Source organism: Papio anubis, chromosome 5 (assembly GCF_008728515.1).
Source record: "Papio anubis isolate 15944 chromosome 5, Panubis1.0, whole genome shotgun sequence".
In the NCBI taxonomy this organism is placed as follows: domain Eukaryota; kingdom Metazoa; phylum Chordata; class Mammalia; order Primates; family Cercopithecidae; genus Papio; species Papio anubis.
The window spans coordinates 99,110,607-99,182,695 of NC_044980.1; the positions used below are offsets into that span (position 1 = coordinate 99,110,607).

Sequence of the window (72,089 nt, forward strand, 5' to 3'; positions counted from 1 at the left end):
TCCATTAGCCCACTTAAATGTATTTTAAATGAACATGTAATCCAAGTAAAACAGCAAATACAGCTTTGAAACAAATCTCCTCTTCTTAACAATATTCTTGTCTCTATGTTCTTCCTTTAGATAAATTTGAGAGAAGCAATGAAATCAACAAAGAAACATACAGAGCCAACATAGGCAGAGTGATTTTAAGGAGACAGACTGATCTCTAAGCCTTTAAGACTTGCCTAAAGCTGCATAAATATATAGAAAAATACAAAGGAAACATGGTTGTTTAGAAGGTGAAATTCAGCTGACCATGAAAGCCACAGAATAAAAAAAGCTTCCCTTTCTTCCTCCTTTACATATTGGGCTTTTATATAAGATCTTGGTTTTAAAAAGAGGCTTGTTGCTTTTTAAATAAATTTTCAAAGATGTTTCCAATCTGGTTTGTTTGAAGGGCATTTTGAATTAGATGCTCATCTCCATCATGAGCTCTAATGCCATTAGGCTTGTCCCTTATTTTCTTGGGGTCTCAGTTCGTCATTGATAAACAAGTATAAAATGTTTTAAAATATTCTAGAGTTGTTTTGATGATTAAATAAAAGGTACATAATGTATGTGTTACATTTTATTCCTCTTTCTTCCCTCTGTATTAGTTCTCTTTCTAGTGTGAAATATCCTTTCATTAATGGTTCTAAGAAAAAAGCCCTATCTCGCCAAGGCTTGAAGACAATTGTGAGAACAAATTATGTTCATTTAGATGATAATTTTAGATTAGCATTGCTTATTTCACATATTCCAAGCACCTATAATAGTAATCCTAATTCATAGGTATTGTTTCTGTATTGATTTGTACCATAAATAATCTTGACAATTGACTTTTGTAATATATATACACATATTTATACATTTCATGCAATAAATGTAGAGAGAACACCTACTGTGTACTGGGTAACATCTAGTCATGGAAAATACCATGAATGAATAAGAGATACAAACTTTCTAAACTCACATATATAGCAGAAAGTTAATAGAGTAATGAATAGGAAATGTCTGAGTAGCTAGTTCATATTGTGTGGTTAGTAAAGAATTATATGTAAACTTAGAATTTTATGTAAATTATATGTAAATTATATGTAAACTACCCATTCTTACCCTTTACTGTAGAAAGACTGTAGGAAGGAATATTTGTCTCAACTGGAATAGCTGGTACAAACTCCTTAAGGCCAGATTGACTTGAGATGTCAGTAATGGACAAAAACCTGTAGGTAAGTCCTGATGTTTTGGGAGGAGAGTGGCATGAGATTATGTTGGAGAGCAGGACTTGTACAAGGAGGATATCTGTAGCACAGTAGTGGCTAGTATATAATGGGAGGCTTACAGTATGTAATCTGTTTTGCTTTGTTTTAATCACTAAAATTTTTATTAAAATTATGGTAAAATAGCATAATATAAAATATACCATTTTAGCCATTTTTAGTGAAAGTTGAATAGCGTTAAGTACTTTCACATTGTTGTGCAATCACCACCATCCATCTCCAGAACTTCTTCCGTCTTGCACAACAGAAACTCTGTAGTCATTACTACCCAGTAAGCAACTGTCTCTTTTCTTCTCCCACCAGCACCTGATATACGTTCTGTCTACACGAATTTGACTACTCCAGAAACCTCATGTAAGTGTAATCACACAGTATTTGTCTTTTTGTGACTGACTTATTTCACTTAACGTCCTCAAGATTCATCTGTGTTATTATATATCAAAATTTCTTCCTTTTAAGCTTGAATAATATTTAAGTGTTCGTATATACCTTTTTAAATCTGTCATTTCTTGATGGGCATTTGGGACATTTTAACCACTTATTTATTTATTTATTATTTATTTATTATTTATTTATTTATTTATTTATTTATTTTGAGATGGAGTCTCGCTCTGTCGCCCAGGCTGGCGGGAGGGAGTGTAGCGGCATGATCTCGGGTCTCACTGCAACCTCTGACTCCTGAGTTCAAGCAGAATCACTTCTCTTAAGGAGAATCCCTGCCTCAGCCTCTGAAGTAGCTAAGATTACAGGCATGAGCCACCACACCCAGCTAATTTTTGTATATTTAGGAGAGACGAGGTTTCACCATGTTGGCCAGGCTGTTCTCGAACTCCTGACCTCAAGCGATCTGCCCGGCTTGGACTCCCAAAGTGGTGAGATTACAGCGTGAGCCACCACGCCCTGCCCATTTTAACTATTTCTAAGTGTAAAATTTAGTGGCTTTCATTACAATTAGTGAATTTCTTGTGTGTGTTTTGTTTTTAAAGAGTATTCTGCTTGCTATGCATAAAATGAGCATTCAAGGGTTGAGTGGAAGCATAGAGACCCGTTAGAAGGGCAATTCTAGCAATCCAGGGTAGAGAATGTGCCTATGGTGACTGTAATGAAGATGGACAGCATCCGAGAATAACACAGGTTCTTCTTCAGGGCATCTGGTTTTATTGATTTTCTAAGCACTCTCCCTCAAGCTCTCTCACTCTCATTCTCCCTCTCTCTCTCTCTCTCTCTCTCTCTGTCTCTCTCTCTCTCTCTCTGTCTCTCTCTCTCTCTCTCTCTCACACACACACACACACACACTCATGTCCTTTAAAAATTTTTTTTACCACATTAATGGATCTTTCCCAGACATTATCTTTCATATATTTTAGATGAATTCTGTCATTTACTGAGAACTGATTATTTTGACATTGTAAATAATAGTCCCAGTCGATTTGACTATTTAATACTATATCTTTTATCTGTTATTTAATTCCTATGCCATCTTTAATAAATATATGTACAGTGAATTACTGAGTGAATGGGTGAATAAATCAGAATATGCGATAAAAACATTTGATTGCAGCCTTCAAAATTCTAGCTCTAAACCTTAGGGTCCCTAGAGATGCATTCCTGCTCTTTCTGGTTGTATCAGTCATCTGTACATGAAGCATAAAGACTGGTTTTATCAGCGATTTTGTTGAGTGTTTGATTACCCTTCTTAATGCTTCATCCTACTTCTCTTGGTTTGTAGGTGCTCCTGGGACATCTGCTTTTTAATTTGTTGATTTCAACCTTCCTCCTTGCTGTTAATATGTTTACTAATACACTTACTTAATAAGCTGCCTACTACTCTCTTAGGCCTACTCACATCGCTAATTAATCTTCTGCATTTTAGTTTTTTCAGTCTAAGCATTTACATAGCAGTATAAACAATTGTCATAAAATTTGAGACTTCCATCCACTCCTGTTGAGCACATGTGTCAGGTAAATATTTCCATGGTTCAAAATTCATTGCTTACTGATCTGTTGTTTTTTTCTGACCTGACTAATTCATGACTCTTTAATATATTTACTTGAGAATGAAGAGGTCTTTTGAGAACGTCTAGTCTAGTAGTTCTCAAGCTTATTTATTAATGATGGATTCTTCTGTACAAATGAAATCTTATGCATATAAATAAGAAAATAAAGGAAATGAGAGAAAAGCTGCTCTTTTTGAAGTAACAAAAAAGGTAGAACCTTCCAGTTTGCCTCAATTTCCCTCAAAGTTCCTCCTGAAAAGAGTTGAGAAACCTATAATCCCCAAACAAATCCAGATTATAAAGAACTGATTTAAAACAGCTTATTATTTTACTGATAAAGACCCTGACCCAAAGCAATGAAGCTATCTAAAACCATAATCTAAGGGGTTGTGGGGAGCTTCTAGGTACCTCAACCATAAGGTGTTAGTATGAAAGAATGGGAAGAGACTTTTAATTCAGAAAAAACTTAGAGTTGAATACTGCCTTTTACCGTAACTCTTACCACTTGTGGGACCTTGTGAAATTTATGTATCATCTCTGATAACACATACTTTTTAGAGATGGCAGTGATGATTGTATGCAAATTAAATGATAAAATACAACACCCCCCCCCCCCCAAATTCTTTTCATTATCTTTAAGCATTCTGTGGTTTATATAGATAACATTATTCCACCTCGTAGAAAACTAAATTTAAGCCCAGGTTTAAAAATATCCAGTTAATAAGTGACTGATCTAGGGACAGGACACATGTACTGTTGACACTAAGTTCCATACTCTCCACTGACCACAGGTCTTAAGTAAAAAGAAAAAAAAAAGCGGTGAACAACTAATCATGTTATATTTATTTGATGCTTTGCTATGTACTTCTAAAATAATAATCTTACTTGAAGCCCACTCTAACCTATAAATTAGATTTTATTAGATATATTTACAGAAAAGGAAACTGAAATTGAGGGGTTCAATAACTTAAAAAAGTCATAAAGCTAGGAAATTTTAAAAACTGGATTTGTCTCTTTTTTTGGGATTTAAGTCAAAAACTATTTCAAATACATGGTCATTTCTTACTCAAACGTACAATGCTGTTGTAACCAGATTGAATCTGTTTTGTTACTTGAAACAAGTGGAAAAATACAGTCATCCTTGCTTTCTGTCTTTTCCTGTCCATTTGCTTTTCTTAAATTTCAACATTATGCTATAAAACCTTGGAAATTATTTAAGAATACAACAGCCTAAGTTGTTTCAGCAGTTTAGGGAAACAGAAAGACTTATTTTTCTTTTTATCCCAAACCCCTTGGTAGTTACACAAGGTTGAAATAGCATAGTTAGTGAGATGCTCATCAAAAGTCGATATGTATCCTCTGTGTCTAATCTGTGAATCTGGCATTTAGGAACTTGCATGAGCCCAGGGAGCCTGCTGGCAATCAAGACTCATGAGGGTACTTACAGAAAAACTCTCCAGTAGGCCCCAACATAAACCCAGCACATGGAAATGACTCAGGGTAACTTCCTTCAGGCTAGTCTTTCAGCCGCAAGACAATACAATATCAGTGCTCATTCAGCCCTGCTGGGAGTCAAATGACTTCTGAGTAGCTTACAATATCCTCATTCCTAAATTATGAATCTATCTTTCAACCACAGAAGACTGTTTAGTGTGTGTATTCTGGTAGTTAAGAAATTCACACACCCACAGGGAGCTAACTACATTTTTTTGTTTTCCATTTTCTTCTGTCTTTCTTACATAATTACATGTTAAGCTCAGTAAGAAAATACCCTACCATTTTTCTCAAACGTATTACTATACAACGTAATACGGAGACTGATACCCAGCCCAAATTTCTGTCACATTTATCTTTTTATTTGAGTATAATAACAATAAAATTTCACTGTAAAATTTTAAAAATATGAAATAGAACAAAAAAAATCAAAATCCTACTGGAGCACTCCTAAACTAATATATTTTCCTCTGATATGGTTTCATGAACATATAAAACCTGTGTGAACTGAAATGCGTGTCTGCAAATGAGCGACTATTGATCTATACTAAATAGAGTGTTCATTTTTATATTGCACATAGTGTTCATGTTCATTTATTCTTAATATTATATTATGAACATGCACCCAAGTCATTAAGTATTAAGTCTCAATATGATTTACCTGGTTGCATAATATTCCATCTCATGATTAGTTCAAACAAAATTTAAAAATGTTCCAATCGTTTACAATTAGATTTTTTCCAAAGGTTTATAAGCACTGCTGATATTAATTTACTTGTGCAAATAACCTTTGATTATGTCTCTGACTTGTTCCTGAGGACAGATTTATGAAAGTAAATAAAAAGCTCACAGAACACTGAATGATTTTAAGTGTTTTAAAATATTTCAGCACCAATAGCTTTCTAGAGATGCTGTAGAAATTTATCACCTAACCTGAAACTCCTCTTCTGATCATTATAGAAATACCAATATCTAGAGTTTGCAGAATGTTCAGAAAACACAGAAAAAAGAAAGAAAAACTAAGTACTACGCAAAGTTCTAACTCTCTAGGATTTACTATAAAACCATACCTTACATGCAGATATATCAATGGATAGATAGTTACATGACAGATATAAGTAATTAGATAACTACAGAAAGAAAAATAAGCCTAAAAATTAGATCTTACTATCTGTAGTAAGGATGAGTGTCCTCATCCTTTCACTTAATACTAAAACATATTCACTTCCTTTACCGATTGTAAATAGGTGATATGTGAAGAACACATATACTTTCCAAGTTAGCTTTTGATATTATATTTTCCAATTCTTATATAAACAATACTTTTAATAGTCTCCTTTGTGAGTTTTTACACTGCCTTCATGTAAATTCTTCATACTAGGAATAGGTTATAAATTCTTCATACTAGGAATAACTTCATGTTTTCATTAAGCCCTCTTTAAAATATTTTATAACGTTTATCAAGATGTAATTTGAATTTAGTTTGGCTTATAGCTCATTTGCATTTATTCTACTGTATTTATATGGATATAGACAATGCTAGTTCATGCTGTATGTTCATAGAAACACAACTGGCTTAATGTAATTATAAAATTTGTATAATTTATTTATCTCCATTAAACTACTCCTGCTGATCAGAGGGAATGAGTTACTGTAAGTTTATTTTAAAATATCATGCTATACTTGGGTGTGGGTATTTAGGGGAATTCCCCTACCCTACATTACAATCTTATAGCTCACTCTGAGCATGACTAAACTTGAAATATTTTCCTAAAGAAGAGTAGGAAACAGGACAGAGCAAAGAAAAGTGAAAACATCATGTGAACTCCTCAGAAAGTTTAACTTCTAATGAATCCATTTTTATAGTAAGTTAAATATTCTTCCTCATTCTTTTCTGAATCCAAAAAATATGTTTTATATATCATATAAGTTTTAACTCTTCATCTAAATTAAAGACATTTAAAATCAGGATCTGTGTTTTGCAGCTCTTTATATCCCCAAGGATCTGGAACAGTGCTCTGCACATAATAAACTTTCAACAAAAATTCGTATTGATTAGCATGATGAAGTGCATGGTTATTTTTCTGTCTCACTAAGTTTATTCATAGGCAGAAGAGGAAAGGAGGAAAAGCTGCACATTTGTCTATCCTACTGCTCATGCTTTTGAGAGTTCAGTCACAATTCCTCTCTCCCTTTGCCTTTCTAACTGTTTAACTCAAGAAACACAAAGTTATTGAGTATCTGTGTACACGGTGCTACATGACCTTTATATCTGGGCTCAGTATTTCTTAGTTTTTTTCAAAAACTTAGAATATAAAACAGCAATAACCCTAGTGTTGGAGAACACGAATAAGGTCTATTTTATAGGTTTGGCTGTTTGTTTTAAAGGAAGAGAAATGTACTATATTATGAAAACTCTTAGCCTGAAGTATAGATAAAATTGAAATAGCCAGGAATTTTTGTACTGTATTCCAAAATGGTAAAAGGCAAGTGATACAATTATATTGAAATAAAATATGATGAGTTAAAATTAAAAGTGTATGTCAAACGAAAATATAATAATTCAAATGTTCAAAGAACTGATATGTCATTTTGAGTATATTAATAGCATAGGGAAAAAACATGAGAAAATAAATGTATATGGCAGATCAAAGAATAAAATACTTGAGGAACATATGCCCTTGCTTGAAAGATCATATATGAAACATAATAAAAAAAGAATATGGGGGAAATTAGTGGAAACAACATTCAAAAATAGAAGAACATACAAAAAATGATGCTTTGGATTTAGAAAACTCTAATACCAATGAGAAAATTGAATAGTATAAAATGTCTTCTTAAACAGAAGCAACTACAAGTCTCTAGTTCACTTTGCGATGCAGGCGAGCATATTGATATAATGATATAATCACTATGAGACTTTCACCAAGATCCTTTTCAGGGGTTAAAACACTTCGTGGAACTGCTGATAAACTTGGTATTCATGAATATAACTATTTTAATAACTGAAGACCTCCATACAACCAAAATAGAAATTAGGAGTAGTGTTTGTGAGATACATCTTTTTTTTTTTTTTTGAGATGGAGTCTTGCTCTTGTTGCCCATGCTGGAGTGCAATGATGCAACCTCAGTTCACTTCAACCTTCACTTCCCAGGTTCAAGCGATTCTTCTGCCTCAGCCTCTCAAGTAGCTGGGATTACAGGCATCCACCACCACACCCTGCTAATTTTTTGTATTTTCAGTAGAGATGGGGTTTCACCATGTTGGCCAGGCTGGTCTCGAACTCCTAACGTCAGGTGATCCACCCACCTCAGACTTCCAAAGTGCTGGAATTACAGGCATGAGCCACCAAGCCTGGCCTGAATGTGAGATATATTTTAAACATGTTAAACCAATTAAATTTCATCAAATTTTCCTAACAGCAAGAGCATACTAAGTGAATTATAACTATTTTTAGCTTCGTGTTTTCAATATTTAATATGAGATTAATATTGAAAAAACTGATTTGTAAACAGAGTTATTGTGCATAGAATATATAATTAATGTCATTCAAATCTACTTGGTGGAATGTTTTTGTCTGTGCAGTATGAAGATTATGATTCATGCGGATGTATGTTGAATATAAGTGGAAGTGTGGCACCTATGCAATCATTTATACATTCAGGTGAGGTAGTTAATCTTTGCATTACTGGTAGAATGGCATACAAACTTGAAAATGTATGTATGCTATTCTAAAAGCAATGCGTTGCTTTCATATATACTACAGTTACTAACTATTCCTTTTTACTCATTAAAACAAACAAACTAACTAAAAACAACACAATGTAGAGATGAATCACCAAGCACCAAGATTTTGTAAGTTGCATTTGTCATTAAACAAACAAAACAAAACCAAAAAAAACTTAGAACAACACAATGTAAAGAAAAATCATCAAGCACCAAGGTTTTATAAGTTGCATATGTCTGTCCAGTATTGTAAAAGAGGATGTGCTAGACACAAACTTAGTTGCTGCAAAAATATCTCTCAAAGTGCTGCTATTGTCTACACCATCACTGGTTGAGTTCCTGTCGTTTCTCTCCTAAACTATTCTGCTTCCTTCCTCATTATTTGTGAGTAAATTTTAGAAATGCAACCTAATAGTGCAATTATTCTGCTAAAAATCTATATGTGGATTATCACTTTCTTTAGGATAAAGCTTAAATTTAGTACCATATTTTAATAGACCTTTCTTCATTTTGTTCATGATTTCCACTCAAATTCTCTTACTGCCTTTCTTACCATGTATCTTGTAATGCAGTTATACTTCATAAATTGTAGTCCACCAAATATCCTGTTTTCCCATATTACTTTGTCTTTTCAAATACTGCTTGTGTGCCCAAATCTCTCCATATTATCCATCGATTTAATACACTATTCTTCAAACCAAGTTCACATCATCTTCTCTACCAAGCATTTTGTGTCTTCTCAATCCTACCTTATTCCCAACAAACATATCTAAAATTCACTGGGTTTCTTTCTTCTACACCTCAATAATAATACCTGCATGCTATTAAGCTTGTTGCCATAATTTCGGGGAGCATCAAAGATATTTGCTTACATATCTCTCAATCTTTTGACAACTTTCTAAAAACTAGGAGTCCCAGTTTCTTCATATATTATACAGAACCAATCTCATATTGTGATTATGAAATAAAATGAGACATGCACATTAGGTTCTCCATAAATGAGTGATCTCTATTTTTTTTTTAACTTTTCTGTTATTACCACCACATGAGACTTTTTAGGGAGTTCACTTTATCTACGTTTTTTTCAAGACTTGGAAGTGCCTATAGCAGGAGCTTAAAATAATATTGATGAGGAAAAGGAGAGAAAGGGATTAAATGAAGGAGGAAGAAAGAAAGACCAAAGGAGAGCTAGGAAATGAGTAACATCTTGAAGCAGAGTAGAGTAGAAATGTGTAGAGTAACTCAAGCTTTCATGTAAGGAGTACAGTTTCCAGGCTTCATAATTTGTTTGTGTCTCTTGTCAAGAGGCCTGTTGTCATGGATATAAAAGCGAACAAGCATCCTTCCATGTTGCTGAGCATTCTAGTAGCAATAGCTTTTTTTTTTTCATCTTTTAAACAGTTTTTTCTCAAAAAGTCTGAGATTTTGGAGGATCATCTACTTTCCTGTGACTCAGGCATTTTATTCCTCATAAAGCCAAAACTGAAATATGACCTTTGTAATGATTTGTTACTTCATCTATTGTCTTGATTTAGGTTTCTATTCTTCTTTTATTTTATTACAAAGATGTTTTTCTATCTCACCCAATGTAAGACTGCTGTATAATGTTGTTTTATTTTAATGAATTTCTACTATTCACTTCCTTCTATTCTCCTACAAATGTTCATTTTGACTGGGTACGGTGGCTCATGCCTGTAATCCCAGCACTTTGGGAGGCCAAGACAGGTAGATCATGATGTCAGAAATCTAGACCATCCTGGTCAACATGGTGAAACCCCGTCTCTACTAAAAATACAAAAATTAGCTGGGTGTGGTGGCACGTGCCTGTAATCTCAGTTACTCAGGAGGCTGAGGCAGGAGAATGGCTTGAACCCGGGAGGCAGGAGTTGCAGTGAGCTGAGATTGCGCCAGTCCACTCTAGCATGGTGACAGAGTGACACTCTATCTCCAAAAAAAAAGTTCATTTTTTCAATTTTGTAATTCTTTTCTTCAGGAGGAAATAAATAGAGGTTAAATCCCATTTTCACTTTTTATATTCAATGCTTTATTCTAAAACCACAACAGAAGTTATCCAACATAAAATAATAATAATAATAATTTCCTGAGTAACTTTTTCTCTTTAGTCCAGGGTTTTGTTTTGTTTTATTTTGTTTTGTTTATAGTATGTGCTTTGTTTTTGAGTTCTTGGTAAGATCTGTCTTTAAAGGGTGTATTTGGTCTATGGCATCTTTACGTGGCACAGAGAAAACAAAGTTATCCTGCAAACCTGAGCATAGGGCACATACGGGTTCAATTGGTTGAGTTGAACCAAGTGACTCAGGTCGCTTTTCCCCAAAGTCCTTATTATGTTTCATCATGATTATTGCTCACTCCTTTAGTCTTCATTCACTGTCTTAACTGAAAGAAAGCACTAATACACAGCCTACTCGTTAACCTAAACTACTAGAAGCTGAGATTTGTCAGACAGCAGGAACCAGAAAACTTCTACAGAAAACTGGAGTATCTTTAAATATATTTTACACATTTGTCATCTTAACATATGTCCCCTATCCAAATCATTCTAGCATGATGATTGAGCCCATGGACTTAAGATCGACCTAAATGTAAGACTTGCCTCCGAGACTTTGAACAAGTCACTGAGTCATTCTTTGCATTGGTAGCTTTGTTTATAAACCAGAGACAAGCCTGGTTTCTGCCTGATATTATTAATCTATGGATTAAAATATGATAGCATATAAAAAGTATTTTTCAGAGTCTAGGCATGCTTGTGCAACACTCTGTTCTTCCATGCCATTTTATTAGCAGCTCAGTTCTGACTTGTATATATTATTGTGAACGCATGAGTTTTACATGTATGTTACATTATAAATATGAAAACCATAAATGGTTTCTAAATAAAAGTGTTTAATGATTACTTTCATTCGAATGAAGACTAGGGCTCCACTTGGCTGGTGTGGTAGGCAGGTGTGCTGCCACAAACCGTGTCATGTTCATATGCAGTACATCGAGTCAGCAGTAGTAGGAGATGCAGGGAGTGGGGACTGTGCTGCACATCAGTTCTATCTCCTCTAATATCTGGTGATGGAAGATCTCCATGGGCTCAAAAAAACGTTGAGTTGTTGCCATGCATATTGCCACATTGCATTTTTAACAGTAACAGGTGCAGCCACTGGAAAATTCCCTGCTCATCATCTATAGATTTTTCATTAACAGATATATTATTCCATTACATTCATCATATGTACAATATAATTAAGGAGAAGAAAAATCTTGTCACAGTATTATCATTATAAGGAAGGTTTTTTTCTCCCCCTATAAGAACAGAAGCCCTATGGGATTACGGTCCCACACTATGACTTTATTTAACTTTAATTACCTTCTTAAAGTCCCCATCTCCAAGGTGGTTAGGGCTTCAACGTGTGAATTTTTGGGGGGAATACAATTTGGCCCATAGCATCTGCACAAAAAAGCCCTTGCTTATAACACCCAAATATGTTATTCCTTCCTCAGAACTCTAATAACACTGTGCTTATAACACACAGATTCTACTACAGTTACACTGCCTTGCTTTCTTATTTGTATGTGTACCTAAGTATACTTTAGAACTCATGAAAGGAAGTGGTAATATTTGCATCTCAGTATTTTCCAAAGTTTAGCCATGGTCAGATATTAAGTGTGTACTATCTTTTTTTCCTGTCTAATTTTACTTTTAAAAGAGAGAAGATACGATCCTGAAGGAAAACTTTATCTAGAATAAGAAGGCTCTCCATCACTTGAAAATGCTAAACCCAAGAATCACTGTGAAGTTATTGATCTATCTTGTGCTCCTTGTCCTCCTGCCTATTCATTTGTACTATTAATTGATATTATTGTTCCTCCTACATAGTCAAATTGGTCTCTTGATCACATTATTTCCAAGAAAGTGTGTGTATTATTAATCACAAACAGACTTAATTGAATGATTGGACAAGAGAAATAGTTATCTAAATATATATCCAGATATAAATATATATCCAGAAAATGTAGTGTATAAACCCAGGGTAGTGTTTGCAAATTAACAAAACATGGTAAGTAACATCAGTATAAACTATGTAGATATTAACTCATTAAATGAAATGGTAAGTAGTGTTTATGAACTTCTGAAATAGGCTGCAGAGTTGGCAATGATGGAATAACTAATGGGTTATAATGGAAGCATTTGTGAAAAAACAGGTCTTCAAATGGGATATCTGATGAATTCTTATTTATTGAAATTTTATTTCATGGAAGCCCTAAGAAACAATGGAAGGTGCTACTGTGGATTTACTTGAAGTCCACAGAAAATAAGAAATTAGGAGTCTTACAAGAAGTAGACAACTTAGAATTAGATGACAATGGTTGAAAGAGATAACTTAAAGACCAATATTTGTACCTGAAAAGTTGGAAATATACTTCTCAATGTCATCAAAAAAGAAAATCCTTTATGAGACATTGTGAGATAATTATATCTCAAGAAAGAAGAATGAATCTAAAAAATGCATTGCTTAAGAGAGTCATTTATTCACTTACTTTAACTTTCCTATTTCGAAAGATGTGTAAGTTTTTACTCTGAAGAGACACCTTAAATGAAAACAGTATGTCTCCAAAAAGATAATACTTGAAAACACTACAAATATTAAAAAGTATCCATCATGAAGGATGAATAAAAAATAATGTTGCCAACCAAAAATATTGGTTGCAGGAAACCTAGAGTTGAGAATGAGTCAATGCTTATCCAGAATGCTAGGAGGTAATGCAGTAGATTGTCCTTAAATGGTAAGAGTAGCTAGCATAATACTGATTTTTAACAGGGTATAAAATGCCCTTCAAACTAAATTAGGTGAAACGAATATATATTAAAGTAATTGAAGTTTTAGTGAGAACATACATAATGAGGAAATATCTACACATTTTAATGATATTTTGTGTTGTTTCAGGAAATTTTTATCTCAAGTATCAAGACTGTCATATCATTTCTGAGAAATGTTAATTAGGAGGAGGTTTTTCATAATATATCATAAAGACCTGTCTTTCACCTCATTCTTGCCAAATTTTATTATTTCTTTAAATGGATGACTTGAATGAACCTCTAGAAGCCCAACTTTAAAAGATTAGGTTCACACTGTCCTGTGCTTACCACTGCATTGCGTAAGACATTTAAAAAGTACAATAATATGTCCCAGCAATAATCAACAGGGAAAATGTGAAGAGTTGCATTTGTGTTTAAAAAAACAATTGAAAATAATATGTGTGTGTGTTAGGGGTTGGGGAGTTGGAAGGGGCAATTCTGGTTGAATAATATTTTAGAAAGAATAACATAAAATAAAATAAAGTCTGTTTTGAGGTCTAATCAAGCAAGACTCTTTTTATAATAATTAAAAATCATGGTTTTCAATGAAATAATAGTGTTCAAAAAGATTGAAAGCAAATAACTTGCCCTGAAGTCTACATTGGAAAAACCCAATTAAGCTCTTAGGTCAGGTTTTAAGAGTGTTTTAAACAATCAGCATGCTTCCAAAACATGGTAAGCAATCTACTTGAGGGTTGATAGAGAATATGTTCAAGGTGCAGATAGGATTAAAGGTAAACAGAATGTTGAGATAAAGAAGACAGAAAGATAGTAGCAGCTATGATAGTCTTAGAGCTACAGAGGCTAGCTACAGAACCAATATGAAGATATTAAAGAGATGAAGATTCTTTACCATAACAGAGAATATCTTAGAAAATTGATCTGTTCAACAGAGAAATGACCTGACTCAAACAGCACTGAGTTTCTTGTCACTTGTAGTATTTGAAACATATGATTGATGTCCACTTATCAGAGATATTGACATTGATAATTCCTACTTTAGGTGAGTGGTTAGGCAAGCTTATGTCTTAGGTCATATCCAACTCAAAATTTCTATGATTATATCAAGTGGAGGTGAAAAATCTTTTAGATTTGATGAACTCACACTGACATAGGTAAGTGTAACTGATAATAAATGCCTCTTGGCCAGCTGGGGCCAAGAATGAGCTGTTCTTTCTTTTTATTACGTGTGGTGACTGTTTGAAAACTTATTTGAGGATATGAAAATACTTTATCCCTTCAAAGCAGTAATTCCTGCACTAATGTGATATTGCTAGAATGGCATATTATACATATTATAATATGCATATATATATATATATCTCCATTCTTCTCGGAATAATGTAATAAATTACAGTATTTTTCTATCATAAGAATTGGTGGTGCCAATAATAAGAACTTGCCCTTCTCATGCTAATATAATAGCAGATATTCCTGTTTCATTTCAAATTCATATATGAACAAAATAATAGAAATTCACATGTACAAGTAGTTCTGAAATATGTCAAGCAATTCCATAAATCTAAGTCAGATTTTCTACATGACAAATAACCATTATCAATCTCATGCTAAGTGGGTGTTTAAATTTTCAGAAATCAAAACAATTGAAAAATAAAATCAATCATCATAAAAATCAGAGCTATAGTTCATCAGTCAGGAGATGTCAGAAGGTCCCATATTTCCATAACTCCATTCAATCTGAAATAATCACAGACAGTGAAAATAAGTTATAAAATACATAAATGTCACTTTTGCTTCCCTGGTGTTTTGAACCTGGAAAAATTCAGATTCACAGAGACTCTACTCAGACATTTTATCAAAAACAGTCAGACTACCCTGCATGACTAGTTTGATTGCAAAAGAGCAGAGAAAAAATAGCTAAGGCAGACTACACAATCTGATCTATTTTGTAAGGATCCAATCAATCCAATGACTATGTCATGCTCTGGCTTCTAGTAGCAAAATTAATATTTGTTGTTTGAAATGATTCTTACATTGCATGTGAATAAGCCTAATCTTTTTCTTCTTTTCATTATATATATTTATATATATATTTATATTTATTTATTTATTTATATTTATATATATTTTTATATATATATAAAAATGTGTGTGTGTGTGTGTGTGTGTATGTGTACATTCCCCTTGGGAACAAAGATATAAATTTCTTCGTTAAAATAATAGTTTTACAATATTTACTCCCACCTAAGACTTTCATTCTATTTACTGTGTCTCTTTCATCTGCTTCTTGCCAACTCATGAATGAACAATTTTTACAGAGTTCAGGATCTCCCTGTGAAGTTCCTCTTTCTGTGGCTTACATTTCTTCTCTTGGCAATTGAGTACCAGAGACAGCTCAATCTGATGCCAACTTTGGCAGCACTGAGCTGAAGCAGTTTTCCAACATATTTGACTCGGATCAACTCTTTTCCTCTGTTGATTTGCGTCCTGAGAGAACACAATTATAGGTAACAGCAAAGGGGGAATTTAAATTTCTCCTTGACTTGAGTCCTCATTTACCTTTGCAACAGCAAGAATTAATTGCATCTCAAGCCATATTTCATGGCTCAATCTTTTTCCTTGGATCCCTTATTAAAATACTACAAAGTTATTGCTAGTGCACAACGACCTTCTGCTCTGAGAGCTCGATCTGCAGGGAACGGGAATAGACCTTCTTTGGGTTGGCAGAAAATGTGCTATTTGAATCATTGCCCAATAACCAGAGACAGAGGTACTAAAGCAGATGATGTGTAAGCAGGTGCTTTTCAGGCCTCAGTGACAGCATTAGGAGCTCTGGTTGGAACCAGTCTTCGTTCTGCCAGTTCCCCTACAGTGCACAGCGAAGTGTATTCTTTTACTTTCCAACACCAATGTGCTAGTGGATGCATGTTTTATATTTTATAAATTGTAATAAGTTTGAGATTCCTTATCCAGCTTTGTACAAAATTGCTGAACATTTGTTCTGGTGCCCAGTCTATGCCCATGCAGTTTGAGGAGTTAACTGTAACAGCATACTGGTTTTGCTTCTTGGAAAATATAGCTCATAGTGGTTGTATTAGATTTCTATTGCTGATGTAACAAATTGCTACAAATTAAGGTGCTTAAAACAAAATGAAGTTATTATTTTATAATAGTTCTGTTAGCAATCCAGCACATATCTCACTCAGCTAAAATCAAGGTGTCAGCAGGTCCGCGTTCCCTTCTGAATGCTCTAGAGGATAATCCCTTTCCTTGACTTTTCTAGCTTCAGTAGGCCACTCGTTTTCCTTGCCTCTTGGCGTTCTTTCTCCATCTTCAAAGCCAACAACTGCTGGGCTAGTCCTTCTCACGTCACATCACTCTAACATTCCTATTGTCTTTTGTTCTCAAAACTCTTTCTCTGATCTTCTTCAAACTCCTATTTGCACGGTTTTTTTGTTTGTTTGTTTGTTTTTTTTCCCCTGAGACTAAGTCTTGTTCTGTCACCCAGGCTGGAGTGCAATGGCACGATCTCGGCTCACTGCAACCTTCACCTCCTGGGTTCAAGTGATTCTCCTGCCTCAGCCTCCCAAGTAGCTGGAATTTTAGGTGCCCTCCACCATGCCCGGCTCATTTTTGTATTTTTTAGTAGAGACAATGTTTCACTCTGTTGGTCAGGCTGATCTTGCTCTCCTGACCTCAGGTGATCCACCTGCCTCGGCCTTCCAAGGTGCTGGGATTACAGGTGTGAGCCACCGCCCCTGGCCGCTATTTGCAATTTTAAGAATGCTTGTGATTGGATGTTGCACCACATGGCAAAAGGAAATTAAGTTTTTGGATGAAACTATAGTTGTCAGTCACCAGAAAAAGTGATTATTCTGGATTAGCGAGGCAGATCCAATCACAAGCATCCTTAATAGGATAAGTTTTTGTAGATAAAATGTCCTTAATAGGATAAGGATACCTGTGATTGGATCTGCCTAGATAATCCAGAATAATCACTTTTTCTGGTGATTGACAACTTTAGTTTCGTCCAAAAACTTAATTTCCCTTTTCCATGTAGTGTAACATACTCATAAGTTTCATAGGGCAGGACATGAACATCTTTGGGGGCTATATTCTACCTACCACAGCCCTGGTTATCCGTATGTTTCCCCTATCCTTGGAAGAATTTCTTCACATCTGACTGTAATCCTAATTACTATTTTTTAAACTAAAAGGTAATAATAATAATGGAATATTAATATATCATCTATTTATTTCACATTTATAGACAGAAATACTATCAATAAAATGTTCTATACTCTTTTGGCTAGCACGGCTTATAGGGAGCAGGAAGAGGAAAAAAAAATTCAGAGTTTATAAGACCATGGTACAATCTCTTTCTGTAACCTGTATATTGTTGTATCTTTTAATTCCCAGGCAACAGAACGCGCTTCTCAAATTCACACAGTTTAATTCCCAAGAACTGTCATACGACTGTTGGTGAGAGTGAAGATCCTTGGAAAACAAGAATCGTAGTGACTTTGTTTTTTTTGAGATTTATGATTAGTCTCTTTTAAAAATTTTTTTTTATTATTATACTTTAAGTTCTAGGGTACATGTGCACAACGTGCAGGTTTGTTACATATGTATACATGTGCCATGTTGGTGTGCTGCACCCATTAACTCATCATTTACATTAGGTATATCTCCTAATGCTATCCCTTCTCCCTACCCCCTCCCCACAATAGGACCCGGTGTGTGATGTTCCCCTTCCTGTGTCCAAGTGATCTCATTGTTCAATTCCCACCTATGAGTGAGAACATGCGGTATTTGGTTTTCTGTTCTTGTGATAGTTTGCTGAGAATGATGGTTTCCAGCTGCATCCATGCCCCTACAAAGGACACAAACTCATCCTTTTTTATGGCTGCATAGTATTCCATGTATGGTGCCACATTTTCTTTAATCCAGTCTGTCACTGATGGACATTAAGGATTTCCTCCCAAGTCATTGCTATTGTGAATAGTGTGCCACAATAAACATACGTGCATGTGTCTTTATAGCAGCATGACTTATAATCCTTTGGGAATATACCAGTAATGGGATATTAACAAATGGTATTTCTAGTTCTAGATCCTGAGGAATCGCCACACTGTTTTCCACATGGTTGAACTAGTTTACAAAGTCCCAATTCAACAGTGTATGTTCCTATTTCCTCCACATCCTCTCCAGCACCTGTTGTTTCCTGATTTTTAGTGATTCCCATTCTAACTGGTGAGATGGTATCTCATTGTATTTGATTTGCATTTCTCTGATGGCAAGTGATGATGAACATTTTTTCATATGTGTCTGTTGGCTGTATGAATGCCTTCTTTGACGTGTCTGTTCATATCCATTTCTGTCACACTTTTTACGGGGTTGTTTTTCTTTTTTTTTTTTTTTTTTTTTTTTTTGAGACGGAGTCTGGCTGCTGTGTGACTCCAGGCTGGAGTGTAGTGGGGCCTCTATCTCGCTGCCACGCAAGCTCCGCCTCCCAGGTTCAGGCCATTCTCCTGCCTCTGGCCTCCCAGTAGCTGGGACTACAGAAGCCCGCCACCACGCCTCGCCAGTTTTTGTATTTTTAGTAGAGACGGGTTTCACCATGTTAGCCATGGCTGATCTCCTGACCTCGTGATCCACCACTGGCCTCCCAAAGTGCTGGGATTACAGGCTTGAGCCACTGCACGCCTGTTTTTTCTTTGTAAATTTGATTGGAGTTCTTTGTAGGTTCTGGATATTAGCCCTTTGTCTGGATGTGAGTAGATTGCAAAAATTTTTTCCCATTCTGTAGACTGCCTGTTCACTCTGACAGTAGTTTGTTTTGGCTAAAAGTGGAAGTTTTAGTTTAATTTTAGATCCCATTTGGTCAATTTTGACTTTTGTTGCCGCTTGCTTTTGGTGTTTTAGACATGAAGTCCTTTGCCCATGCCTATGTCCTGAATGGTATACCAGGTTTTAGTTCTAGGGTTTTTATGGTTTTAGGTTCACATTTAAGTTCTTAACTATCTTGAATTAATTTTCATATAAGGAGGCGGAAAGGATCCAGTTTCAGCTTTCCACTTACTGCTAGTCAATTTTCCAGCACCATTTATTAAATAGGAATCCTTCCCTTTTCTTATTTTGCCGATTTGCAAAGATCAGATGGCTGTAGATGTGTGGTATTATCTCTTGAAGGCTCTGTTCTTGTTCCATTGGTCTATAATTCTGTTTTGGTACCAGTACCATGCTGTTTTGTTACTGTAGGCCTTATAGTATAATTTGAAGTCAGGTAGCGTGATGCCTCAGCTTTGTTCTTTCTGACTTAGATTGTCTTGACAATGTGGGCTCTTTTTTTGGTTCCATGAACTTTAAACAGTTTTTTCCCAATTCTGTGAAGAAAGTCATTGCAGCTGCAATGGGGATGGCATTGAATCTATAAATTACCTTGGGCAATGTGGCCATTTTCACAATATTCATTCTTCCTATCCATGAGCATCGTATGTTCTTACATTTGTTTGTGTTCTCTTTTATTTCACTGAGCAGTGGTTTGTAGTTCTCCTTGAAGAAGTCTGATTTTTAAAATAATATTAAATTAAGAAACAATAAATACGTGTAAATGATTTGGAAATTATGCTTAGTCTAGGGAGCTCTTTTATTTCTTATTTATTTTGTTTTGTATCTACAAAAACTTACTTCTATGTAGCAAATGATATAGAAATAAGTTTTGTAGATAAAAAACAAACTCATGCACTAGCAATAATTTTGTCATATTTTCTCTACATATGTAATATTCACACACACATATATATAGCAACCATTTTATCATGCTTCACATTAATGCTCAAGGAACAAATTTTAAAATTATAAATTAAATTGCATTTTTCCAAGAGGAAGAAATCTGAAGTTTTATTCTAAAAATAAAGTATGCAAATGTTATTAGAGAAAAATGACTTTTTAAATGAGACTCATTGCCTTGAAGATGAGATTGAAAATGTCTTTAATTTTTGCACCAGCACTTGAAGGGACAGTGTGATATTTGCTTTGAACACTTAAGGCTAAAATTGTGGTTTCTTCGCTCACAACTGATTAGATGAATATGAATTTTTAAATGAAGAATTTAAAAAAACAGCTCGATAATTTCAAAAAGTTTTAGCATCAATAGCAATGCTAAAATATGAGGTTCATTTTTCTTTTCAATCAATAATCATAATGCTAATATAACTGTTCTTAAATCATATAGTATAAATAAAGGGCTGAGGGACTGGGAATATACCAGTCTATCCAAATCTATCTATACATATGTAGATACATATTTATACAGTTTATATCTTTCTATATATAGTTATATCTGATACAGTTAATTGACTATCTCCTATTGACAGTAATACTAAAATATGCAATATCCTGTTAAATCTTTTATGTTTTGCCACACTTGGGGAAAATGTTCTACTATATGTTCCATCTATGTAATTTGATTATATGGAAATATTTAATTAAAATAAAACATTTAAATATTTTTTGTGTGTGTGTGTGTGTGTGTGTAACAGTTTATAAGCGCACATCTTAATGACTTCCAGGAATTGAACAGAGTTGTATAAACAGCACACAGATCAAGAAAAAAATTCTTAACAGTACTCTTCACTCTTCTAAGTCACCATAGACCATAGGCCACTCTGCATCCTTCAATTATAGCTTTAACATACGTTCCTGATATTTTCAGGTTGCAAATTTGTCTTTATCACTTGACTAAAGAGGAATATGGAAGCAAAATGATTGAGTGTCACTCCGACTTCAAATTGCTAAGTTCAGACCCTGGATCTGACATTTAAAATTTGTTGACCTAGGACATGTTATCAGACCTAGGACATGTTATCTCAGTTTTTCCATCTGTAAAAATGAGAAATTTTAACTCTAATCTCATAGGTCTATTGTGACTATTAAGTAGATTAATGCAACTAAAGCTCTTATAATTACGTCTTAAGTAAGTTTAATAAATATTAGTTCTTAATTATTTTTATCGTGTGGTAGAGCTCTGTCCAGGATAGAATGTGTTACATTTATGCCACATCATTATATGTGAACAAAACCTTATTTTATTCTACTATAAGACTGCTATGGATTTTTTCCTTCAGTTTTTCTTTTTGTAATGATCAAAGGCTTTATTACTTGTTTATATGCTATTACACTGCAGCCGAAATTCCAGAATCCTAAAAAGTATTTTGTCCTTTTCTCTCTGTTTACATTGCCAAGAACACAGAGAACATTAGTTCATTTCAGTTAACTCTTTTTTATTTCTTTAAATGTGGTCTTTGGGAATCTCCTCTACCACTGAGAATGATGCACTTCAAAGAGTTGTCTTCTATGCTTTCTGTTGTCAAAGTAATTGTTTTTGTTCATCAATCTGCTTCTCTAGTCAGGGGCTGATAACCTTGTTTAAATACTGAATGCATAGTTTATCAGTTATAAAGGAGAAATTTGCCTTAAAACAGTATAAATCTTGATAGGGCAGGAAACAATGTGTAATTGAAATTTTAAGCAAGACTCATCAGCTAGATTGCTGAGAGTCATACCTATGTCAGGAAGTCAAGAAAAGATGAATGTCAGGATAATCAGTATGAAATATGTTTAAAACCTGGAGTGAGAAACATGGATTTGATTTAGAAATTTGGACATGGAAATAGCTTTCTTTAACAAATGTTTCATGTGCCGACATCATTTGTATACATCTTTCATTCAGAAAATATAGAAGACTTTAGGTTTTGAGTTAAAGATTTGAGTGTCTTATATCTGTCTTCCAGAAAAGTTTCACTGTTTAGTAGAATAGATAGAGCTAGTTTAACCCCATCAAACCAATAAGAAAATATGAATTTAATACCAAACAACGTAAGTGTTTATGATTGTATCATAAAGGTCTTAGATTAGACAATGACCAAGCAGACATTTAAAATAATCCTATATGAGGGTTTTTTCAATTTCAATTTTTATTTCTTTATTATTTACATGCATAAAATATAGATTCCTTGTCAATAACAATTTTACAGATAATTCATTTATTCTCATGAAAGCTACTCACTGGTTTCCTCTGAGAAGACTAATAATAAACCTCATTATTTTTAAAATAAAAGAATTGATTAAACATAATACAGTTGTTGATTTTAAAAATCCATTTGTGCAGAAACATTTAGCTGAAAATAAAATCATATATTCTGTCATATTCCAATGATCATAGGGACATATAACTAGAATGAATTGCCCTCTCATTTAAAAAGAGAATGATTAGATATTCTTTCCCATAAGTAATTCTGTAATATTAAATGTGTTGGTATAAAGAGCTGGTATAAAGTTGAGAGGAAACTATTACTAGTATCCTAACAACAACAACAAAGAAAACTATTACCTGTATCTTTATGTGCTAAATGTGGCTATGTTAGTGAAGCTAACTTTCCAGTCAGCACAGCAAAAATGATTATTTTATATTGCCCCTTCAAAGTTGTCAACAATATATATATATATGCTGACCTCATCAAGTTGTCTAGGTCCAATATATTGGAAACTCCTCTATAAGTTTATAGGCAGGATTTTTAATAATTATTTGATTTTATTTTTCCCTAGAACTCTCAATTTAATGCCAAACAATGTAAGTGTTTATGATTGTATCATAAAGGTCTTAGAGCAGACAATGACGATGCAGACATTTAAAATAATCCTATATGAGGGCTTCACCAAGTAACAGGCTGACTTTTGGAATAACAACTCTTTCCCAGTCTGTAAACGTTTCCAGAAGACAGAATTTATTAAATATCATGGTTTCAGGATGTTTCCACCCCAGAATTCTAAACCAGTCACAGAATCATTTCTTCTAAGGTCTTGATTAGAATCAAACAATCTATAGAAACATGTAACAGAATCAAAATAGTACATAATATTTTTTTCTTCTCTTGCTCAATACAATTCCCTCTTTTCTCCCAAAGAGTTTGCCGCTCAAAGTTGTATGAGTGCAGTCAGCCCTCCATATCCATCAGTTCTACATCCATGTAGAACTGCCAATAAAAAATATTCAGAAAAAAAATTCCACAAAGTTCCAAAAAAGCAAAACTGAAATTTGCCAAACACCAAGCACTATGTTGAATCCATGCAAATGAAGTGATGTGTAGGTATTTTCTTAGGTATAAGTAATCTTCAGATAATTTAAAGTACACAGGAGGATGTATGTAGGTTATATGCAAATACCATATAACCCATTTTATATAATGGGACTTGAGCACCCATGGATTTTGATATCCAGTGGGGTTCCTGGAACCAATCCCCGATGGATACCAAGGGATGACTGTATTGCCCTTTCCAAGAAAGCATCTATCAGCTCTGATTCGTGACTCAGAATAAGGAATTCCTTATTCATAAAACAATATAGTAAGTATTCTGAGCTAACTGTTCTCAGTCATCAACAAATTAAACTTGGCCACATGTGGTGGCTCATGCCTGTAATCCCAGCACTTTCAGGAGGGCTGCTTGAGCCTAGGAGTTTGAGACCAGCCTGAGCAACCAATGAGACCCCATTGCTAAAAAAAAAAAAAAAAAAAAAAAAAAAAAGAGCCAGCCCCAGCTACTTGGGAGGCTGAGGTAGGAGGATTGCTTGAGGCCTGGGAGGTCAGGGTTTCAGTGAGCTGTGATTGTACCACTGCACTCCAGCTTGGGCAACAAAGCAAGACCCTATCTCAGGAAAACAAATTAAACTTGTTTGACTCTATGTTTGACTTTGCTTTAATCAAGATTCTGTTTGCAAAATCCAAATGCTGTTTTTAAAACTCCTTACAATTTCCATTATGACTTGGAGAGGACAGAGGGAAGGGGGAAGAGTCGGCTTGTCTTGTGGAAGGAGATTCTGAAAGGGGCAGTTAATTACTTTGACGTCATTAAGTAGAAAAACAAATGTTCTTTGTTTTGATAATTAAAACCCTTGTAGATAAAGACCAGAAGATTCTGGTCCTCAAATTATATTATAATATTGTTTTCAATACATTCAGAATTTATATTACTCTTGAATTTCTTTTCCCTGAGATTGGGTTCACAGTTTGGTAGAGATACTTTAAAGAGTTAGTTAGCCATAAAAACCCTAGAAGAAAACTTAGGTAATACCATTCAGGACATAGGCATGGGCAAGGACTTCATGTCTAAAACACCAAAAGCAATGGCAACAAAAGCCAAAATTGACAAATGGGATCTAATTAAACTAAAGAACCTCTGCACAGCAAAGGAAACTACCATCAGAGTGAACAGGCAACCTACAGAATGGGAGAAAATTTTTGCAATCTACTCATCTGACAAAGGGCTAATATCCAAGACCTACAAAAGAACTCAATCAAATTTTACAAGAAAAACAAACAACTCCATCAAAAAGTGGGCAAAAGGATATGAACAGACACTTCTCAAAAGAAGACATTCCTTGACAATAACAGATACATGAAAAATGCTCATCATCACTGGCCATCAGATAAATGCAAAATCAAAACCACTGTGAGATACCATCTCACACCAGTTAGAAATGACAATCATTAAAATCAGGAAACAACAGGTGCTGGAGGATGTGGAAAATAGGAACACTTTACACTGTTGGTGGGACTGTAAACTAGTTCAACCATGTGGAAAACAGTGTGGCGATTCCTCAAGGATCTAGAACTAGAAATATCATTTGACCCAGCCATCCCATTACTGTGTATACACCCAAAGGATTATAAATCATGCTGCTATAAAGACACATGCACTGCATTATGTTTATTGTGGCACTAATGCAATAACAAAGACTTTGAAATCAACCCATATGTCCATCAGTGACAGACTGGATTAAGAAAATGTGGCACATATACACTGTGGAATACTATGCAGCCATAAAAAAGGATGAGTTTGTGTCCTTTGTAGAGGCATGGATGCAGCTGGAAACCATCATTCTCAGCAAACTATCGCAAGAACAGAAAACCAAATACTGCATGTTCTCACTCATAGGTGGGAATTGAACAATGAGATCACTTGGACACAGGAAGGGGAACATCACACACCGGGTCCTATTGTGGGGACAGGGCAGCAGGGAGGGATAGCATTAGGAGATACACCTAATGTAAATGACGAGTTAATGGGTGCAGCACACCAACATGGCACATGTATACATATGTAACAAACCTGCACGTTGTGCACATGTACCCTAGAACTTAAAGTATAATTTAAAAAAAAAAAAGAAAAGAAAAGAGAAAAAGAAAGAAAAGAAAAGAAAAGAAAAAAAGGATAAACTAAATAACAACAAAAAAGAAAAAGAAAAAGAAAAAAAGAGGTAGTTAGTTGGGGCGAAGAGGAAACAATGTTTATGTCTAACAGCACCTGGGAAAATATGTCACAACTGTCATTTTGATCTCAGCATCTATCTCTCTCCCTTGAATCTGCAAATATTATAGAAGATGATCGTTTACCTTTTTATTCTTATCTGATTGGACTCTCCTATTACATCCACCCCAGCATTATTATCACTAATCATAAAAATGAATTGCCCTTCCAAAGAAATCTATAAAGCAAACCTTCAATGTCAGGTTGTTTAGATTTAGAAGAGAAGGACTCAAGTGAGTTCACTTTTCTTCATACAATTATTAGGGAAAACAAGCAAAATTTCCAGTAACCCCAAACACTGCCTTTTCTCCCTGGATCTAGTTAATTCCTATAAACTCTTTAGTTGACTCTAAGGACTGGCTCTAGGAGATCCTGACACCTAAAACACAGGTACAGATAAACTTGCATAAACGTTTTGGTCCAGGTCTTGGCCTCCAGTCTTATGATGGGCTGGTGGAATATTACTTCATCAGATGCTCATGACAGGGATTGCAAACTCGCTCAGGCTTCATAGTTGAAGGAAGAGGCAGTTCATTTGTCGAACAGGCATGACAGAAGGTTCCTCTGCAGTTCCTCTTACATCTTCCTGGCGTAGCTGACACACCTGTGGTTTCTCAGGGAGCAGCAGCTGATCCTGTTCATCCCCAGGGTGGGGTTGCAGTCTGTGACTTTCTTCCAGAGGCATTTTTAGTTTAACATTTTCCTTTTGCATTTTGTGCTTCCCATCCATCTTGGATTCTGGCTTCTGGGAACCCTTTCCTGGGATGTTCCTGTTGTTTCACAATCTTCTTTCGTTTTCCTGATTTAGTTCTTACTCAGGCTGGTTCCACTGCCTGGTGAGCTCCTCGACTTCGAGCTGCAGACTGTTGATTTTGTCTTCAAAGTCCTGTTTGAAGAGCCGGTTGTTCAACTCAGCAGACTGACAATTTCGCTCAGCCTGATGCCATTTTTGTTCAAGTTGTTTAATGATAGCAGTCATCTGATTAGTCTTCTGTTCCAAGCTACTGTTTAGTTCACTTTTCTGTTTTACTCCTAAGTCTGAACTCTGCAGCTTAAAGGCAAGTTCGTGCCTGAGGGGCCTGAGAGCATCTAGCTGCCGCTGAAGGGATACCAGGGCATCCTGCTTCTCACAGACATCCTTCTGTAGCATCTTCATATCTCCTGCCTCATGCTGATCTGTATCTCCAGTTCTTTTTCAACATCCAATGGTAATTGTGTCTCTTCTTTTAAATGGTTTCTTGCTTCACTTGGTACTTGCCCTTCTGCAATTCTGTCTTGCTTGGGACCCTTCCAACTGGATTTCAGTATATAGGAACTTTCCTCTTTAACTCATTACATTTGTTATTGTAAGGTAGTAATCCTGCTGTTTGCAACCTCAAGCTCCTCTGTCAGTTTAGTGTTGGATTTTTCTAATGCATCTACTTTTGCCTGAAGGTTGTTTACAGTAGCATTCAAATGCCTGTTCAGTTCTTGTACAAAGTTCTTCTGGTCCAGAATCGCAGTAATCTGACTGTCTCCTTCACTACTTTTACTGCTGTTTCTGTTCTTGAAATACATTGAAAAGTGTATAACTCCAACCTGAGAGTCCAAGTCTTCCCCTTTCACACTGAAATTGGCATCAATGACATTCAGACCCACCAACAGGCCATCAATTATGGCTCCTTCTTCTTCCATCATAAGGGCACTGGGTTCGTAGAATTCACTGAGAAGTTATTTCTTATTGATCAAAGCTTTCATATATTTGAAAGTTTCTTTTGCATTAATGCCAAACAAAGCCAAGCTCTTTCTCTACCTACTGGTGTCTTCAGTCCTGGAAGATTTTTAACACTTGCTGTTATCTCTGCGGCTCCTGGAACAGGCTTTTCTACCAGTTCTAGATCCCCCCAGAAGGCTTTATTTTGTCAAAGAAAAGTTTTTTCTTTTTTTTCTTTTTTCTTTTTTCTTTTTTTTTAAAGTTTTCAAGCCCTGTTTCAGAGAGTGCTCCATCACTACAAAGAATTGCTGAAGAGGTGCATAGTCAGAGTCAAGAGTCCTCTCCAGGTTCAGAGCTGATTCAACCAAGCCCTTGATACTCAGCTTGGCCGTGTTGATGAGGTTCATGTGTTCCTTAGCCACGAGATAATTAGGATGGTGCTCCCGCTGCCGCCGCAGCGCCGCTGCTCAGCAGCAGCAAGGGTAGCCGGGAGCTGGCGACAGCAGGGTCCCCCTGGAGCGCTGCTGCTCAGCGGCGGGCGCACTCCGAAGCCAGCTTCTCCACCTCCTGGGTAGAGCAGGAAGAAGGGGGCGGCCACCGGCAAGTCAGCCTCCGACTGCCCGGCGCGGGAGGCCGGCGGCGGCCGCTTCTCGCCCTCACCTATAAGCAGTTTTATAAGCTTTCTGAGACCAGAAAAAAACAAAAAGAAAAAGAAAATCAGCCTCATTATTTTATATGCGTACAATTTTTTTTAAAACCAAAAACTCATTATGGACAAAACAAAATACTACCGCCCCACTCCAAATTATCTCTGCATCATGCTCACAACCTCAGCACAAAGTTCAATAGAGGTTTATTGGATATGTTGGCTTCAATCATTGAGTGCCGTAATGATGAAATTTCGTCAGTTTTTGTAAACATTCTCTGAGGCCAGATAAAACTCAGGCTGTTCTGAGGGTTACACTAATTTTGAGAAAGGCTTGCAGTGAGGATCCCTTTTTTTGTCTACCTCAGAAAAAAACATAGGTTTAAAATCCAGAGTTCTTTGTTAATGTCACACATCTAAAACCTAGATACCAACCTGTGTATACAGGATAATTACTTTATCGCTATGGTAATTAATATTTAATATTTTAGAATATTAGGAAAATTTAGAAAGTTATGCTACTGCTGTTTGCCTTCATTAGGAAATGCTTAAACAATAAATTGATAAAAGCTGATGGTTAAAAAATTAATCTGTGACATTAAATTGTATTTCCAATTATGTTTTATGGGAATTGTATTCTATTTTTTGTCTTTTTAACCACAGTTTTTATTATCCTATATATAAACCTATATTTAATATCATATATATGTCTTTGACATTTGAGAGATCCCTATTTTTATGAAATAATCAGCTTTGTAAATATTTCTTATTCTATTTTAAATACTTGGTTCTAAATTACATGAAATGCCAGTTTTCAGTATGATTTTGTGGACAATTAGACACACCAAAAAGTCACCACCACAGAATTATTGTTTAGTGAGAGGCCTTAAGCATGGAAATTGTTAAAGTAAACTTCTCTAACCACAATGGTTGAATGACTTTTTCACAGTGGTAATGAAACTATTTGGGTCACTTTCAGAAAAAGAAAAAAAATATATATATAGTTATGTTACTGCAATTGCAATACATCACTGTGTTATTAAAAATGGGAATTATATTTTTACTATTTTTTTGCCTTGCTTTGCCCACCCTCACAAAACAAGGTCCTACTAATTTAGCAAGAAAGTTGACAAGTTACATTTTAATCTGATGCAAAAAAATTTAGACTATTCAGGTATTATTTTTAATTCAAAAAACAAAGAATATGCGTGTCTTCCTCACTTTGTGAGATTGAGATAGCATTGAAAATTGTCAAATAATTTTTATGTAAAGTGGCAAATTTTAAAAAACAAATGTATTGAAATGCTTTCAAAGCAGTATTTTAAACAGATTTTGAATGCGTTGCCATACACTGTGATTTACATAAGTAAATCTCACCAAAAACAATGATTAATATACTTACCACTTTCATTTTAGTGATGAAAAACATTTGGATTCCTCCACCTGGCCTCTAAGAGTGCCATCCAATTCAAAAGGGAATTTTTAATAATTAACCATTCCCAAATCTTTAAATGCTTGATGCATTGTAAACCCTTATGCTTACAGAATGTCAGAAGAGGAAGGGAACCTGTAAGTTAGTAGAAAAGAAGGTTAAGTTTCATGGTTACTAAAAATATTTGAGAGAGATGGATTAATATGCAGTATACATTTCCTGACAGAATTAATTATAACAATTTTTTTAAGGATATTAAATATGAAGGTGTTAAACAGTGGGAAAAGAAGTAGCTTTTCCAAGAAAAAAAAAAAAATGATGCTTATGTTGGACAGGGTGGGCAGGGAGAAATTCAGATTCTGTCAAAAATGTAAGTACAATATAAAAAGCACATATACAAAATTTAGTTTGGTCTTTGGATTTATTTTCTTTTCTAGTTTTAGCAACTGAAGTCCAGTGTTGTTTCAGTGACTGGGCATGATTATACTTATTCACGTCTTTCCCAAAAATGTATGCATCAATTTTCTGTCTTCACACCACTTATATTTTATATCTATGTTATCATATTTGGCAGAAAATTACTCTTCTCTACATAGGCATTACAGCATTTTACATCATTCTAATTAGGCATATATTATGACATACCTGGTATAGCACATCCTGGTACTATTGGTAACAAAGGAAAATTTTGCTGAGGAAGTAAGATGAGAATCATAGAAGCTTTGATTATCAGATGCTGAGGACAGCTGTGGTATTAAAAGCTAATAGTTTGAAAACAATAATCTACTGAAAAAAATGATGGTACGGAATGACCATATGCATGCTATGTAAAAAGAAAGCATATACAGGTGCGCGCGCGCGCGCACACACACACACACACACAAGCTACAGAAACAGAGGCATATTTGTGTAATACACCTCAGTTTTTCTTTAACATAGTTGATTTTTCTTTTTTCCCCCAGTGCTTCTGACAAGTTCAGTACATTGTATAGTTTCCAACCTTCAGAGTTCTTGCTAAGATTACGTTTTACTGAGATTAAGAAAAGTGTTTTTTGTGCTAATATTGTTTACACTAGAAAAAGCATGAAGGTGTTTTGAGAGATTGTCAAACTCAGCCACCGCTCAATAAACATAAAATTTAATCAAAATCAGTGTACTTCCTAGGAAAACCCAGCTTTAAAGTGAGCTGCCTACTCTGCTTTTGCAAAAAGCAGAAATACACAAACACACACACCCCTACCCATTCCCACCACACAAATACTCCTGGACAAAAGTCTTTCACTAAACTTTACCTATACAGAAGTTCGAGATGCAACCATGATACAAGGAAAATTGAATCTGAATTTCAAATTTAATTTTCCCTGAATGTGCACATGGAGTGTGTATGTGTGTATGAAATAATTATATGTTGCTATTCTCAACTGATTATAATGCTATTACATAATCAATTTTACATTGCGAACATTATTTTTTTTAAATTGACAGACAAAAGAATGTTCACTGTGTATAACATGATATTTTGGAGTATCAATATACATTGTGGAATGATTCAATCTATATAATTAACATATGCATTACCTCACATAGATACCATTTTTGTGGTGGGAACACTTTACGCCCACTCTAAGCATTTTTTAATAATACACTATATTATTAACTACATTACTATGTTGTACAATAGATCTTCTGAACTTTTTTCTCTTCTCTAACTGGAATTTTGTATCCATTGGCCAACATTTCCTCAACAACCACCCCTACCAACCCAGTCCCTGGTATCACTCTCCTGTTCTCTACTTCTGTGAGATTAACTTTTTTTAGATTCCACATATGAATTAGATAATGCAGTATTTGTCTTTCTGTGCCTGGCTTATTTCCCTTAGCATAATGTCCTTTAGGTTTATCCAGACTGTCCTTCTTTTGATAGCTGAATAGTATTCCAGTGTATACATATAAATATTTTCTTTTTTCATTAATCTGTTGATAGACACTTAGGTTGACTCTATATCTTGGTTATTGTGAATAATACTAAAACAAACAGCAGTGCAAATATTGCTTCAACAGACTGATTTCATTTCCTTTGGATGTATATCCAATAGTGGGAATGCTGGATCATGTGATGGTCCTATATTTAATTTTTTGAGAAAGCTCCATATTGTTTCCATAATGGCTGTACATTCCCACCAAAAATGGGCAAGTGTTTCCTTTTCTTTACTTCCTTGCTAACACTTAGCTCTTGTCTTTTGATCATAGCCATTCTAACAGGTGCTTGGTCATATCTCACTGTGGTTTGGATTTGCATTTTCCTGATGATCAATGATGTTGAACATTATTTTTCATGTACCTGATTGCTACTTGAATGTTGTCTTCTGAGAAATGCCTATTCAAGTCCTTTGTCCAGTTTTTAATTGAGTTATTTATTCTTTTGCTATTGAGTTGTTTCAGTTCCTTCTATATTATGTATATTAACCCCTTATTAAATGTATAGTTTGTAAGTATTTTCCCTATTTAGTAGGTTGTCTCTTTATTCTGTTGATTGTTTCCTTTGTTGTGAGGAAGCTTTTTAGTTTGATGTAATCCCATTTATCTACTTTTGCTAGCGTTGACTGTGCTGTTTTTTTTTTTTGTTTTTTTTTTTTTTTTGACTGTGCTTTTTGGGTCATATTGAAAGTTATTGCTCAAAACAATGTAATGGAGATTTTTCTCTAGTTTTTTCTATTAGTTTCATAGTTTTGGGTCTTACATTTAAGTCTTTAATTCTTTTTGAGTTTATTTTGGTATATGGTGAGATAGGGTCTAATGTTTTTTCTTCTGCATGTGCATATCTAGTTTTCCAATAGCATTTATTAAAGAGCCTGTCCATGCCTCATTGTATGCTCTTGATGCCTTTAGTGAATATCAGTTGACTGTAAATATGTGGATTTATTTCTCGGTTTTCTATTCTGTTCCAATGTTCTACTTGCCTGTTTTTATTACAGAAATATGCTATTTTATTTACTACAGCTTTGTAGGATATTTTGATGTCAGGTAGCATGATGTCTCCAACTTTCTTCTTTTTGCTCACAATTGCTTTGGCTATTCAGGATTTTTGTGGTTCCATAATAATTTTAAGATATTTTTCCTATTTCTGTGAAGAAAGTCATTGGCATTTTGATAAGGATTGTGTTGAATTTGTCAGTTGCTTTGGATAGCAAGATCATTTTATCAATATTAATTCTTCAGATCTATGAACACAAGAAATCTTCCCATGTATTTGTGTCTTCTTCAATGTAGTTCATCAATGTGTTATAGTTTTTAGTGGAGAGATTTTTCACCTTCTTGATTAAATTTATTCCTAAGAATTTTATTTTTTGTAACTATTATAAATGGGTTAGTTATAAATTTTCTTTTTCAGATAATTTGCTGTTAGTATGCAGAACTACTATTGATTTTTGCATGGTGACTTTTATTCTGCAACTTTACTGAATTCTTTTATTAATCCTAGTAGTTGTTTGGTGGCATCTTTAGGGTTTTCTATATTATAACATCATATTTGCAAAGAGAGACAATTTAACTTATTCATTTACAATTTGGATATCTTTTATTTCTTCCTCTTGTCTAATTGTCCTGGTTAAAACCTCAAATGCTATATTAAATAGAAGGAGCAAGAGTGGGCATTCTTGTCTTATTCCAGATCTGTGAGGAAAAGCTTTCCAATTTTCACTGTTGAATATGATGTTAGCTATTGCTTTGTCTTATATAGTCTTTCTTGTGTTTAGGTACATTCTATACCTGATTTGTTCAGTGTTTTTAATAATAAAATAAAGTTAAATTGTATTCAATGCATTTTCTGCATCTATTATAATGAGTGTATGAATTTTGTTCTTTATTCTATTAAAGTGATGTTTCACATTTGTTAATTTAGACATGGTGGCAGGAGGCAGACAGTTTCCTAGGCAGGAAGGGGTGGGTCCCTAGTGAAACACCACCTTCAAGCCAGGGATGGCCTGAAGCTTTGAGATTGGGCTTCCAGTTCCAGGTGAAGTCCTCCACCAGGAGTGAGAACTTCCTTGGTGCCTTCTGGTCAATCAAGTGGTGCTTTAGCCAGGCCCACCCATGGACCAATCAGCATACACTTCCTCCTGCCCATGGATCAATCATCACTCACTTCCTCCATTCTGAGCCCATAAAAAAACCAGGACTCAGCAGGTTCAGACACTCCTTGGGACCACCTTACTGCTGATAGGAGATACCTACTTTGGTCTCCTCTCTGCGGACAGCCTTTTGGTTACCCTGTAAAGCTCTTCTCCACTTTGCTCAACCTCTAGTTGTCCATGTAACCTCTTTCTTCCTGGAAATGGGACAAGAACTGAGGACTGCCAAATAGCTGGCATGAAAGGGGCTTTAACACATTCCTGGCTGGCTCACCAGGCTGTGGGTGATGATATACTCCCAGACCGTGGGAGTGAAAAGTGGTGACCCTTCTGGGGGCCTAGACTTCAGGATTCCCTGAGCCAGAGCTGTAATACTATAGCCCTATCACTGTCTGCTGGTGCTGGGTGGCTGACCCACACAACATGAAGCAGTGGTGAGGCTGGACCAGCCCAGGAGCCACTGACCAGAGAAGGGTCGTGAGACTGAAATAGCTGTAACAGAAATGGTCCCACAACAAACCCACCCCTTCACTTGTCATGCTGCAGATGACAAAAAGAAGAAGGACAAAAGAGCTGCAGCCTTTCTGGGAGCTCAGACCTCAGGGCTCCCTGAACCAGGGATGTGACATGCCCTAACACACTTTTTGGGGCCCTGCAATTCCTGGCATCTCTGAGCTTTCAGGCACCACCACATTGCCCTCATTCAGATGCTGGTGCCTGCAGTGGAAGTTGCTTGTGGTATGTCTGGTCCAGCCACAGCTTCACACAGAGCCAACGCCTCTGCCAGTGCCTGAAGCTGCCTGCCCCACTGCAGCAGCTGACATGCATGACTGTGCACAGTGGCCGGAACCCACACTCAGTCACTCACACACCACTTGCTGCTGTGTGCCTGGCTTGCCCTTGGCAGGTGTGGGATCCAGGTCAGTAGTGTGAGCCAGGTGCAGCCTGCTGGGCCAAGAAAGTGGAACAAGCCCAGCGGGCATGATCAAAACTCAAGCAGAGGCACCACCAACCACAGAGGTTTCTGTCTGGTGAAGCAACACCCAAAGGATCCTGTGACAGTATGTTGAACCATTCTTGCAGCCCTGGATTTAATACCATTTGGTCATGTTAATAATCTTTTGTATGCCGTGTTAAATTCAGTTTGGCAGAAGTTTGCTTAGGATTTTTGCATCTGTATTCATCAAGGGCTCTCGGCCCACAGTTTTATTTTTTTGTGATATAGTTGGTTTTGTATCAGGGTTAGCTGGCTTCATAAAATAATTTTGTAAGTATTTCTTCCTCTTTATTTTTTATTTTTTTTGGAAGACTTTGAGAATTGGTATTAGTTGTTTAAATGACTGATAGAATTCAGCGGTGAAGTGATCAGGTTTTTGGCTTTTCTTTGATTTGAGGCATTTTATTACTAATTCAACATCTTTACTTGTTACTGGTTTCTTGCGAGTTTCTATTTCCTTCATAATTCACTCCTGGTAGGTTGTATGCATCAAATAATGTATCAATTTCTTCTATAATATCCAATTTGTTGACGTATAGTTGTTCAGAATAGTCTTATGATATTTTGTATTTCTTTGTATCTGTTATAATGTCTCCTTTTTCCTTCTGATTTTATCTATTTGAGTCTTTTTTGTTTTTTCTTAGTCTAGCTAAAGGTTTCTCAATTTATCTTTTCAGATAAACAACTCATAAATTTGTTGATGTTTTATATTGTTTTTCTAGTCCCTACTTCATTTATTTCTACTCTAATTTTTATTATTTTCTTTCTTCTACAAAGTTTGTGCTTAGTTTATTCTTGTTTTTCTGGTTCCCTGAGATGCAACATTAAGTGTTTTATTTGAGATTCTTTTTTTCTTTTTTGGTGTAGCTATATGTTGCTATAAACTTCTGTCTTTGAACTGATTTTGCTGTGTCCCATAGGTTCTGGTATATATTTTTTTGGTCTCAATAAATTTTAATTTTTTCATTTAATTTCTTCATTGACCTATTGGTTGTTGAAGAGCATGTTGTTTAATTTCTATATATTTTTTAATTTCCTGAAGTGTCTCCTATTATTGATTTCTTGTTTATGCCATTGTGGTCAGAAAAAAACTCGATATAATTTTAAAATCTTACATTATTCAAGAATTGTTTTGTGGCCTAACATATAATTTGTCCTAGAGAATGGCTCATGTGCAGTTGAGAAGAATGTATATTCTTCAGCTGTTGGATGGAATGTTTTGTATATGCCTGTTAGGTTCATTTGATCTAGAATGTAGATTAACTCGGATGTTTATTTATTTTCTGTCTAGATGACCTGTTCATTGCTAAAATTCTGGTGTTTAAATTCCCTACTATTATTGTATTGTTGTCTGCCTCTCCTTTCAGAAACATTTACATTTGCTTTATATATTTAGGTGCTCCAATATTCAGTATACAGTTATAAATATAGTATCATCTAAATGAATTTACCCCTTTATTATTATATAATGCCCTTCTTATTTCTTTTTATACTTTTTAAAGTCTGGATTAGTTGCTATGTATATAACCACTCTTGCTCTTATTTAATTTTCATTTATATGAAATCTTTTTTTTTTATTGCTTTTATTCTCTATGTCCTTAAAGGTGAAGTAAGTCTCTTGTAGGCAGCATATAGTTGGTTCTTCTTGGTAATACATTGAGCCACTGGGTCCTTTGCAGGATATAATTTATTTAATTTAAAGTAATTACTATCTGATAAGAACTTACTACCGCCATTTTATTAATTGTTGTCTAGTTGTTTTGTAGATTTTTCATGCTTTTCTTCTTCTCTTGCTGTCTTTTCATGCTAAGTAATTTCTATAGTGGTATGCTTTGATTTCTTGCCTTTTGTTTTTTATGTATTTTCTATTACTTTTGTTTGGTTGTTATTATGAGGCTGCCAAAAAGTTCTTATAGTTATAAAAGGCTATATTTAGCTGAAAACAATTTAACTTTAATTGCAAAAAAAAATAAAAAAATAAAAAAAAAATGCACACCTCTACTCCCACACAACATTTTGAATTTTTGATGTCACCATTTTTACATCTTTATAAATTTCCTATTCTGTAAAAATTTACTGTGGTTATTATTAGTTTTAATTATTTTGTGCTTTAGCCTTCATGCTAAATATATAATAGATTTACAGATCACTGTTATAGTATTAGAGTATTCTGAATTTGACTGTATGCTTACTTTTCTAGTTTCATACATTCACATTTTCATGTTGCCCATTTGTATAGTGTTCTTTCAGCTTGAAGAACTCCTTTTACCATATCTTGTAAGACAGTTCTGATGTTAATAAACTCCTTCAGCTTTTGTTGTCTGAGAACGTCTTTATTTCTTTTCTTTCTGAAAGATAGCTTTGCTGGGTACTGCCTTCTTGATTGAAAGGTTGTTGTTGGTTTTATTTTCCTTCAGCATTTTGGATATATCACCCAATTATGTCCTGCCCTGTAAGGTTTCTGCAGAGAATTTTCCACTGCAAAGTTCTACTCTGTGATCTTGCTCTGCTCCTCTCCACAATTTTAGTTTTTATTTGGAAAAATCACAAACAATTTTCTATGTACCTATTGTTTACAAACTGTCAGTTATTATTTTCAACAAAAAAATTTAAATGAACTTGTCAATACTGTAAATATCCTTTATTATGGACTGAAATGTGTCCTTTCAAAACTGAACATTGAAGCCCTTATCCCCAAGGTGATAATACTTGAAAACAGGACCATTAAGTAGACAATTAAGCTTAAATGAGGTCATATGGGAGGGACCCTAATCCAATAGGAATGGGGTCCTTATTTGATTAAAGAGAAAGAGAGAGAAAAAGAAATACCAGGAGTATGCAGAGACAGAGAAAATGTGATGTGAAAACAGTGAGAAGGGAGCTGTCTGCAAGCCAGAAAGAGAGCCCAAATCAGAAACCAACCCTGAAAGCACTTTGATCTTGGAGCTTTTAGCCTCCAGAACTATTAGAAAAAAAAAAAAAAAATCTGTTGCTTAAGTCACTTCATCTGTGGTACTTTTCTTATGGCATTTCTAGCAGATAAATATACCTTTTCTTGCTTTTACACATGGCATTCTCATTTAATCTGATAAGATATTTGTGAATATTCAGAGGGCACAGAAATAATTCAAGTTTGAATGTTAAAGTGTTTTTAAAATTTACGCTTATTGTATCTTTCCAAAAATAACACAAAGTATAGAAATAAATGGTAAAACTTAAAAGCTCTAAAAACCGATTGAGTATATTACAACTTTTCAGTCTAAAAATAATTTTTGTGTAAAAATCAAGGTTTTAGAAGGCACATTCTTTTAACACTTCAGTTATTTTAAACACTTTATAATCCTTTTTTAAAAAAATTATTGACAGTTACTTTAAATGGAAATCATTTCACTGTTAAGCAGATAATTGGTGTCCTTTGCTTTCAGAAGTAATCAATTTTAAATGCAAAAGAAATTACTAGATAGGTAGCCTTAGAATATTCTGTATCAATTCAAAAATTATCTAGAAGTGGAAAATGCTGCTCAGGAAAACCTTGATGATTAAAAGTTCATCAAGGTCAACAGAGTTACTATGAAGTAATATCTAATTCCAGTCAGTAAATTATGAATCTGTATCTCAGAATGTATCATAAAATAGAATCCAGACTCATACTCTTAGGCACAACATTTTTCCTTTTAAGTTTATGGTCTAATTTTATATATGAATTATAAATACATTGTGCATACGATATGTTAAGGATATAATATGATCTATAAATTTAAGCTTTCAATATTATGTAAGTGTATGAATTATTAAAAGCTTGCCCGCCCCCCCCACAGGTGGCTGAGTCAGGAGAATCACTTCAACCTGGGAGGCAGAGGTTGCAGTGAGCTGAAATCACGCCACTGCACTCCAGCCTCGCGACAGAGTGAGACTCTGTCTCAAAACAAAACAAAACAAAAACAAAAACAAAAATGAAGCTTGACTCCCTTAGTAATATAAAAAATAATATGCAAAAAATTTTAGCATTTAAATGCTTGAACAATAATTCATACCAATAATCCCAGAATTAAACTAAGAATTGCTAGGCTTCGTTGCCGTAGATATAGCCTTTTATTACTAGAAGTCTTTTAAAAGAGCATATATTGCCACGAAGAATAGAAATTAATCAAATATAGCTTTAAGTTGAAGTACTGACAATATTCCATTTCAGATCAAGTCATTTATTCCATAATTAATTTGTAAGAAGGTAATACATACTAATCACTTTCTGAACTCTTATATAGTTTATAATCTAATTTAAAGAATAAACACATATGCATATATACAAACAACAGGATTTTATTTTATTTTTATTTATTTATTTTTGAGACGGAGTCTTGCTTTTTCACCCAGGCTGGAGTGCAGTGGCGTGATCTTGGCTCTCTGCAACCTCTCCCTCCTGGGTTCAAGCAATTCTCTGGTCTCAGACTCCTGAGAAGCTGGGACTACAGGTGCTTGCCACCCACACCTGGCTAATTTTTTTAGTTTTAGTAGAGACAGGATTTCACCATGTTTCCCAGGCTGGTCTCAAATTCCTGACCTTAAGTGATCCACCCACCTCATCCTCTCAAAGTGCTGAGATTACAGGTGTGAGCCATTGTGCCCAGCCCAAACAACAGGATTTTAAAGAAGAACACGGGGAGATTTTGGTTAGAGCTGAGTTGTCATACAAAGCCTTTTTGAGAAAGTGACATTTAAGCTAAGAACAGAATAGTAAATAGAATTTGAAAAGAGAAAGAGGGGAAGAGATTTACCAAAAGGAAAAACATTTGAGAGTATTTTAAAAATTTGAAATGAAGAAAATAACAACAGATTAAAGACAAAAAAGAGAGTGAGTGGGAAAATAGGTAAGGGTCAGGTAATCGTGTTCTTGTGTCATGCCAAGTAATTTGGATTCATTTTCTAAAACCAAGAGGAAACAGTGAAATATTTTAGGAATGATAAAATAAATGTATTTTAGCAATTCTATAAATTTTCCCGCTGGTATAATTTACTGAGATAGAAGAGAAGTGTTTCAAATGTTATTTTTCTTTTTATTTAAATTTGGGATCAAGGGTTTAATTACAGTCATGTTAATATTGGGATGACTCTAATAAATCAGTATTGAAAGCTTATTTTTAAAGTGATCTATCAGAAAGGTCTGAAGAATTTTTTAAATTACATTTTGTTAGTATTGAATTAAATTATCTTTGGCCTAAAGCTGCCTTTGTACTTTAAATTCATACATAGCAAACTGCAGTATAACTTAGTACGTAAATAAATTGCAACCTAACCTAAGAGTATATTCTTCTAACAAATAGCTGAATCTCAGCCAATCACAGCAACTGAGTTTCAGCCATTTATGGGATGCCAATTGATCTTTGTCTAACAAGGCAAATGCCAAGCTGTAACCAATCAAGCGGTTTCTGTTGTCATTTCCTTATTCTTTCTATAAAGACAGCCTGCCCACGTTGTTAGGTGGAGCTCTTGGAATCTTTCCTGGTTCTGAAAAATGCTGCCTGGTTCACGAATTGTTCTTTTCTCAATTAAACTCTGCTGAATGTAATTTGTCTGAAGTTTTTTATGTTAACACTGGTAATCAGAAGAGGAAGAAATTAGTTGAATAAATACTTTAGATATAAGAAAGAGGCCTTCAAAGATCTGCCAAAGAAAGCTGAATATAAAATAGTTATCATGGCAAAAGGAAAACCAAGAGTGTGCAATGTCAGAAAAGAAAAGGAAAGAGAACTCTATGAAGGCAGGTTCAGGTCTCTCAATATTGCTGATAGGTCAAGCAAGATGAGTACTAAAACAATATTCTTGAATTTGGTCACTGATAGTAACCATGGAAAAGGAGTATCAGCAAAGAATTAGGAAATGGCTATATCAAAATAGAATCAATGAGTATCTAAAAATTATATATAGATAAATGTATAAAGTTGCATTGAGAGACATTTATAAAAGCCTAAATAAATGCTTCAAAATATGATATTTTAATTATAGTTTACTTTAAAATATCTATAGTTTCAAATAACCTCAGTAAAATTTCACAGATTTTGTAAACTTTATCAATGAGAATTTTGAAACCTAAAAAAAATATAAATGCATAGACTAAAAAATCTGAAGGGAAGGATATGTAACTAGGGGGAACTTGACTTACCTGATAATACCATGAATTATAAAACTATAATAAATGAAAGATCATTAAAATAATATAATGATAAATGTATAACTCAACTGAGCAGAAAAGATAAACCTTTTAAAATGTATACATGGAGGCTGGGCACGGTGGTTCATGCCTGTAATCCCAGCACTCTGGGAGGCCAAGGCAGGTAGATCACGAGGTCAGGAGATCGAGACCAGCCTGACTAATATGGTGAAACCCCATCTCTACTAAAAAAAAAAAAAAAAGAAAAAGAAAAAATTAGCAAATTAGCCAGGCGTGGTGGCAGGTGCCTGTAGTCCCAGCTACTCAGGAGGCTGAGGCAGAAGAATGGCGTGAACCTGGGAGGCGGGGCTTGCGGTGAGCCAAGTTCGTGCGACTGCACTCCAACCTGGTCAACAGAGCGAGACTCAGTCTCAAAAAAAAAAAAAAAAAAGAAAACAAAAACAAAAACAGAAAAAGAAAGCATACATTGATACTGGATCTATTACATAGGTAGAACCACATATTGGTGGGAAATAAACAGAGTTCTTCAAAAAGATTATTGTGGTACAATACAGTATCCATATAGAAAAAAAAAAAATGACCACTCTTATAAAGTAAACAAAAATCAATCCTGGATGGCTGAAAGACTTAAACATAAAGCCACCACTGTAAAATATTTACAAAATAATACAGCATAGTATCTTCATGTTTTTTGAATAGGTTGAAACTTTCAAAACAAAGAGAAAAAGTGTTCATCATAAAGAAAAGGATTAATTTGAGGCTGCCTTAGACAGACTATCTTGCTTCAAAATAAATTATAAAAAGAGTTAAAATTTTAGCCATATTGTGGAAAGTGATACTTTTTCACAAGTTTAACCTAATATCTTAGTATCCAGAACATATAAAGAACTTCTAAGGATCAATAAGACAAAAACTAAACCTATTAGCAAAATGGACAAACAACTTGAACAGGCTCTTTACAAAAGAGGAAATACAGATGGCAGATAAATGAAAACCCAATGCTTAACTTCATTATTAATACAATAATTCAAATTACAACCACAGAGAAATACTGCAATACCCTCAAAAAATTGGAAAGAAAAAAAAGTTCATCAATCCAAAAGGTAGATGAGGAAATTGAGGAATAATGCTTCATGGCATTAAAATTGGTTGAAAGACTTTCAAGATAAGTAGATAGTATCAGAAATTTTAAGACATGTTTAGTCTGTGATAAGCAATTCCACTCAAATTAATTCCCAAGGAAAATCCATGCATATGTGAACCAGGAAACATGGACAAGAGTGTTCATGGCAGCTTTGCATAAACAAATGCTAAAAAACATCTCAATGGTTCCTCAGTACTAAAATCAGTACATGAATTGTGATATGCATGTCACAGAGACACAAATGAATAAATTATGGTTATTCACAAAATGCATGAAAAACATTCTTTTAGAAGAGGAAGATACATGAATATATATGATTCAACTATATTAATAAATTATGTTAACTGACAAAATAATTTTTTAGTGATTTACACATCAGTAAAAAAGGCAAAAGCAAAACAAGTAAATATTTCTCATTAAAGTTAGGAGAGTAGTTATTCACAGTGTTAGTGAAGCTGGTAGTTGTCTTTATGTAGGACATTGAGAATCTTGTTATATTTTCTAACCAAGTTGGTGTTTGCTCAAGTGTTCATTTCACAATATTTTTTTAAACTGTGCATTTGTTCATATACATTTGTATAATTTTAATGCACTATTTTTTGTGTTAATGGTAATAATAATAACATGCACACAAAGCAGAATTACTGAAATGGTAATGACTCTTTGTAGAAGCTTGGATATTAATAGGAGCAGAACCATGGAGTATCCTGTCATAGGAAATAGAGTTGAGATTGATTCTGTTAACCTAGGTGATGTTCAAACACTTTGTGGATGCAAAATGCCAGCCTTAAAATATTTTCAATTTTCACAAACTTGCTTGTTAACACCTTTCTTTACTTAATTATTGGGTAACATATCATCTTTTATCTTTACTCCTTTTAAATATTTTTAAAATTTCATTTTATGTTTAATTTTTGTGCATAATAGTACACAGTAGGTACATATATTTGTGGGGCATATGGGATAATTTGACTTCTTGTTACAAAAAGAACCAAATTATATCCTTTTAGTTATTTTTCAATATATAAGAATATTATTATTAAATATAGTCACCTTGTTGTTCTATCAAATACTAGATCTTATTAATCTTCATACTTTTAGAGATAATAGTTTGCATTTTAAAAGTTACTGTCTTCTAAATTTACATCGTATTTTAAAATATTCTTGATTATAAGTAAGCACTTACTGAAGCACAAAGATGTTGCTTTCAGAATTTAGAGCAAAAATAATTACCAGTTAAATATGTATAATATTTATATAATTGTACTTCATTTTTAAATGCAATAGGAAGGGAATAATAATACTATATAAGAGATTTTACAGATGATGCATACATTATATAATAATAGTGAAATAAAAATGTTATTTCTTGCTGGAATTCATTTATGTCAATAAATATTATTTGACAAAGACTAGTTATTAGCTAAGGAAAGAACGAATATATTAATAATAACCAGCCACTTTGTGTTCTAACATCAACTGTCATAAAACCTTCCTTTAAACCACTTTGGATTACCAGTTATTTTATATCCTTATGAAGAGAAGAGAACTGGACAAAATTTATGACATAAGTTAGATGAATGATACAACCATAGAAAGAAAACAGAAATATATGCTTTATTCCTATGTGTTTATTTCAGATATGTTAAATTTTAGGTGTATTGAGACTATTGTTTTTGATCTTTGTGATTGCTTTGTTATCCAAAACAAAAAACACTTTGTGACTTCAAATAACTAAATCTATAAATAAATAAGATATTTGTCAGTATATATGTGTATGTTTATATGTATGTGTATGTATTATTGAACACTCATATAATAGAAAAACACTATTATCAGATTCCAGCATCTTGTGACAGAATCAGGTCTCTTTGCTTCTTGTAATTTCTGTTCCAGGGCTATGGCATTTTTATCTTGTGATTATTTTGTCTTTTGTATTTCTCTCTTCTTCCATGGATAGGAGAAATTCTCATGGGAAGGGATAAAATATGTCAGGTTAGTATCTTTACTCTGTGCTCACAGTCTACTGCTAAATCACTGCTGATCCTGCCAAAATAAGAAACTAGTTCATTGATTTACAATATGAATGGCCTCTGTCTATTGGTATAAACACACAAAGTAGAGAATCTTGCAGGACTTCATAGTAAAAATCTTTGATGTAAGATGAATGACCTACAAAATATGAGGAAATCTACTCCTTTCTCCACCTCAGTGATGTCTGTTTTGTGAGTAGATACATGATTTCTGCTCAAGGAATACAAAACTACCCATTTTCAGTTCCACCAAAATTTTTTAACAGTATCAAGAGCTCCAGGTGAATTACATTTTGGTGAATATGCCCAATGAGAGCACATTTCTTGACAAATGCCCAAAGTTTAATAAAGGGGTGTTTACGTTTCTATGTGTACGCAAACACACGGTACCTAGTTGAACTGTTTTCTTTCCCTCTGACTTTTTCTTAAGCAAATTCTATCTTGTCACTTACAACTTTACAGGAAAGATCATAAAAGTCACTCTGATTTTCATTTCTAAATATTATTAGAGTTATTTCAATAGTGAGCTTTGATCTCTAAAATTTACCTTCTTCTACTTTTCAATATTACAACCTAATTTAGCCTAAACTGTCCTTTAACTCACTAAATATTTAAAAAAGAATTTCTGATCTGCATTTATCTGACAAGGTGATGCATCCTTTTGAAGTTTTGTCTTCCATCACATCATGATGGTCTGTCACTCATGTGACAAGGGGTTTAAGATGAGTGGAGTTGAGGAGAAAGGTCAAATAAAATGCACTGCCAGACTCTGGCATGACAAAAATCCATCAAATAAAAGAGCAAAACCCCTTTAGCCTGTGAGCATTCGATTACAAATTGTCAAATGTTCATGATAATCTAAACTTCTGAGATGAACTCAAAGTGAATATTGGCTTCAAATTGAAGAATGGCAATAAGTTAGTTAAAATTAAATTGAACTACAAACCTGTCACTTCCAAGCATTTCTCTTTTTAGATGGACACCATGCTAAATTCCATCTTCAGAATTTGGTTTTATTTCAGTACTGGATTTTTACTTAGATTTATAATTGAATGTTTCTAGTTAGAAAAATGCTTTAAGTGTGCTTAAAAGGCAGCATCAAATCCAACTCATTGATTTGGCAGATATGCAATGAACTCACACACCCAGCTATTAACATGTGGAGTTTTATATTTTGCTATGTTGGAGTTGGAGAGTTGGTGAAAAGTTCAGAGAAAACATAAATTTATATATTCTCAGGGGAGAAGCAATTGTATTCTAGTAGGAAAAAAAAAATGGTATGAATGGCCAAAGGGGCAAGTGTAATTGTAAATGATTAGGTTGATTTATTACCAAAGTTGAGTTGCTAAATTACATGTCAAAATTGCTTTTAAGTTTTGTGTTATTCATTTGTTTTTTACCTCTTAACTATACAATTTGAAATTAACATCCACACAGACCTCACAAGGAATAGCTATTAACATCAGAAATCTAAGGTATTTAGTTTCTGTATGCAACTAAAACCCAATTCTGGGGGCTGGGGTGGTATCTTTTATATGAAACACAATATTGGGAAGTTACGTGAAGGTTGTAAAATAACATATATAAATAATATAGATACGTAGATTTCTCATTTTATGTTTATATAAATATGTCTAAGTGGGAAATTTAATATAGCACAAGGAAAGTGATTGAAAATATGTATTAAATCATGTTTATCATGAATTATAGTATGAATAATAACTCTTTAAAAACTATTCTTATTTGTTTATGGAGTCAATTAACTAATTTAAATTAAAATATAAAAATATTTTAATAAGAAGTACTATTAAGCCCAGTATGAATGAATTGAAATGAAAGTGTTAATTCTGTATTTGAGAAAAGCAAAAATGTAAATTCAGACGTGAGAAATAAATTTTATCAAGCAGAATATAATTTAAAATTAGTGATTTTTTTAACTTGCAAAGAATAAGTTAATTAGGGAATTTGAATGAATTTCTTTGGAATCACTGAGACAACACCTCGCCCAAGGAAAAAATTAAAAATAGGAAGTTTTCCATGTGCAATGGATCCTTTTTTCCCAAAGGATTACTTGTTTTTTCCTGACTGACCTTTTTCCGTGAGGGCTGTTACTGGGATTGATTAATTTAAAAAATTATGAATATATTACCCCAGGCCCCATGATTGGGTTTTAGTTGCATACAGTGACTGTTACGTTTTTTTTTTAGGTAAACTCATTTTGACTTTCTTTACATCTTAGAGTAACATTCTAGATAAGGCCTTAAGAAATGTAAAAACAATATTACTCTGAATTTTGTAATGAAGTTATATCATACCTAAGAATTGAGATATTTTGATAAACTTTTACTGTCTCAACTTTTATGGCATGATCCTTTTTTGAGAAGAAAGCAATTATTTAAGGAATGAAGTGGGAGCCTGCTACTAGAGAAGCAGATAGACTTTCTAAATAAAAAAGTCAAAGAATTATTTCGAACTTGTGTATTGTGTATTTTTATTTTCAAATATAGAGGACTTCTCAGGTGACATTTTATCATTTTTGGGTATAGTTTAGAAAAGATAGTTTTAAGATACCAAATAATGAGACTGCAAGTAAAATTTCCAATAACATTACATTATTGAGGATGTGATACCACACCACAAAAAAAACTTTACAAAATAAAATTTGAAGAAAATTGGGTAATTTTTTTTCTCTTTTTGTGTTGCAACCTCACTGCCCTCATGCATTATTGTGAAGCTTTTACTTGTAAAATCTAACCAACACAGAAATTTTCAAGCACCGTATGGTTATTAATGAACTGATCAGAAAGTGTTTAACAAACATTCAATATGCGAAAAACTGCTCATTCTTATGAAACCATTTCTGCAGCTCATTTGGGTATGCTGGCATCTTTGAGTGACGAGAATTAAACTGCTCAAGTGCATGGTAGCAGCAATGAGCTGCTCTACTTGTAACTGAAATCATGCTGCACTGGAGTCGATAAACCAGGTGAATAATATCTCTCTAAAGTGATTGTCATTTAAGGATTTTATGTTTCAAATGCTCAACCAACATATATGAAAGATGATGAACCAACGAGCACCTCAGTGCCATTTATATAAAATCATATGGAACATGGGAAAAGCAGGGTAGCCCATGTATCACATTACAACAAATCTGAAAATATTGACGAAGGGAGAAGGCCTCAAGCCCAAAGAATAAAAAAATAAAAATAAGACGCACATATGATGATGATTCAAAGTACTCTATTCCAAGATTGGGCTGTTTAGGTTGTACCAAAAGTCTGTAAGAGATAAATATATGATTTTTTGAAATAAAACTATACAGCAGATTGTAGAAGGTTAACTTTATAGGGACAACAGACCATTAAATCATAGCTAACCGTTTTGTTCCAAGACTAAACACCTTGTTGTGAGACAATCAGTATTTCCAGTGCATAAAACAATCTGAAAGTATACAGAAATGTACAGTAAGTCATGTTTTTATGAATAAAATTCTTAATAAATAATTCACTACCCCAGTTAAAATTATAGAAAACCAATAGGTTAATCAAAAGTATACATTATAAAATATCTTGTCTTTCAAAATACTCCTCAAGTGTTATGGAAATTTTTAAATGTTACTTATTTTATAAGTGATACATGGGTCTCTTGCAATATATAGTTAGCAGACTAGAAAGTTGTTTCAAAAGAAGATTACTTACCATTTTCTAAGATGATATTGACAATTATGATATTAATATATAGACCATGGATAGAGATACATGAGCAAATGGTGATTGTAACATGGCTAGAAAAAATGTTGAGGTGCTATTTTCTGCAAATAAAAAAATAAAGTTTTAATGTAGAATATAATTAAAACTTTAATTAAAAATCCACATTAAACATAATATTAAGTGTTAGAAATTAAAAGCCATACACAAACACATCCCGATAATAAGTTATTTAGAATCATTGCTGATATTTATCCTAAAATGCAATTCTTATTCCTCAGGCTCCTAACTATTCATTCTTCTATTAAGAAACAAAGAGATCTTTATTATTAGGAGAGAAAATAGCCTTAAACACGAATAAAAAGTTTACCAGGATATGAATAATAATTAAACCGTATCCTATGATATTGAGTTTGAGGCTTAAAATGGTTATATATGTCCCTTTGTAAAAGTAGGAGATGACTTACTATTGAGCAGAGTATATAATAATCATTTTGATTTATAAAAATATCTTCAAGTTCAGTAATAGTTGATGTTAACCCCAGACATGAAATCCAAATGTAGTAATCCTAACAGAGTCAGTGATCAATGACTATATCAAAGGTCAACAATTGATTTGTAAGAGCATATCTATCAGTAACCATTTTTCAAAAGTGATTTTTATGGACAATGACAGAGCTGATAATTTGTATGATGTAGTTTATAAATATTGTACAGCTTTGTGCAAGGAGCAGTCTGTTTTGTTGTCTGGCCAGACCTGGGTCTTCTAGAATTCAGCAAGAGAGACTTAGAGCTACATTTCCTGTCAATTGTGACAAATAACCGTAATTTTTTTGATAAATTTAGTGACCTATGACAAATCCTATGAGATTATGACAAAACGTGCATATTCCTTTGGTCATCAAATTTAAGGATAAAGCTTCTAAGCATAGCCAAGTAGCTGAAATGTGGCACTTTCAGAACATTCAAGGCAAAATTGAAAAGTATAGAAATTGGCTTGGAAAATGTTTAGAATGAAATATTAGGCAGACAACATTCTATTTCAGCCAATGCAATAAAATACTTTCACTGTGAAGGAAGCTGAAATGCCCTTTGAGTCCATCTGGAAAAGAACACTTTGCTGAAGTCAGCTCATTTAAGATAAATCCTCTATTACCATGTTGGCATTCTAAATACATTATCCAAACACATGAAAGTAATTGATGTCTTAAGCTTTAGGTGAAACCATAGGCAATGTTAAAAGCAAATAATGGATATGGCCTCGCCAGTGGGTATGATAACTGTTAGCTAACTTGTTTGGTATGACTTGGTGCTCTTGTGCATCATGTCTTCTATTAGTGACTTGTGAGAACTTACCCCTTGGAGGTTTCATCAGAAGACAGAATGATGTTGTGATCTCATAATGAAGATGTTATGTTTAATTCATAAGTGCCACAAGCAAGAGGAAAGTATGTATAGAACAATGCTTCTAAAGAGCTACATGAAGCTGACTGGAGACTAGAGGAAAATATTCATGATTCCCATATGTTTACTATACAATGGATTTCTGAAAAAAAAAAAAAAAAGCTTGTACCCAGCATACAGTGAAGGATTTTGCTTTCTGAGATGTCTTACTTTTAATTTAATAGATTTAAGGGTCTAATCAAATGTTCGGGGAAGTTTCATTATTATCCTAACATGCATAAAATATTTGAGATTGTTCATTATTAAAGATAAAAGTGTCTATTAGTTAAAGTTCTATATAATATTTAAAATAATGTCATCGTTGTATTTTTGAACTGTTTCTCACTTTAGGACATGTTTTCAATAGACATCTAAGCAAATAAGGCCAACATCTGAGAGCTGTTGAAAAATTTTGCAATTCAAAATTCAACTAAATTAAAAATAGTCAAAGAAACTACTTAAGTATTAACAAATTTGTTTCTGTGAAGCTAAGAAGAAGTATTTTCATATAGGAAAAGGAGAAAGCATTTCTCACTAGTATACCTACCTGCACTATGAAAAATGGTCAAGCATGGAAACTTGAATATACAAGAAGAAATATAGAATCAGTAAAAGCAAATATGTAAGAAATATGAAGATTTTTTTCTCTTAATTTCCTCAAAATAAAACTATTTAAAGCAAATTATATTTAGGATTTACTGAATATAAAATACATGACAATGGTTGGAAAATAGAAGGAGATGGTGAGGCATCATGAGATCACTTTTAAAATTACAGCAGAGCTGGAGTCTCGCTCTATCGCCAGGCTACAGGTGGCGGATCTCAGCTCACTTCAAAACTCCGCCTCCCGGAGTTCACTCGCCATTCTCCTGCCTCAGCCTCGAGTAGCTGGAACCGCAGGCGCCACCATGCGCCGGCTAATTTTTGTATTTTTATTAGGGCGAGTTTCACGTGTTAGCCAGGATGGTCTCGATCTCACGACCTCGTGATCCGCCCGCCTCGGCCTCTCAAAGGGCTGGGATTACAGGCGTGAGCCACCGCGCCCAGCCTCATGAACCACTTTTACAAAATTGACATTAACAGAATATTGTACCCTATACCCGCAGAACAAACAGAGGAGAGCAGATGAGATTTTTACAATGATAGACTATGCTACCATAGGTAATAAATTTCCAATGTTAAATGTGCGGGGGCGTATTTCTGACTACACTATACATGAATTAGGTATTAGTAATCAGAAAATATTTCACAATGCCTAATACCTGGAAATTAATATATTTCTTTAAAAATTCTATGAGTTGAAAAAAAAACTCAGAAGATAATTACACCACAAAAATTCAACTTGAATTAACAACACAAATTCAACTTGGATGCCTAAATCTATGGTTGTGAGATGCAGCAAAAAGCTAGGTTGAAGCAATTTGTGAATCTTAAAAGAAACACTCAGTATTAAGGTAGATTTAAAAATTAACAAGCAAACAGAGTTCTTTAAGAAGCTGGATAAAAATAAACTTCATAAAAATAGGCAGAAGGAAATAAAGATAAGTACCAAAATGAATAACATAGAAAACAGACAAAAAACATATAAAATTAACAAAGTCAAAGTTGATTATTTGGTGAGATTAATGAAATTGATAAACTCTTAGAAAGGCTAAATGAGGAAAAGAGAGAAAATTAAAAAATTACTGATATCAAAAGAGGACACATTCTTACCAATTCTACTAACAATAAAAATATATTAATGCAATATTAAAATAACTTATTGCCAATTAGTACAACTTAGACAAATCATTGCAGAAAACAAATTACAAAAACTTAAATTTACAGAAATAGATAATTTGCACACGAGCAGCAGAGCATCCAAAGCATCAAGGTTAGAATCAAAATTACTGCTCCAAAGTAAATTTAGGCACAATTGTTTCATTGTGTATAATTCTATTAACCATTTATAGAAGAAACAATACTGATGTTATAAAAATTCCTTCAGAAAGTGGAAGAGGAGAGAACTCCCCAAATCTGTTTTATGAGGCAGTCTAAATCTTTAAACCAGAACTTGACAAATGCATTACAAGAGAAAAAATTACTGATCATTATTCCTCGTGAACACAGACCCAAAAATTCTTAAGAAAATATGATCAAATTGTGTCCAGCAATATATAAAAAACCATTATAAACATGTGACCAAGTGGAGCTTGTTCAAATAATGCAGTCATATTAACAATTATTCATCAACTTATGTAAATCACTCTATTGGCAGGATAAACGAAAAAGAGGCAATATGATAAATTCAACAGATGTCTAAATAGCAATTTATTAAAATCAATGCTCATTCATGATCACATAAAACCTCAGATATCTCAAAATAGCATAGAATTTTCTCAATCTGTCATAGGTCATTACGGAAAGCCTACAGCTGATCTACTTAGTGGTGAAATATTGAACACTTTGCCTCTGAAATCACAAAATGGAAGGTGTTCTCACTCTTATGATTTTTACTCAATAGTTTTGAGAATTCTATTTGATATAATAAAGCAAAATAAATAAATAAGTAAATTATCAGAAAGGAAAAAGTATAGCTGCCATTATAGTCAGACAACATTACTGTGTACCTGAAAGATCCTATGAAATATGCAAATTTAAAAAAAAAAAAAAGAACCAAAAGTGGATTTAGCAAGATTCAGGACACAAGGTATGGTCGGGAAAAATTAAAAAAAAAAAATCAGTTGTATTTTAGTAGAAATCTGGAGACAACACATTTCAAAATTCTATTAAACTAGCCTAAAAAAAACAAATAAATAAATAAATACAATGAAAGTTAGCAGAATTTCTATACTGAAAACAAAAAATCTTGTTCAGAGAGACTAAAGGAGTTTAATCAGAGGCATGAAACTTCATGCTGCCAAAGGATTCAATGCTATGGTATAATAATGTAGTGCCTTGCAAGTAGGTGTCTAGGTTTATCTCAATCTTAATACTAAAAAAAATTCTAGCAGGTTTTTTTTTTTTATTTTTATTTTTAGACGGAGTTTTGCTCTTGTTGCCCAGGCATGATCTCAGCTCATTGCACTCACCTCCAGGGTTCCAGGAGGATTCTCTAGCAGCCTCCCAAGTGGCTGGGTTACGGGTGCTGCCACCACACACCCAGCTATTTTATCATTTTGAGACAGAATTTCTCCTGTTGGTCAGGCTGGTCTTGAACTCCCGACTTCAGGTGATCACATGTACCATGGCCTCCCAAAGTGCTGGGATTACAGAGTGAGCCCGCAGTTGCCCGGCTTCTAGCAGGTATTTTTCTTTTGATAGAAACTTTCAGGTTGACTCTAAAATTTATATATAAATGCCATATGTGAATAAACTAAGAAATTTTGAAAATAGGGAGAGAGTTGTGATTTGGGGATAGGTAAATCTTTATCTCATATAGAACACAAACAGTAGTAACCATAAAACAACTGATAAATTACATTTCAAGAAAAACTTTTGCTCCTCAGAAATAGAATTAAATGAATAAGCAGGCAAGCCACACTGGAATAAAGTATTATCAGAAATGTATCTGGTAAAGAATTTGTATCCAAAATGTAGAAATAATTTTCAAAATTTAACATGAAAAATTGGAAATAAATTACCACAAATGGTATTCAATAGTAAAATAATGGAAAAAAGACGTGAACAGACACTTGACATGAAAATATGTTCAAAATCATTCATCAGCTTAATGAAAATTAGACATCGCGGAGTATTTCAATGAGGTATATGAATACCCCATCATTCCCACTAGAATATCTAATAGCACAAAGATTGATAACAGAGAGTATAGATGAGGTGGAGTAGATGGAATTTTCATCAATTGCTAATGATAATATAAAATACTCAACCACCTTTGCAAAAGCGTTTGGCATTTATATATATACACATATTATATATATATTTATATAAAAATATATATTTTATATAAAAATATATATTTATATATAAATATATTATATATAAATATATGTTTATAATATATAACATATATTATAAATATATATTAATTTATATATTATTTATAAATTTATATATAAATAAATTTTTATATATAAATATATATAATATAATTATAAATATATTATATATATTTTATATCATTATTAAAATATATAAATTTTTATATATTAAAATTATAAAATTTATAAATTTATATATAATAAATTTATATATTAAATATATATAATATATTGTATATAAATATATATTTATATATTTTATGTATAGTTTATATAAAATATATAATATATTTTATATAATATATAAATATTTTAGATATGATTATAAATATAATATATTTCTATATTATATATAATATATTTATATATTATATATTTCTATATGATATTTTATAAATATATATTTATATATTATATACATCATAAATATATAATATATAAACTATATATATTTAACTATATATATGGTTAAATATGTACCTACTCGATGACCCAGCAATTCTACTCTTTGATATTTACCCAGGAGAAATGAAAACATATATATACAAAACAAATATGTATAAGAATAGAAGTTTTATTTATAATATCCAATCACTTGAAAGAGCCAAAAGGTCTTTCAATAGGGAATGGATTAATTCACTCACACAATGGAATATTATTCAGCAACAAAAAGAATAAACCAGTGATTTACACAACAGCATGGATGAGTCTCTGAAAAGTTTGTACACACAAAAAAAGAAAAAATAAGGAAAAAGGCAAACCCCCCAAAAGAAGTAATATATGATTCCATTTACATAAGCATCAAAACCACAGAAACTAATTCGTGGTGTTCAGTGTCAAAACAGTGGCTGCCTGTTGGGGTAGGAGTGGACAGGAAGTTGGTATGAGGGAGCTTTTTGTATTAATGAAAGATCTATAACTTGATTGAAGTGTTGGTTACACAGGCATACTAATTTGTCAAAATTCATTGTATATGTATTAAGATTTAACACTTAATACTTTTTGCCTCAAAAAAAAAAAAAAAAACCCTGGAAATACAACTTTAAACGTTAAATACTTAAAGAACATAAACAGAGACTAGTTAAATCCAAGGTCTACAAACTTTACAGTAATGTTTGCAAACCTTGAAAAGTTATGGAACTTATTTATTTTCTTTGAGTATTTCTGACTGCTGTGTTTTGAATGTGTCCTCTCCAAAATTCATGTTTTGAAACTTAATAACCAATGTGATGGTATTAAAAAGAGTAGCTTTTAAAAGGTGATTAGATCATGAGGATTCTCCCCTAATGAATGGAATTAAGGCCCACATAAAGCAGGCTTCAAGTAGCCTTTCATTCTTGCCCTTCTGCCTTCCAGCATGTGAGGACATACCATTTCTCTCCCCTCCGGAGGACGCAGCTCTCACCAGACAACCCAGCCTGCCAGCGTCTTCATCTTCGACTTCTGAGCCTCCATGATTAGAAGAACATCTTTCTGTTTCTCATAAATTATCCAGTCTATAATATTCTGTTATAGGAGCACAAAACATACTAAAAGACACTGACTTTCCAATCCTATGACTGAAAAAGTAAAAATTTCCGGTCCTATGACTGAAAGAATAAAAAAAAAGAATTATAACAGCTTCCATCGTCAGAAATGAAGAAATGACTTACGGGTAATATTGTTACATTTTCCTGAACGAATTATAAGAAAGATGATAAGAACCCCATTTTCCTCAAAATGTATAAGAACAAATGTAACCTAAAGTGATAAGATTTACATGAGACCAAAAATATTTTCTTATATTTGTGAAAACTAAGCAAATTTCCAAAACAACTTTGAGATTCTCTTTTTCTGGAAATATAAGAAAGAAAAGACTGTTTCATATATTTAAGGTGTCATTCTCCATATAAATTCTGCAGCTTCTTGATATCCCTTACAGTTCTGTGAATGTGGCTGCCTAGGGATAAATAAATGTAGAAACAGAAAGCATTAAAGCACTTTGTGACTCCACAAGCTCCTAAGCATAATTCATGCAGTAGGAAAAAAGACAACTGAATTTTATGCCTGTGAAAAGGTAGGTTATGTGTCCCTTAAGCCCAAAGTGACATAGTATAAATGAATTGCACCATTTTTGGAAATATATCAACTAAAACACTGCTAGGGGTTACAATATGGAAAGGAATATTCTTCCTAAATGTCAAAATATATAAATATTCATAGCACAGACATTGCAGCCTACATTTTAACTCACTGCCTACTTACACCATTGAAGTGAGAAACATGAAAATCACCTTTCATGTGACCATGATATTCACATAGTAATGGGGAGAAAAGTCTTTAAAATAAAAATGGGCACAAACATAAACACTTCTAGGGAAGGCCTATACTTTAAGTGGATTTTGTGTGTGTGCTTAAAGTTCATGAAACTTGCTTGTTTGACATTTTTTTAAAGCATATTATCTCATAAAATGAAAAAATAAAATCCGTATAAGTTGCATTTATTGCCTTGGAAAATGCTATTGTATGGAAAAAGGACGTATATTTGGTGAAAAGAGAAACAAAAATATCCTATTACTGAAAGAATGAATGGCATTTGGTAGAAATACATTTTCTGAAAATTGAAGATTAGGCAGTGCTGGTACAGTAGAATTTACTGCAATTGTTTGAAATCATTTCTGATACATCCAGGTGTTCACAATGCTGCCAAAAGCAACATGGGAGTGTGTACATGCATCAGGCCCATACACAACAAAAGCCCTCCCAAGCGTCAATCTTTACATCATTACTAAAAATATATACACCCTTAAAATAATAAAATAGTCTAATATTAATAAAACAAGTATCAGCATATCTGATATTAACACACATCCATCATTGGGAAGATGAAAGATAAATGTAAAACTGAGGAGAAGTTTTGGAGAAAACATAAAGAGATATTATCTATGAAAATATTTTAGCCTGATTTTTTAAAAAGTCCCTGAATTTTTTGTTAAGTAATCTGTTGAGGTTACAAAAAGTTAAGTATTAGCATATGCAACACATGTTTTCTCTAATTATCTATTAAAATGTTATTTTACATTTAATTTCTTAAAATTCTATGATTAATGATATTTCAATTAAAGGTCTATGGGGAAATAACCCCATATTATTGTTGTCCCATATATTATAGGTTAACAACTATATGGAGCTGTTTTCAAAAATCAATATCATTGGATTTTTAGGTGGCACCTTACCAATAAAATAGATACTGAATGTTCCTGCTAGATTTATAAAATCAAAAAGGAGTTTGATCTATGAACAGACATATACTACTAGGGCATATACTTATCTTTCCCTGATCTATGCATTCTCTCTCAATAGTCAAGTATTCCACAGCTGCCCTTGCATATATCCAGTCACTGAACATTGAATGCTAGTTTTCTTCATCTTTTTCATTGAAAAATTTACTTTAAAAACACAGGCTCTACTATCAAAATAAATATCTGCCAAAAAGATAACATTATACTTGAGTTTTAGCTTCAATTTTATGCTTTATTGAGACTAAAAATACCATCATTTGGGAAAGAGGCATTGAGTTAATATGTAAGTATATTACCAAATATACACATTTTATTGTCTTTGGATTTTCACCTTTTTTGTTTGTTTGTTTTGACAGGGTCTTGTTGTTTTGCCAGCTGAGCTCAAGTGAGTGGCATGATCATGGCTCACTGTAGCCTCCCCAGTCTCAACAGCCCTCCATCTTAGCCTCCCAAGTAGCTGAGACTACAAATGCATGCCATCAAAACCAGCTTTTTTTTTTTTTTTTTTTTTTTTTTTTTTTGGTGGACATGGGGTTTTGCCGTGTTGCCCAGGCTGGTTTTGAACTCCTGGGCTCAAGCAATTCGGCCACCTCAGCCTCCCGAAGTACTGTGATTACAGGTGTGAGCCAGCATGTCCAGTCCTGTTTTTCATACTATTGAATTACTTTTGTCATTTATAAACTTTTAACCTTATGTACCCAAATTCACAGCCCCTATAAACTAAAAAACTTTGGTTTTTTTGTGTTAATATTTGTGTCATATATAATAAACATAATTTTTTTTTCTTGAGACAGAGTTTCGCTCTTGTTGCCCAGGCTGGAGTGCAATGGAACGATCTCGGCTCACTGTGAAATCCACCTCCTGGGTTCAAGCGATTCTCCTGCCTCAGCCTCCCGAGTAGCTAGGATTACAGGCATCCACCACCACACCTGGCTAATTTTTTGTGTTTTTAGTAGACACAGGGTTTCACCATGTTGACCAGGCTGGTTTCAAACTCCTGACCTCAGGTGATCCACCCTCCTCGGCCTCCCAAAGTGTTTGGATTACAGGCATGAGCCACCGTACCTGGTGGATAAACATGATTTTTAAAAATTTCAAAATTATTTTCTACTGCAAATCAATACTGTGTAAGTAATCGTAACGAAGTCACATTTATTTCACCCTGCTTAAGATGAACATTTGATATGGAACTATCAAGATAGTCTAATGAGTTGGGCTAGTATTGAACATTTTATTTTGTTAAAAACTTGTTTGATTTCAAAATGTCATGCAACAATAAAAATGACATTTCCACAAATTACACTGCATAACAGATGGCCTTAAATTCAATACACTAGACCTTGTTGAAAGACAATTCTACATGAGTTTATCCTGCTGCTGTGTGTCTTTTGTAAACAGAAGCAATGACTGTCCCTCGATCTGTACTATCTTGTCAAGGATATTTGTACAGTAAACAGCCTTGGAAGACAGAGATAGTGTTTCCCCCTGGAGCAAAGGGCAGACATGCTTACTCCCCATTATGAAAGATTGAGAATCCCTAAGCTATGATTTCTTTCTTGCAATGCAAACCACTGATCACGCCAGCATCAGTGTGAATACATTCCCATGACCCCACAGGGAAAATGCACTAATGCTCATTGTGCTTGCTGTGATGTGAGTAATAAAGTTCTTTGTCTCTGCCTAGCAGCCTCTGTCAGCATCCCTGCAACTGTGGCAGGCTAACTTGTTAGCTTGCAGGTGGAGTGTGATCTCAGCCCTTTCACAGTCCTGGACGGTTTGGCAATGAGACTGTGATGTTGACAGAGATGTCTTTCTAAAAGAGGAAGGATGAGGGCCTCTTGGGCTAGGATAGGGAATACAAGATGACTCCCTGGGATCTGACATTGAATGTTTTTGCCTTAGTAAAGGAAAAACAGAAGGGAATATGTTCCCTGTCCTGCCTGTTAATGAACAGAAAAAAGAGTTAGTGCTTAGAGGCTGAACAGTGAAATACAGCTTTAAAGCAAGGTGTCCAAATGGTACCTTGATTGTTGTTCACCTTTCTCTAACGAGTAAAAGAGTGTTGAGGCAGGAGAATTTTTATGGCAATGGGACGGAAAGCTCCATGGCCCTAGCTAAAAAGCCGTGGGGCCATGGCAGCTAAACCAAGATATCCCAAAGCAGAAACAAATGTTTTCTGAAGCGAGAACCTTATAATTCAACTTATAGTTTTGGGAGGACAGAAAATATGAGAAATTTTTTCATTGAGCTATGAAAAATTGTGGATTGAAAATGAAAGCAAATGAAAATTAAGGATGAAGTTGCTTCATAACTCAGAATCACCCTTTCCTTCTGTACCCTCTGTTTATCTCTACCGCCTCTACTCTGACTCCTGTTAAAGATGAAACTGGCAGATTAAAGCACATCTCTTTAGGGCCACAAAGTTTACAAATAAATTATGGCTTCTCACTGAAATATCTGTGTCACTGTAGTGTGTTGAATAGTAGCCCTAAAAAGATAGGTCCAAGTATTAACCCCTGATATCTGTGGATGTGATTTTATTTGGAAATAGGTGTTTTGCAGATGTAATTAAGTTAAAGATGAGATGAGATCATTCTGGATTTAGGGTAGGCCCTAAATTTAACAACTCATGTCCCTATAAGAAAAAGGAGAGGACTATTTGAAACTTAACTGCACAGCAGAGACCCAAAGAAGGTCATGTGAAGACCCAGGTGGAAATTGAAGTGATGTATCTCATGCCAAGAGATACCAAGGACTGCTTGCAGTCAGGAGAACCTGGGATTGAGGTATGGAACAGATTTTCCCTGAGTCTCCAGAAGGAACCAATCCTGTTGACATTTTAACATCAGATTTCTGGCTTCTAGATCTGTGAGAGAACAAATTGCTGTTGGTTTAAGCCATCGATTTGTGGCAATTTGTTATGGAAACCCCCAAAAACTAAATAGGTACTATTTGTTGTCCACAATATGGATCTGTTCTCTGATGAGACTGACAGAAATCAAACTGGTGATTGAGCCTGCACTAACAAGATTGGACTAGCCATTGCTGCTCAGATCATCATCATTACAGAGGTAGCAATATGTCCCTCAGCTTATATTGGAACTCTGTCTACAATTTTTCAGGTTACAGTTTTACAGTTCTAATCCAATCATCTGATGCTATCCATATCACTATAAACTTTAAAAATAATCTCCATATGTATGTTTTGTTTGGTTTTTTTTTTTTTGTTTTTGTTTTTGTTTTTGTTTTTTTTTTACTTTCCAGATTGTTTTCTGATGATAGTGCACTATTTATTGAAAAAACCATTCAACCTTGAGTCTTTGACAGGCCTTCCAGGATCGCTAAAATACACTGGCATCTGGTATTGTTGAATATTGGAATGGTCTCCTCAATATCACTCAAAAATATTTCTGACTCTACATCCATTATCTCTTATTGATCTAAACACCTTAGTAATATGGTTTTGTCAGTGGATGTTGCTGTACCCGGAAAGGGTTCATCTCTTCTCTTTCCTGGTGATGATCAGACATCAATTAAAGTGGTAGTGGGTTAAGTATATTGCTTGCTGGGTATGCCACAATGATCCATCTGTGACACATAATAGGTCTCTGTTAGTTTTATGGAAGTTTCTTTGTCTGGCTTGCTTCTGGCCCTTGTGGATGAAAGGTCTGTGTACAAGGAGAGTATGGCTGGAGAAAAAAAAAAAATGTTGTAGTTACAGTTTCAGAAATGGGAAACTACATTTTTATGGCAACAAAGGAAAATCAACCACCCCACCACCTTTTCAGGGGATAAGTTTGGCCCTTGAAGGTATGAGACAGAACAACATAAATTACCTTTTGGTTTTCAGAGTCACCGCTAGAGCACTCCTCCCCAAAGGAAATACACTGGTGCAGTTCCCCAAACTAATGCAAATACCTTAAATTTAACTTGCTGCTGGATTTGCTATACCCTACCAGATAGCTCTAACTACAATTTGTTCACCATTTCCCTTAACCTTACTGAGAAGGCTATCTAATATAGCAGGAGATGGTTATCAGCTCTTAAACCTTCACCACAAAAACCTGCCATCACTTCTGAATTTTTTTCTACCCTCATTCCAGCAGCCCCCTTTAACAGGCAGAATTTTAAATTGGCCACCATCAATTCTCAACAACTGATGTTATCCTTGAATGGGATGAGATCTGTGACTAGCTTCTAAACCATAGGACATGGCAAAGCGATGGGCTGCTTCTCCATTGATTAGGTTACATCATGTGGCAGTGTTGGTGGCCTATCACTCCTGTGATTATGTTACTACATAGAGAAAGGTTAATGCACTGTTTTGCTAGAATGGATAATCCCTTTGAAAATCCCTCTGCTGACCAGAACTAAGCTGCTATGGTGTGAAAGCTCAGAGAGAGGGCCCTGTGGCAAGGAACATCAGGGACAGCAAACAGCCATCAAGAAAACAAGGACCTCTGTTGTTCCGCCTCAAGGAAATGTATTCTGCCAACAAAAATGAGCTTGAATATGGATATTTCCCTGCTCAAGTCTCTAATGTGACCCCAGACCTGGACAGCACCTAAATTACAGCTGATCAAGACCCTAAAGCAGAGAAACCAGATAAAACTGTGCCCAGACTTCTGACAAACAGAAAGTATGAGATAATAAATGTCTGTTGCTTTAAGAGGCTAAGTTTGTGGTGATTTGTTATGCTGCAATATAAAACTAATTCACCATGGCTTAGTCATCACATTGGATGTCAACTCATCCCATCACAAATACTACCTGGCTATTGGAATGAACGAAGGATAGTCATCAAGAATGAAGACAAGACTCAATTACTCATACTAAACCAGGAACTCTAAGACATACCTGCAGAGAGGAATACAGTAACGGAGGCTTTGTTATTCTGTGACCTCCACCAAACATAGATCTCATCTGGAGGACTCTAACAATGACAAATGACACTTTTATTCAGGGGTTATTGGTTACATTGCTAGGTCTGGATCATAACAGACCTGCAAAGGCTTAAGTAAACACTACCTCTGAGTTATGTAGCCCTCAAACAATGGAGGAGGTCTCCTAAATTAGGCCACTGTTGGTTACTTAGGGAAGTTTCTCTGGGTAGGGGTAGAGGAATCACTTGTTCTCTCTGTATATCTTGCAGGTCATTGTCCCTACAATGAGAGTCATACATGTAGAAAAGTTGCTATAAAATATGTCCATAATTTTAGATGAAGAGATCAGTGACATCATCTGAACTTTGAGAGGCATTCATTACAGACTCAGTTTACGAACTAGGGCATACTAACTTGATACGCTGAAAATGAGGTAAAATCTTAAGCCTTTCCATGTTCTTAACATATTTCCAAGTAATTTGCCACAACAATTATGAAAACATATTCAGGGAAGAATTTTTATATCTAATTTTAAAAATCGGTTAACTTCACTAAAGCAGTAGAAAAAGTAACATTGTTTGCCTTCCTATTACATTATAATTAAAATCACATCTTCCAGCTATGTACTTATTTACTCTCATTTAAAATTCTTTTATTCCCAAGTAATTCAATTTATTCAACTGTGTAATGTCATCAACAAACAATTAATTGCCCATTAATTTTTCTAATTTTTCTTTAAAAAATAAATTCAAAATATCTGATCAACAGAAAAAAAGAAATAAAAATAGGTTATAGCATATCAATCAAAGAGTAAAATATCTTTTCGATCCTATAGTTTTGGAGGTGATTAAGATTATCAATTTGTGCCAGGTGCAGTGGCTCACACCTGTAATCCCAGAACTTTGGGAGGTGGAGGCATGCAGATCACTTGAGGCCAGGAGTTCATGACCAGCATGGCAAACGTGGTGAAACCCTATCTCTACTAAAAATAGAAAAATTAGCAGGATGTGGTGGCACGTGCCTGTAGTCCCAGCTACTCGGGAGGCAGAGGCAGAAAATTGCTTAATCCTGGGAGGCGGAGGTTGCAGTGACATGAAAGCATGCCACTGCATTCCCACCTGGACAACAGAATGAGATTCTGTCTCAAAAAAAAAAAAAAAAAAAATTAATAATTTGTTGGCTAGATACAGGCATGTGCCTATAGCTTTTACAAAATCGTAGAATCCATACCATTTTGAAACTTACATTTTCCCTACAATATGATCTCTCAGTACATTCACATATGTATCATTCATTTTATCAACTACATAATGTTTTGCTGTATAACTCTATTGTAATATATTTAATCATTCTCTTCTGTTGAATAATTAGGTAGCCTCCAAGCATTTGTATTTTACTACTACAAGCAATAGTAAAGTTAAAATTGGAAAAGTAAGATTAACAGATTTTAGTTTATTTGGCTCTAAGAATCCTTTTGTGTTTATGTATTTTGCATCTAAATAATTCACATCTTTAAAAATGAATAATATAGTTATAACTAATGTTTATTATATACAATAATTGATCATATATGATATAGAATTTATTATAATATGACTCTAATTAGGCGTACTAACATGTCTTTCATGAAGAAATAAACTGAGTCATGCAAATACACCAAAACTTGTAGAAATGCACCAAAACTTGTAGAAATGAACCAAAACTGGAACTCAAGTAGTGATGTTTATCTTTAGAACTAGAACAATAAGTTATTTTAATGAAGTGAACAAAATAAAGAGATATACCATAATCATGGATGAGATGACATAATCTATTCTTCCCCAAATTCATCTATAAATGTAGTGGAATCCCAATCAAGAGAAACTTTCTCCCAAATCAAAGCAAACTTGGCTAATTCACAAAGTCTCATTTTATAAAGTGTATCAAACAGACTAAGAAAGTAATATGGGAGAACACACCAAGTTATTGCTGTCCACATAATCTTATTTTAAAACAATACTATTCTAATAAAACAATCTTACAAAATATTCTATATCATTTTATACAAAAGAAATTTATGATTCACAATAGCCGTTGACATAGTTCTGTTCTACTTTGTGTCCTAAACTTACAAGGTAAAGAAGCCAGTTTGTACTGAAAATCTACACTAGACCATGCCCTTTGTTGGAAACTATATGAATGTTAATATAGAACCATCAGTTAGATCAAATGAATCTCCAGAGCTAACTACATCCAAGGTTCTAGTTACTCTTATTACAAGTCTGCAAAGAGTCAAAAATAATAAGGAATTATGCTTTGTTTTTTCTTTCTTTTCTTTTCTTTTTTTTTTTTTTTTTTGATGTATGGAATACTTATTTACAGAACCTAAGAGCTGAAGGACTTTTTAGTTTTATTTTATTTTGTTTTATCTTATTTTATTTTGAAAATACAGGACCTTTATTGGGGAGATTGTTTTTTTTTTTTTTTTTTTTTTTTTTTAATACATGTACATGTGCAGAACATGCAGGTTTGTTACAAGGTATACATGTGCCATGGTGGTTTGCTGCACCCATCAAATCGTTATCTACATTGGAAATGTCTCCTAATGTTATCCCTCCTCTAGTCACCCACCCTCTGGCAGGCTCTGGTGTGTGATGTTCCTCTCCCTGTATCCATGTGCTCTCATGGATTATGAGTGAGAATATGCAGTGTTTGATTTTCTGTTCTTGTGTTAGTTTGCTGAGAATGATGGTTTCCAGTTTCATCCATGTCCTTGTAAAGGACATGAACTCATCTTTTTTATGGCTGCATAGTATTCCGTAGTGTATATAAGCCACATTTTCTTTATCCAGTCTATCATTGATGGGCATTTGGGTTGGTTCCAAGTATTTTGTGGTGTGAACAGTCCTGCAATAAACATACGTATGCATGTGTCTTTATAGTAGAATAATTTATAATCCTTTGGGTATATACCCGGTAATGGGATTGCTGGGTCAAATGGTATTTCTAGTTCTAGATCCTTGATGAATCACCACACTGTCTTCCACAATGGTATAACTAATTTACACTCCCACCAACAGTGTAAAAGCATTCCTATTTCTCCACATTCTCTCTAGCATCAGTTGCTTCTTGACACTTTGTTCTTTAAAATACCTTCTGTTTTTCTCTGAAACCTTCATCTTACATCACTTCCGTTTCTTATGCCAAATGTTGATTTAATGTCTGAGTCACTATTCATTTTGGAATACCAATTTAATGCTTTAACTACTGGTTATTTTACAGAACCAGTTACTATCTTTTATATAAGATATTTATTTAATTTATTCTTTTTTTTTAATTTTGAAATATTTTAAACCCAAAGTGAAGTTTCAAGACTAGTACAATGAATACTTAGATATCTTCACCAATCATTAACATCTTACCTCTCATATATATGTAATTTTATTTATTCTCTGAAATTTTTGAGAGTTAAGATAAAAACATTATGTCAGTTTATCCTAAACATGGCAGCATTTTTTTCCTTTTTTTTTCAGTGTTCTAATATCTGTAGTTATTCTTTCAGTCAGGTTTGCATGTCTCCTGTCATCTTATTTAGCTATGTCCCAGTTCAAGAGATAAATTAATAAATTTGGTATGCTCCCAAGAAAGGTAATGTTTGTTTAATGACTCAATAATATAAAAATAGTTGGATTCAGTGGTCTGATGAGATTTACATTAGGCCAAATAATTTCCAGTAATCTAAAATTTTCCCAAAATGATTCCATAGGTACACTGATGCATAGGCTGTTAAGTATAACCTATGTAAATGCTAAATTCTGAGTGTTGGATAATTATTTATTTATTTATTGAGACGGACTCTTCCTCTGTCACCCAGGCTGGAGTGCAGTGGCGCGATCTCGGCTCACTGCAACCTCCACCTCCCATGTTCACGCCATTCTCCTGCCTCAGCCTCCCAAGTAGCTGGGACTACAGGTGCCCGCCACCATGCCCATCTAATTTCTTTTTGTATTTTTAATAGAAACGGGGTTTCACTGTGTTAACCAGGATGGTCTCAATCTCCTGACCTCGTGATCCACCTGCCTTGGCCTCCCAAAGTGCTGGGATTACAGGCGTGAGCCACCACACCCAGCCGTGTTAGAGAAATCTTATACTGACATAGTGATTAATTAGGTGACTTGCACAAAATATTAGATAAAAATAATTTTTGAAATACTGTATTTTATGTCTGTGTTTTTAACTTACAGCTAATAAGGAAATTCATTGACATATGTGACTATATCTCTTCTAGTTGATAAACAAAATGTGAAAGGAAAGCTGCTCCCTGTGAAAGTAACTTGTATAGATTTTCATTTCACATCTAGCATTTATAAAACTTGGTATCTAATTGCCTTCTGTCACATTTCATTAGCTACGTCAGTCCATCTCAACACCATGCATCACATGTCACAAGGATGTAATGCATCAGTAAAAAGAGAAAAGAGGATCTTATTTATATTGGCATCATATATCCACTTTGAATTGAGATACTCTCAGGTCAAGATCCAAGAAAAACATACAGAAGAAAATGGAGCAAGCCTCCGTCAATATTTTCTTTTGAAATTGTTCAAGAATGTGCTAATACTTAAAATGAGTGGGTTTTAGTCACATTAAAACACCGATATTTCTGGCATCTCCTACTCCACAGCAATCCTCATCCTCATCTGCAAATACATTAGAAATTGTATTTCCTCCTTGTTGACCAAATTTTGTTTCTTAATTAAGTTACAGACTACCTATTATATACAAATAAGAGAAATGAAATTAAAATAAACTTCCGTTTTATTTATCCATCAGTATCTTAAAGATTCAGATCAGCTCATTTTATGTCAAATGAAGCGTATTTGAGATCAAGGTTATTTTTTAAAGAATAAAATAAAGATTAATGATAGTTTGAATATGAAAATACCATAAAATTCTACAATTTTAGAGCAATTAAAATGTTATTGGCACATCCAAGTACTGTGTAATAGTTATGTTTGGTCAAAAAAATTAGAAATAAAGTTATCTAGGTGATGTGCTCCCAAATTGTACTTTGTATAAAACTTATTTATTTGATATATGTTTTAGATAATTTTTTCTTTCTTTTTTTTTTTTTTGATTTTCTATTCAGGCAGGATCATAGCTTCTTTGAGGAGACAAGGAAACTGTGTCACAGTGTAACAAGAAGTTTAGGGAACAAAAATGGATTATTTTATCAGTACTCCACATAAGTCCATAACTTATGCTTCCTTCCATATTATCTTTGGAAAGAGAAGATAAAAAACTCTCTTCAATTAAATTGATGCTTCAAATAAAAACTTTAGATATTTTAGTAAACATCTCAAAAGATACTAGAAAATCTCCCTTTGGAACTATTTTGAGAAATGGCTAAGGATAGTGTTGAAAATATAATATTTGAATATCTTGCATAAATTCCAAAATGTGCTGACTGTCCTACCAAAATATCACTTGTCATGGAAGTGATGCCCTTTTTATTTAAGTGACTGCAAGCCAATACCAGAATCAGAAATGCATTGTAAAAATGAAAATATCCAGAGACCAGCCTGGCCAATATGGAGAAACCCCACATCTACTAAAAATACAAAAATTAGCCTGGTGTGGTGGCATGCACCTGTAGGCCCAGTTACTCAGGAGGCTGAGGCAGGAGAATCAGTTACACCTTAGAGGTGGAGGTTGCAGTGGGCTGAGATCGCACCGCTGCACTCCAGACTGGGCAACAGAGTGAGTCTCTGCCAAAGAAAATAGACAGAGAGAAGAAAAGAAAGAAGAAAGAAGACAGAAAGAAAAGAAAGAGAAAGAAAGAAAGAAAGAAAGAAAGAAAGAAAGAAAGAAAGAAAGAAAGAAAGAAAGAAAGAAAGAAAGAAAGAAAGAAAGAAAGAAAGAGAGAGAGAGGGGGAGGAAGGAAGGAAGGAAGGAAGAGAGAGAGGGAGAGAAAGAAAGAAAGAAAGAGAGAGAGAGAGAGAGAGAGAAAGAAAAGAAAGAAAGAAAGAAAGAAAGAAAGAAAGAAAGAAAGAAAGAAAGAAAGAAAAGAAAGAAAAAAGAGAGAGAGAGGGAGGAAGGAAGGAAGGGAAGGAAGGAAAGGAAGGAAGGAAGGAAGGAGGAGAGAGAGGGAAAGAAAAAGAAAGAAAGAAAGAAAGAAAGAAAGAAAGAAAGAAAGAAAGAAAGAAAGAAAGAAAGAAAGAAAAGAGAAAGTCAAATAGAACATTTAGATACAGAACATTTGAAACATGAGATAATATTCTTTCCGAATTGAATATTTCTTAACTATCAAGCCGAATTAACTGCCTTTTCATAAGAAAAAAGGAAGTTTTGTTTTATTTTTAACTATAGGAAATAAGTACAATATTCTGGGAAGTTTTGTAATAGTTGAGTAGCAGAAATTCATGTTTGTTTTGCAATTTTTTACAATAAATATGTGACTTCCTCTGTTTTCTGAGTCCTGTTGACTCTTCCACTATCTTTTGCCATAGACCTACACCTGAGTCCTCACCATATCCTGGAAAATTATCTCGGTCAGGAAGATATGTTGTGTCAATTGGCTTTAACCAATCCTGGTGTACCCCCTGAAAACAGAGATGGAATAACCCGTCCCACACACACATTATAGGTGGGAAATTGTAGGTACTGCTAAGAAAAGGTAGAAATGGTATAAATGATTCATAGCCAACTAACAAATGTTGACTGTATTAATACCTGCAAATAAATGTCTTTTTAAATCATCACTTTTTAAGTTTGTCGAGTCCAAACTTCCTTTCTTTCCCCAAAATTGAGCAATAGAAAATGGTCTCTTATTTACTTCAATTTTCTTTCATGGTTAGAGATTATATTTTCATTATTTAGTTAGCTTATATTTTATTTAAAATTAGTTTCAATGACAGAAAACCAATGACAGTTTTAAGAAAGTGTTTTTATTTATTTATGTTACATAACTTGTAGTCTGAATATAGGCAGTGAAGAGGTTGGTCAGTTTTTCCTGGAATCAGAGCTAGAATATCCGTAATTTCCTGTTCTTTCCTCTGTCAGTCATCAGTAGGCACTATAGCTCCAGCCACCTTGCCAGCATTCAGACCAGGAAGAGGAGAAAGGTAGAATGGGCTGTGGCACCAGAGTTTCTTACATCTCATTAGCCACCCTACATTCAAAGAAGCCAGAAAAAAATTACGACTTGTTTTTCTGCTAGAGAAAAACCAGGCAAAGGAGAAACAATAAAGAATAGGTGATAAGTAAGCCAACCCATGCTACCTGCCCCAGATAATATTTTCTGTTTTTTAATGTACATATCTATTTAGCAACAAAAGAAGAGATCAGGAGACAAAATTGAAAAAGTCCATACTTTATTAAGCAGAAGCCTGACATGAATAATCTATCAAGGAAGGAGATCTACCCAAGAACACTTAAATTAAGATGCTAGTTAAGGATTTATTTCAAAATAAAATAAAGCTCAATGAGAGTGCTCAGTACTTAACAATACTGTGAGTATATACTAGTAAAGCCTTCAAAAATAAAATATTTATTGCTCAGACTCCATCAAAATCTCCTAGAACTGATCAACAAATTCAGTGAAGTTCCAGGATATAAAATCAACATGCAAAAATCAGTAGTGTTTCTATACACTAACCAAACAACCTGAACATTAATCAAGAAAGCAATCCTACTTACAATGGCTAAAAAACCCCTAGCAATATATTTAAACAAAGAAGTAAACTGTCTCTACAAGGAAAACTATGAAATGGTGATGAAAGAAACTGAAGAGGATACAAAAAATGAAGATATCCCATGCTTATAGGTTGGAAGAAAAAATATTATTAAATAAACTACCCAAAGAAAACTACAGATTCAATAAAATTCCTATGAAAATGTCAATGACATTCTTAACAGAGATAGGAAATACAATTCCAAATTTTGTTTGGAATCACACATACCAAAAAAAGAAAAAAAATTAGCTAAAGCAATCCTGAGCAAAAATACTAAAGCTGGAGGCATCACACCACCTAATTTCAAATTCTACTATAAAGCTATACTAAAACAGCATGGTACTGGCATAAAAACCAACACATAAGCCAATGAAACAGAATAGAGAACCCAGATATAAATCCACATGCTAACTGCCAACTTATTTTTAACACAGTTGTCAAGAACATACATGGGGAAAAGTCTCTTCAATAAATGGTGCTGGGAAAACTGGATATTCTTATGCAGAAGAATGAAACTAGATCCATATCTTTTACCATATACAAAAATCAACTCAAAATGAATTAAAGACTTAAATATAAGACCTGGAACTATAAAAATCACCATAAGACAACATTGGGGAAACAGTACAGGACGTTAGTCTGGGAGGATAATTTTTTGGGTAAGACCGCAAAAGCACAGGCAACAAATGCAAAAAGAGAAAAATGAGATTACGTCAAGCAAAAAACCTTCACAGCAAAGGAAATAATTAACAAAGTGAAGAGACAACACACAGAATGAGAAAAGATACTTGAAAATTATTCATCCAGCAAGGGATTAATAATCAGAATATGTAAGGAACTCAAACAACTCAACAGGAAAAAATAATAATAATCTAATTTAAAAATGGGCAAAAGACCTGGATAGACTTTTTCAATAGAAGACGTACAAATGGCCAATGAGTTTAGGAAAATCTCCTTACCATCACTAATCAAAAGAATGCAATTCAAAACCACAATGGTTTTATTATCTTACCCCAGTTAAAGTGTCTGTCATTTTAAAAAGACAAAATAACACGTGGTGGTAAGTGTGAACCCTCATACACTGTTGGTGGTAATGTAAAGTAGTACAACCATTATGGAAAACACTATGGAGTTTCCTCAAAACTAAGTATAAAACTGCCAGACCCACTGCTAGCTATACATCCAAAATAAAGGAAAATCAGTTTATCTAAGAGATAGCTGCACTCTTATTTCAGCACTATTTGCAATAGCCAAGATATGGAATCAACCTAGGTGTCCAAAATCAGAAAAAAAAATTTGGCAAATACACATGGTGGGATACAATTCAGCCATGAAAAGAATAAAACCCTGTCATTTGCAGCAACGTGGGTGGAACTGGAGCTCATTGTGTTAAATGATATAAGCCTGGCACAGGAAAACAAGTATCACATGTTCTCACTCATGTGTGAGAGCTAAAAATATAGATTTCCTGGAGGTAGAGAGTAGAATGGTGGTTACCAGAGGCTGGGAGGGAAGCAGGGAGGATGAACAGAAGTGGGTTAATGCGTACAAACTTAGACTCAAATAGAAAGAGTAAGAAGGAAAATTATAATAAAACAATAATTTATTATATATTTCAAAGTAGCTAGAAGAACTGAAATGTTCCCCAAAGGTAAACGAGGTGATAAATATCCCAATTACCCTGATGTGATCATTATGCATTGTATAATCAAATATCATATGTACTCCAGAAATATACTATGTATCAAAATATCATAAGTACCCCAGAAATATACTATGATTTCACTAAAAAATAAACAAATTAATTGGCCATATTGTTTTAGAGTACAAATAAAACAAAACAAAAAACCACCCTCTATCTATCTATCTATCTATCTATCTATCTATCTATCTATCTATCTATCTATCTATCAATCATCTATCTATCTCCCAATTGTAAGTATAAATGGCCACATGACGTGGGAACTTGGTTACCTGTCAGACTATGACAGTCATCTTATAGCCCAATAAGTGCTTTTGAAAAGCACTGAAGTTTACATGAACAACAAAGACTGAATACGTCAAGAGCAACGAAAACATAAAATTTGGCATAAACATCTCTCTTGTATGCAAAAGAGTCTGAGCGAGAGGCTCTGTCTCCACTTCGAGATTCACTCCCATGGATATGGCAAGCCTGATCAAAGGATAGTGTTTAGATGGTAACATTTTACCAGAATTTAAGGTAAATTATTTTGTGTGTGTACTTTTACTATAAAACTATAGCTGAAGAAACATTCTACTATATTATTCAATGTCCTTTATACAAAGACAAAACCTCCCTCCAAGTTTAAAGTTGGGGACAAATTCCCTTCCTAAATAACTGATATGCTTTTAAATGAGAAAACCAGGTCTATAATCCTTCCTATACGCAATGTGTATAGATATAGGAAAAAAAAAAAAAAAAACAGAAAAATAAATCTGTTCTAATGGTACACTCATCTTCAGGTCAGAGAATCACTGCAAGAAAATGCTGCCCGACTCACTTGGATTTTCATCATAATTCTATGATGCAGGATATTCAAGCTGGACCCAAACACTATCCCTAAAGTGGCAATCACTTCCCTGTATAAAATGCCAAATTCTGGCTGGGCACAGTGGCTTCACCCACGATGTAATCCCAGCACTTTGGGAGGCCAAGGCAGGCAGATCCTGAGGTCAGGAGATCAAGACCATCCTAGCTAATATGGTGAAACCCTGTGTCTACTAAAAATACAAAAATTAGCCGGGCATGGTGGCGGGCACCTGTAGTCCCAGCTACTGGGGAGGCTGAGGCAGGAGACTGGTGTGAACCCGGGAGGTGGAGCTTGCAGTGAGCCGAGATCGCAACACTACACTCCAGCCTGGGCGACAGCAAGACTCTGTCTCAAAAAAAAAAAAAAAAAAAAAAAGCCAAATTCCATACTTAATATGTAACTGACAACCCACTGTGCCAACAGTGAGTGGCAGGTTCATTGTGGGCACTGCCTGGGATACCAAAAAGACCTCCTAGCTAGTTCTTTCAATTATGTCTACTCAATTTATTTTAAAAATCATTTCAACTAAAGTCTGAGAGTTTGAAAGAAATATTAAAATGAAAGCATC

General features: G+C 34.1%; 1 long non-coding RNA gene and 1 pseudogene across 1 annotated transcript; one reads left to right on the forward strand and one right to left on the reverse strand.

Moving 5' to 3' along the window:
- Window positions 1–1,151: 1,151 nt before the first annotated feature.
- LOC116274939 lies at window positions 1,152–56,756 on the forward strand. The gene is made up of 3 exons (XR_004183795.1): window positions 1,152–1,247; window positions 1,602–1,652; window positions 54,450–56,756. It is a non-coding gene; the product is annotated as an uncharacterized LOC116274939 (long non-coding RNA).
- LOC100998388 lies at window positions 25,719–29,798 on the reverse strand (annotated as a pseudogene).
- Window positions 56,757–72,089: the final 15,333 nt, after the last annotated feature.